Source organism: Camelina sativa, chromosome 10, assembly GCF_000633955.1.
Source record: "Camelina sativa cultivar DH55 chromosome 10, Cs, whole genome shotgun sequence".
NCBI classification, from domain to species: Eukaryota; Viridiplantae; Streptophyta; class Magnoliopsida; order Brassicales; family Brassicaceae; genus Camelina; species Camelina sativa.
The window spans coordinates 17,391,907-17,463,995 of record NC_025694.1 but is presented as its reverse complement, the minus strand read 5'-3'; the positions used below and the strand labels follow the sequence as shown (position 1 = coordinate 17,463,995).

The window sequence follows — 72,089 nt, the reverse complement described above, 5'->3', positions numbered from 1 at the left end:
GATTGATAGATTTCCTTCTAGATTGGTGCTCTTAATGCTGTCAACAGACCGAAAGGTTGAGATTAGATCTAGGGCGTTTACAAATGCTACAGGCCGAAAGGAGTAGATAAAATGCTTGATTTAGCCAATGCTAGAGGTTTACTTAACTCTGAGTAACAAAATTAGATGAGTTTAAGTCTACTGACAATAATGAATCGTTCGTAATGCCTGTNATGTACCCGAAGGAGCCATCGAGCTGCAAGAACAAGTCCGAACCCCAACGCGATCGAGGAGGATCCAATAGCATGAAGAGCAACCCTNTAATGAATCGTTCGTAATGCCTGTTTGTTCATATTGCTAGTGCGACAGTGTGGTAATGTGTTCAAGGTTGATTGTTGCTAGTGCGAAAGTGTGGTGACTAGATCGNAGATCATCGGGCAGGTCTGGGAAGCTAGGTCAAATGGGTTTCCATATAAACCCCCTCTTCCCCTAGATTGCAAAGGAGCACGCCGCAGACCCTCAAACCAGAGAGAGAGAGCTTCTGTGAGAGGACTGAGCGACTCAATATTTTTCTTCTTGTTTTGCATTTTTATTTTGTAGTTTTCTTAGATTTCTATCCTTTACTTTCTCTACTCTACTCTATCTTTTAATACAATGTCATTTTCATTCATTTTGATTGCTTTGTTATTCGCTTCTATGTCCGAGTAGTGTAGTAAAGTTTCTAGGGATGGGATAGATGATTTTGTGTTCTTGATCGGTTAGGATGCTTTAGTTGATTGTAAATGATTGATAGATTTCCTTCTAGATTGGTGCTCTTAATGCTGTCAACAGACCGAAAGGTTGAGATTAGATCTAGGGCGTTTACAAATGCTACAGGCCGAAAGGAGTAGATAAAATGCTTGATTTAGCCAATGCTAGAGGTTTACTTAACTCTGAGTAACAAAATTAGATGAGTTTAAGTCTACTGACAATAATGAATCGTTCTTAATGCCTGCTTGTTCATATTGCTAGTGCGACAGTGTGGTAATGTGTTCAAGGTTGATTGTTGCTAGTGCGAAAGTGTGGTGACAAGGTCTTAGAGGTTCATTGTCTAGGAAATAATTGCTTGAGGCATGTAAGGCATCCGTACTGGTCTAGAACACTTAGGATTTGATTACCCCTATCCTTACAAACTTTCGTATTTTAATTATTTGCATTTCTTTCACTTACTTGACTACTTACCCAATCAGGTACACGATAAACTATATCGAGTAATACCTCGAGCTGTTCATAACTCACTTGCATACTCGATCACCCCACTCAATCTTGTATTCGATTGCTTGCATCAAGTGCTTAGGTCGTGTGGTTTACATGCTTAGGAATCGTTAGAACCAAAACCCTAATTGTTTGGCTGGACTTGCATTGTTCTGATCATATCCTTCCTGCTAGCAATACACAACCATTTGGATTGATAACCCTTTGTACTACAACTGCATAGGGGATTGATACCCTGGGTGAAAACCTGTCTATCACAAACGGACCGTCAGAAATGGATGGGCTCACGGGCCTAGTGAGAGGATGTGAGGCCCATTAAGGAAAGTGGGCCCATGGACTGAGATTGGACATGAGACCCACTGAAAGGTGGCGGTCGGGGCGTTACACCGAGAGACCTTAAATTTTAGGAAGACCATTCCTAGCTACTGTTGGAGCAATCATACACCACAAATCAAAGAGGACAATGTTTGCTAATATCAACAAGAAGAAGTCGTATCCAATTATCTCTAAGCCAAAGCTATGGTCAACTAGCTTATTAAATGAAGAACAGATGGATCCTAAAATCGACAAGCTGAAGCAAATCAACCAAGGAGTCTTTACAAGTACCAACAACCTGCCACCTAAGCCACCTAAACTGCCTAAATCACCCCAAATTTCCAAGATCAAGATCATAGTTCCTCCTGAGCTAAGTAGCGAAAGCAAGAAACAGATCCAAGAGATGATAAGGCATACTAAATAAGTTCTTCTTCATGCAAAGGTTTTTGAAACTTCCGCAAAAGGACAACTTGATATTCAAGCTGGAGCAGACTATCAAGATATCAAAGGAGCCGAAGGAGCAATGATTTCTGAAGCTGACTCTTCTCAACCCTAACTTGGCCGAAAAACATCGAGTCAACGATGTTAAACAAGCACGCTTCTTGGGAGGCAACCCATGTCTAGTAAGTTTCTTTATCTTTGGGATTTAATTTCTTTTATTTTTTAATATTTTTACATTTTAATTTCAGGGTCATAATAAAAAACACAAAAAAAAATAGAAAATAAAAAAGTCAAAAAAAAGAAAGAAGTAGAAGGTCTAAGGATTGGCAACACACTGTGACTATTGGCAAGCACCACCCTGAAACGAAGAATGTGACCGAAGAATGTCGAAGGCGACGAATCATCAACATCCTTGATTGACTGATGCCGAAAGTCCCCACCAGCCATTTCAATCGTAGCCACTGTCATGTCCTATGTACCGCGTACCATAAACGTACCAGCTTCTAATGTCTGTGACCATTCATCCGTGTACCGCGAGACAACTCCAAACCACCACCATACTCACCACCAACCATAACCGTTCTATAATTTAGGTATGGTTTTGTTATTTTTCTTTTATCATTATTACTGATGGTTTTAGGTTTTTGTTTCAAAACGATGCATTTAGAGATATATCAAACACAATTTGAATGAACATAGCCTAGTTCATATTTGATGTTAAGCAACCAAAGGAAGTATAAACGGTTAGTCACCACATCTTCATTTCCAAAGCCGAACTCTAGACAATTTTTGGGCAACATGAAAATGTTTAGAGTCGACAAACATCATTCCATCAAGGTGACATTGTTCTTAAACCCTACACTTTTCCTTATGATTTTTAATCCTCAACTCTTTCTTTTTTCCCACCGAGGACAGTGTGATTTAAGTCTAGGGGAAGGATGTTCCATCCTATACTAATGCTACTTTCTTTTTTATTGACTTGAAACCTTTTTCCACTTTTTACATCAATAATTTTGACATTTTGTTTGAGTCAAAGCTAGTAGGGGATTAGGATCTTATTCTAACGGCTTATTTGATTGGATTAACACTCTTATGACTCTTGATTATGCTTGACAACGGAACCAAAGTTTGGAAAGACTGTGAGCCGACTCAACAATCTCCAAAGTCTCTATTCGATGGATCTTCGGATGATCTAACGTTATCTCTAAAATTTATAGGACCTAGTCCGGACTTAATTATCAAGCTCTGGGAATTGGTATACATTGCACTTTTTCAAAAAGTATGTTCTCCTCTCTCTTCCCTTTGAAAATCTAAAAAGAAAAGAGAAAAAAGAATAGAAAAGAAAAAGAAAAAAGGGGAGAAAAAAAGAAAAAGGATATAGGTAGCAAAGAAGTGAGCCAAGGGATGTTGCGTAAACTTGTGCATACTTTGGATTTCATTGAAGCCTGTCCAGTATATAAAAAAAAAAGAGCAAGGGATCTATATAAAAAAAAATGATACCCTAGAAAATTAGAGAGAAATAGATTCCTTGGAAGAGAGAAAAGGGAAAGGAAAAGAATCATAGAAAGTCTTGGCTTGAAGAGAGTCAACAAGCCTTTTATCAATTTTCCCTTGGTAAGATTTCACTTTTTATTATTGCTTTAATTTATGTAAAGAGATGACAATGGCGATTCCGGAAACTCCGAAGAATTGTGGGATCAAGGAGAAATGATGATTCTCATGGGCGAAGAAGAGTGCAGGTACGATATCCCCAAAGATAAGTGAATTCCCCTGATTTTCAAAACCTCTTTTCCATGAATTACTTTGATTGTTTGCTTCAGGAAAAACAAAGTCTAAGTCTGGGGGAGTTGATAACATCATTATTTTACCCATATTAGCTATATTTTTCATATGTATTTGAGAAGAGTTTGATGAAATTTCAGGTATAAAAGATCTATTATTAAGTATTTCAGGTTTCAAGAAGGTTTTATAGTAAATTGGACCAAAATACAAGGAAAACATGTTTCAGGACAGATTCAGAGCTTTACAGTACAAGACACTTTTGAAGAAATTCCATTCTTGGTGTCTATGGAAAGCTGACAGAGTCATCTTTCTCCTCGAAGTAGAGTGAAGTCAATCCATTCAGTCACCCGCAAGATATGCCTAATTTACCGAGACGTGTTATAAACAACTTAAAGAGAACCATCCAGCCGATGGGCTTATATTGAAAGCCTGACCACCGACCATCACGACAGCCCAGTCCAAGACTCCACCATGGTTCAGAAGCCTATCTCGCCGCCCCTTGTACAGCACTCAAGAAGAAAAGACGTTTCTACCTTTACAAAACCCTAATCCTAGACAAAACCCTATAAATACTCTTCAAGACCTAGGATTTCAAGTGGTTCTCTTCATTGCCTCCAAAACCGCTCCTGCCATGCAGCCCTAGCCACGGCCAGAGAAGCTCTCTTGCTCGCCGAATTCTTTGGAGATTGAAGATCCACCATCTCTCTTTCTACTCTTTCTTGTTCTTTCATACTTTCATTGCTTTTGGGATCAAGTTACTTTTGTGACAATTAGAGAAGTTTTCTTTGAACCACTTTTTGTTTATTGATTCGTTTTTGATGCTATACTTTATAATATCAATGTTTTTTCTTTGCATCATGAGCGAGTGTTTACTTTGATTGGTTTTATGGGGTGATTCAAAGGGAGTTCATGGTTTGCTTCAATTAGGTTGTTAAATCTTATTTTCGGTTTTATATTAGAGTGCTTTTGGCACATCTTTATCTTAATGCATGTGCTTGGATTGATCAACAAGTGCTGATCTAAAGAACGGGAGCGTTAACTACGTTATCCTACTTCTCTGAACTAGTGTTATACCGAAACCTCGAGTCGTAACCTGTGTTAAGTTGAGTTACGGAGTTTGGTGAATGTATCAAACTTGTTTTACTAGTTGGTCGACATGCGTGAGTTGAGTAATGGAGTATGACTTTAGACTTTCATTCTTTGAAAATAGCTTGTTATTTCATTATAGTTTCGTAGTTGATAACCTAGACGGAAATTAGTATTTACTTGTTAGATCTTGACACTTAATATTGCGTAGAACCATGAAAACCCTGAGATGACTCCCAAACTCATTTGTCTTAAAGTTTTAAACCGTTTTTATTTACGCTTTCTTTATTTGCAAAAGATATTAGGAAAACCAAACCCCCAATCTCTTATTTAGTCTTAGCCATATTTATTTCTCTTTCAATTGAATTAGTGTTAGCTATTACTCTCTGTGGGATCGATCCTAAAATACTACACTGATTTATTGTGCACTTTCAGCTGTCCTGTGGTCTTTTCAGGTAAAAGATTTGGAGTGAAAAATCACACACATCAATCTCCCCCACGAAATCAACCCAAGTCATCTCCCTCTGCCACTCTCCTGACAGCCACTGACCTTCACCACAAGTGAGCATCATCTGCCAGATAATGGACTCCTATGTCTAACTAGTCCTTATGATAAAACCTGAGACTGAAAGTTGCATTCCAGCCTCATTTTTCATGTATCCATCACAATAGGATCGGTACCTCCCTAAAACCGCTCGATACTGATCCTACTGAAAATGTGCTCCATCACCCGCAGTCATTGACTACTGCATTTATACCGCCACTAACTGCACCACCGGAATCTGTGCCAGCACATTTTCCAGCAACTGCTCCAATAGCTGCATCAACAAACCTGTTAGATCAACATTTCTACTAGAGGTTCTATCTATTAGAACTTCCGCACCCAGAATATTCTTTATATTTCACGTTATTTTTTTTTGTGTGGAGATTTGGAATACTTAATTTGTTCCACTTGTGTTAGACTGGATCGGATTTGTTTTATTTTGTAAAAAATGTGATGATTCTTCAAATGAGTGACTGATACGTTGGAATCACGTGTAGCTTTGGCGATAGTGTCGGTGGGACTCGTTATAGTATCCCAATTTTTTTATTTTGTTATCTTTATGTTATATAATAAAGTAGAATTATTTTCTAAAACTATTTTTCTGAGCCTGACACATAGCACATTTAAACATTGTTATCTTTTTTTTACTGAATTTATTATATCATTATATTTAAGATAATAAATATGAAATTGCATAATAGTTAAAAAAAAATTAAGATACAAATTTTTTGGTTATTTTTCACTATTTAATTTTTATAATAAATACCAAATTAGACATAATTTAAATATATAAAAATATTAAAAAAATTGCCTTACATACACATTTTCTTATATATTCTTTATTTATTTTTCATCATTTAAATTTAAAGTTAAAAAGATCAAACAATATGATAGATATTAAACAAACAATTAGAATTTTTTTTTAGTTTGATTGGCTTATTTTGTTTTTAATTTGGAGTTATATAACATCAATCATTTGGAATATCATTTAAAAACAAATATCTTTTTTTTAAGTTTAATTGGCTTATTTTATTTAATTTGGAGTTATAAAAAAACAACAATCTTTTTTTCATTTTTAAAATAAAAAATAATAATAAACTTATGTAAAACGTTTAATAAAGCAAATAATGATGTTTCTCTGAATTTTTTATGTAATTCCTAATTATTGAAATAAGAAATACTGATTATTAACAATAGTCTTAAATGTATGAAAGAAATTAATAACCATAATGAATACGTTTAATCCTAGGAATTAAAAATCATGTAGTAAACGTCATGTATATACAACTCAACTCAACTTTTGATTAAGCAACTAGATTTTAACCCGCGGTACACTGCGTGATTATTTTTTTATAAAATCATTAAATTTCAAATTGTAATTGTTAGTTAATTTTTTACGTTTTATTTTAAGTTTAAGATTAGAAAATTGTATTTTGATTGTTAATTCTACGATTTAATCTGCGGTTTATATACAACACAATAATTTATTTTTGTTATAAACTAATTTCACCAATCCAAGATAAAAATATTCGGAGGATGAGTCAGAATTCATTACAAAACTTATTAATATTCGTTTATATTATTAAGTTGTACCAGTTTTTTATAATAATCATGTATATAGAGGTGTCAAACAAGTCGGTCCACATTTTTTTTTCTTGGACCGCAGCAGGTCAACCCGTTAAGACCGCGATCGTTAAAGTTATGCCCAAGCATGTCCTCAACCTAAATTTTATATTAATTATTCTTAAAAAATTTAGTGGCAAAGAAAAAAAATTTTTAAATAACTTATAATATTGATATTTTGTAAATATCTTAATTGGTATAAATTAAATTTCCTCGCATTATCACATATTTCACGTATTATATATACATAACTATGAAAAAATATTATTTATATATAATATATTTATTTTAATCTTATATTTGTAGTTTTCGGGACAACCCGTCAACTGCAGACATACCTTGCTAAAATCCGTAATCCCAATAGACTTAATTGTAAGGATCATCTTTCAGCGGTACACCACAGGCCTATACTTTTTAGTATAAAATACTGATGGTCGTAGCGATGGATTATTGAAGTTTATTAAAGTTTATTAAATAATATAATTAAAAAATTTATAAAAATCAATTGCTATACAGAAATCTGACTGTTTAGGAATTTAAGATTTTTTTGTTTTATGTATTTTTTAGGGATTTTATTTGGTAATGTTACTTTTCCAAAAATTTTGTTATAGATTAAATATTTTATACTTAGAAGAGGAACTCTTTAGATTTTCTATATATGAAAGACAGAAAATCTGGAGGAATTTTTTAAAAAATTAAAAAATTTGAAGTAATTGAAGCTAATTGATTGAAATTAATATAGAGTTTCCTATATTAGAAAAACAAAAATTTTGTTTAGTTTTGCAGAAAATTTGGTTCAGAGGTGGAGATAATTTAGGAAAATTATACTGGATTGATAGGAGAATATTTAATTAACATATCTTTTTTGCATATTTCGATTTTTTGTTTTATTTTTTTAAAAAATATTTTAATGATAATAGCATTGGTTGTAAATATATTTGAACTCCAAGCCTTTTTCTGAAAAATGATGTGAAATAATAATATAGATTAAGGAGTGAGCAATTACTACTCTAAAGTATGAAGTTTTTTTTTNTTTTTTTTTTTTTTTTTTTGGTCAACAAAGAAAAATCAGCTCAACCGGATTAGCTCTAACGTATGAAGTTTTTTTTAAACTACTAATACTCCACATACTATATTTGCTATAAATAAAAATAGTTTTCCTGTTTCCCAACTCACAAATTTATACTATTTTTTCTGTAATAGAGTAATTTTTCTTTTTAGTTGGGAAAGATATGTTTTTTTTTTGTATTAGAATTCAGAAGTAAAGTTCTATGTTGGTTATGAGGTTTGATTACTAGCCAAGTCTTTTAAATATATAGCTAAATGACATATTGTTGTACGTAGAACGGATTGTGGGATTGACGTTAGGGGGTTGGGGTATCTATATTTCTGGGAGCGAACTTCATGCGAATATGAAGTGCATAGATACAAGTTATGACTTGGAATGAAATACAATTCTTTCTCGATGAAGTCGGTTGATTACGATAAAATTTTATTTCTTAGGGGTCTTTTTGATAAGAAATTTATCGATAATATTTTTTCAAAGAAAACATTATTTGATTATAATTATTGAAGATTTCATGATAGTATTAGATTTTCTTATTATTGTTTATTTACATATTTTAAAGAAGATATGTGATTTAGATGTCCTGAGAGAATCATTGTATTCAAAAACATTATTTCAATATGTTGTGCATTGTGAATATAATTTTTAGAACTTTCACACTACTTAAAAAATAACAATTTATCATGTTATCCGAAACTATGGATTGGTTACTAAGTTTTTTCACATTTAATTTCTCTTACGAATTTTTGTATCTCCATTAATATAAATTTTTGGTGATCTTTCAAAATATCTGGATTATTTTGTGAAACCAGTATATATGTTTTCTCATAATATTTTAATGACTAAATGCAGAAAACAAAATGAATCACAATTCAATGCATATCACTAATTAGAAGAGTTAGAGATGCATTAATAATGCTTAAACATGTATAGAAGGAAGTATTACCATTTTGTCTTAAAACTTACTATAAACCAATAAAACATTTCTTAGATTATTAATTTTTTTTTTAAACCCTCAATCATAGAAGGAAGTCTAATTAATTGTAGCGTATTTGAAGAAACTATTTTGTGATGAGAGTGTTTATTTGTTTACATAAAGGTGAGTGTTCACTTTCTTTTTGTAACATCCGCGAACCGGAATAGTGCATCGACCGATGCAAGGTTGGTTCTCGTGGACAAGTTTAAGTTAAACGTTGCATTTGGGGTTACGAAAACCCTGGAATTGCTTATAAATCAGAACTCGAGGGTTTGGCCGTTTCTAGATAAAAAGAAAGAGAGAAAGAGTTTTGTGAGTGTTTTTGAGAGTTCTTGGCGTTTGGGGCTGCTCATGTAGATATATGTAACTGGGATCGTTGTAGGAGGTTCCTAGGAGTGTAGATCTTCTTGTTTAAGGTATAAAATCTTCTTGGCAAAGGTGAGTGCATGAGCATGGTTTATCTAAGCTTGAAATTTTCTATGATCTGCTTTTATATGTTTATTTGGCTTGTTAGTACGATGTTGAGTCGGAAGAGGCTTCGGGAAGCTTTTTGTGGATTTTGTTTGTGTGTTTTGGTTGTTTAGGAACAGAGATCCGGCGAGAAGCTCTAAGGAAAAACGATGCTCAGCATGTGCATAGGTTGGTGCACTTTGTGTGTCAGTCGATGGAATGCGAGGACGGCACGATTTGACCTAGGAGCATTGGAATTAGGGATTTTGTGCAATGTCGAGCATGCGTCGGTCGATGCATGGTGATTTTCGGTTGATGTGTACCCAGTTGGTGTCAGTCGATGCATGGGTTGGTGTTGGTCGATGCGGTTGTTTGGTTTGTTGTTTGGTTATATATTGTTGTTTGATGATTAGAGTAATCTCAATTTGCTTGTGTGTATAGCCCAGTAGATGGGAGGATTGCCTCACTGAGTGTTTATAAAATACTCATGCATCTCATATGTGTTGTGGTGCATGTAAAGTCAAAGTGTGATCGTAGAATCAAGGCGATGAAGAGGAGGTTGTTCTAGTGTCTCGTTGATTGTGATCTAACTTTTGTTAGGGTGTTAGAGACGAGTTATTAGAGCATTGTTAGGTTGTTGGTTTCATGTTTTTATGACTCTGTCAGATTTAATTCTTGGTTATTGGTTCAATGGTATTATGTTGGTTATGTTCCGCTGTTGGTTGTTTGTGGTTAAGTGACTAGTGGGTATGAGACCACTAGTTTAATTTATTATTATTATTATTATTTTATTTATTTAAAAAAAACGGGTCAAGTCGTTTCACTTTTTTTGTTCGGAATTAATAATTGACAATATAACTTCTTTAATTGTGGTATTAATTTAATTAATTTTTTAACTTAATCCTTTTTTCAGAATAAAAACTTAAAATTAGAATTATTTTTATCTTCTTATATAAGTTTTAAAGTTATCTTTTTAAATTTCTTTAGTTTTGCTTAGAATTATCTTTCTAATTTAAAATTGTTAATATAAAACTTTAATACAACATATGGCAAAAATTGTAATTCAAACAAATGACATTTGTCACAGTTTTATGAGTTATTAATTTTGAAAATCAAACTTTATATAACAAAATAAAATATGAGAATTTGTTATAAATATCCTTTTTGAGATACCCTTTTTCAAAAATGCCTTTTTGATCATTTTCATTTTTACCCTCTTTTACACAATTACAATATGTTAAATTAATTCTTATAATTTTTTTTTTTTGGTTTGGGTTTACAATTTTTAAGAGTTAGGGTTTAGTATTTAGGGTTTAGGGTTTAGAATTAAATCATTTTATATATTTAAAAGGGGTATTTTTGAAAATAGACACCATAAAAGAGTATTTTTGAAAAATGGCGTAGAAAAAGGGGTATTTTTGAGAGAAATTTGTTTGAAATTTTACTGTGCATCATAAAATTGGCTAGCAAATATTGAGTAAATAAGTTTTTTTATATAAAATCTCACATGGTAAATAAGTGTCGGTAATAGTTTTGATGCACAGTAAAATCTCAAACAAATCTCTTTCTGGGTTTGATTGGTAATGTAGCCAAAACTGTACAGAAAATATGTAAGCTGAAACTTTTTATGGAATACTGCAAAACTGTAAAAATGAATTATACATAAAAACTGTGAAAAAGTTGAAAGTAAGAGTAAAGCTTTTAATAAAGTTTTTAGTTAAAATTCAAAGCTATACAATCGTAAATCTCTCTATATTTTATTTTGTTATATAAAAGTTTTTGACTTTTAAGATGGGTAAATAAGGGAAAAAGCGACTTTTACATACCCCCACAATGGCACTATGTTGAAATCATACATTTGACTATTGATTGTGCTTAAGCATACATTAAGTTTTAAATTTTTGAATTTCGTACCCTAACTTCGAAATCAATACTCCAAGTTTATATGTTGTGCCATAACATACAAAAACGTGTTTATAGACTAACTCTGTTAAGCTTCCGTTTAATAACTCTGACGTGGATTCCACGTGTGCGCAGTGCTTCAGACGACATCATTTTGGGAAAACTGAGAAACCAAATTTTTGGCCAAAAACGACGTCGTTTTTCATTTCTCAGTCAAATCTCTCTTCCTCTCCCCCCGATACTCTCTCTCTCGCGGCGGAGGAATCCCAAATTTTCCCAAAACGACGTCGTCTGAAGCACTACGCATACATGGAATCCACGTCAGAGTGATTAAACAGAAGATTAACAGAGTTAGTCGATATACACGTTTTTGTATGTTATGGCACAACATTTAAACTTGCGGTATTGATTTCGAAGTTGGAGTACGAAATTGAAAATTTTAAAAACTTAATGTATGCTTAAGCACACTCAATAGTCAAATGTATGATTTCAACATAGTATCGTTGTGGGGGTATGAAAAATCTGTTTTTCCGGTAAATAAGTGTCGGTCGAACCATGAGAAAAGTGGAGGGAAGCTTGAACATGTTCTTTTCTATGGGTTTGAATACTTATGAATGTATGAATGATGCAATCAGACAACTGACACAAGCTAAGACCCTAAGATGTATGATTAGGTGGAATGCAAGAGGTTTCAATTACTATTATGCAGTTGCGGTATAAGAGATGTCAATCCATAATGAGTATGATGCAAGCAGTCTAGATGTAAACACTTCTTTAAGTTAAGCCAAATATGAAATGGTTTTGATGTAACATTTGTTGACAGAAATGTAAATGCAGAACATAAATTACTAAGATAACAGACTAAATGCAAGATAATAACTGAAACTAAGATATGCAATGAAACAAGAGTGAAACTAAAAAAATGCAAAACATAAAGTAAGAACTTGGAAATGGACTCGAGCAAGAACTCGATCGTATGCTCGATTGAGTACAGGCTCGAGTGGAAAGTTACGAAGAACAGAGATCGAACTTAACAATCGAAAAGAGCAAAAGTAAGGTAGATCAAACGAAAAGCGGATAACTGTAATCAAATAAAAGAAATCAATAACACAGAAGGTCCTAGTGATGGATTCATGGGCTGGACTTGAGCTATACTAATCTAAACTGATCAACAAACCTCAATCAACAGTGAGTTATCTCTAGAAAATGATCCTCTAATACTTGTTAATCCATTCTCATGACAATAACAATCAAGATTAGATACTCCTAGATCTAGTTCTCACTAGTTCTTCATGATAATCTCCAGCATTAGTATTATCCAGAAGCTTAAACATTGGTATGATGCTAAGCAACCTAGGATATAATCTTACCCTCTCAGATATAAGAACAACATAGAGATGCCTAATCTGGAAGAGATATTTAAACAATCAATTTTGATCAGTCTAAACTACCATAACTCTCATCCAGCCTAATCCATCCCTAAGATCCTAACACACTACTAAGATGAACAACAAATGATGAACAAAATCATAAACCCATAAATCAATGAAACTTGCATGATTAGAAAGATAAGATGGAGATCTACAACTTTGTTCAAAGAAATTAACTTAGATTCTCAATACCCAAAAAGTTACATAAGCAACAAAGTATGAAAATCTAGAGAAAAAGCTTAAAAGTGGCTGATGATGTAAACTTAAAAGCTAAAATCCCAAAAAGGGTAAATACTAGGTTTTCTATTATTTTCTCTCTGTAAAGTGGCTTGTCAGCGGCCATAGAGTACAAGAGGTATATATAGAAAAGTAGGAAAGCCCTAAAATGGCTACAGGACAAAATAGAGAGGCGGCTCGGTTGACTCGACCATGTGCTCGGTCGAGTGCATGGTCGATTCAGGTCTTCTTATGCTCCTTTCAGTCGGTCGAGTCCCTCTCAGCACACGGTCGAGTGTCTAGTCGAGTGTGGTGGTCGAGTGGACTTCCGGACCTTAATTCTCCTCTGCTCTAGCTCCTTTGTATGCTTCAATTGATGGCTTCATCCTCCCTCATCACTTATCCATGCTCCATTGGGTCCTAAATCACCTGTTTATGCAAGAAACAATGCAATGCAATGCAAATCTACTCTAATGCATAAACAACCCTAAAAATACTCAATGATGACCTAACAAGCTAGTGAATCATGCAAAATGTGTAAAAATACCCTATGTCAGCATACCAGTGATGGCTTTAAAGGAAGAGGTTGTCATAGCATTCAAGGAAGAAGAGAGAGGACCTACTTTGGAACAGTATACCCGATATCCTCTCTACCAAGGCATGCTACTTGAGATATCAAGGAAGAGAGCTCAAAAGCAGGATGAAAAGGATCTTGAAGAGATTGAGGGAGTTATTATCCCAACTAAACTTGAAGATGCTGGTTCATTCAATCTGATTTGCTCCTTTAGCTATCTACACTTCAACAAGTGCTTGTGTGACTTGGGAGCATCTATCAGTGTGATGCCTTACTCAATAGCACATAAGCTTGGGCATACTGAACTCAAGTCTAGCAACCTCTACTTAAGTCTAGCTGATGGATCCAATAGAGATGTGGTTGGAAAATTGGAAAATTTTCCAGTCAAGTTGGACAAGGCTAGGATTCCTACAGATTTTGTGATAATAGATATGGATAAGGAGATGGAAGACCCTATTATCCTAGGAAGACCATTCCTAGCTACTGATGGAGCTGTAATTGATGTTAAGGAGGGATTGGTAACCTTGAACATAGCTGAATGTTTGATCATGAAATTTGATATCAACAACCCAACCAACTTGCCCTCTAGATATCAGACTTTTGTTCTTAATGACAAGAGAGATCATGAGATCCCAAGTGAAGTAGAAACTTCAAAGGCTAAGCTCTTTTCTCATGAGGAATCAGTTGAGAAGCTCAAGGGTTTAGTTCAGGAATTAACTGATCTAGTGAAGGATCTCCAAGTGCAACTCAACAAGAGGTCTTTCAAGAAAGCAAGACCAAGGCTCAAGATTAAGAAACAAGGTTCAAGTTTTAAGGAAGTAGTGATCAAGGAAAAACACCACAATGATCAAGAGGTACAAGGGAGGATTCCATCACCTCCTTGGTATCCAAACCAAGCCTGAAAAGGCATCAAAAGTCAATCTTAGAGACTATAAACAAGCTCACTAGGGAGGAAGTCCCTAAGGTATCATTGTGAATATGTTTAATTTTCCTTGTAGATTGGATTTCTTTTCTTTTATGTTTGTGTTGGGCAGGCCATGTAGATGGTTTTGGAATGAATTGGACTTGTGCAAGTAGACTCGCAAGCCCACTCGACCAGTCCACAAGAGATACTCGATCAAGTGGTATGCAAGCCCAAGCCCACTCGATTCTCACTTCTCTTGCACGATCGAGTGGAGGGAGAAAGCAGTTCAAAATTCAAATTCTGGTCAAGTACTCGACCCACGTGGTCGAGTGGTGGGGTCGAGTTTCAGAAAAAGAGAGTCAGAGATTCCCAATTCAAATTTGAATGCCAAAAAAGCTTCACCCTTGTCTCTTTGTCCCCTTAGCCTCTTTATATAAAGGTAGACTCGATTCTATGCTCCTCACACTCTCTCATTTGCTTAAAACAATCATAATATTGCTTAGAATCTCTCTCAAGTTCATCTTCTTGCTCAAGCTTAGTTCTTTCGGTTTTGGGGTTACTAACCTATTAAATTTAAGCTTTGAGTCTATCTCTTTCAGTTCTTTCTTTCAAAATGTCTTCAAGGTCTACAAGGTCATCTCAACAAGCTGCTGATCGCTCCTTGGAACGAAGAGATGCATAGCTTGCATCAAGAAAACAAGCTGGTGCAAGTACTCGACCACCTACTCGAGCAGCCAAACGATCGAGTGCCAGTTCGAGTAGGCGGTCGAGTGGAGTTGCGAACAAGAAACATCAGCCAGCTGAAGAGGACCCTGAGCAAACTGAAACTGAAGAGGAGATAGAGTTCACTCTTCATGAACACATGAGGAATAAAACAAGAGGGAAGAGGCCAGCAGTAGAACAACAAGAAGAGGTTGAAAGTGAAGAAGAAGAGGAGGAAGAAAAAGGGGAAGAAGAAGAAGAATCTTGTGGGTTGACTCCAAAACAGCTCTATGAAGCTTTCATGAGGTATCAACATAAGGAGACTATGGAGAAGCTGGGCATTGATGAAGATGTGGAGTTTCTCTTTGAGAAGTGCAATTTAAGCAAGTTCATGGGCTTGTGCATGGAAGGGTATAGAGAAGAGAGCTGTGAGTTCTTAGCCACCATCAAGATGCATTTCTATCCAAGGATGGATAAAGATTTGGGAGCTGGTTGTTGTGACTTCACCAAGAGAATAACTCTTTGCTGTTTGGGAAACCTCTACTCATCCTCCAAGTCCAAGAGCTCAAAGATAAGGAGTCCAGTCTTTGCTAGAAAGGAAACTGGAAATGTGAATGAGAGAGAGCTTAAGATGATTGATATAGCACTCAATGGCATCATCCTTCAAGCAAGAGATGGAACCATTGTCCTTGGGAGTAGTGTGGAGACTGATCTTGCCATGGTCCTCATTGACCAATTGATCTACTATAGAAGCTAGGTGAGCAAGCTATACAAGAGAGGCTCAGTTGGAGTTCTAACCATTGGAGGCATTATCATTCCAATGTTATTAGCTGCCAAGGTACCACTTAAGGGAGAGCAAGCCAAACCAAGATGGGTAGACACAAGCTACCTCACCTCCACTCTCATTCTAGCCAAGGAGATGCACTATGGAAAGCACCTCTTCAACTTTGACCATCCAACATTAGGGAAGACTCAGCTTGTTCTACCAAACAAGGCACTCATCACCATAAGTGAAGAGTTAAACATTGATATTTGGCCAGATGCTGAGTTTTTGTTTGATGGGACAGTCCAAAAAAGAGAAGATCAAGATGGAGATGTAGAGATGGCTGATGGGAAAGAGCAATTTTATTTTGAAGATTATGAGCCAAGTCCAAGAGATAGAAGAGGAGAGAGGGAGACTAGCAAGATGTTGACACTTCTACAAAAGTGGAACAAGTGGCATGGGAAGAACTTTGACAAGCTGAAGAAGAAGGTGGGAAAGATGACTAATTCCATCAAGGGTTTAAAGAAGGAGATTGCTGAATTGAAGAGTGGAAATTTTTCACCAGCACCATCTAGCCTTTTGAGGAGGAGTAGCTCAATTAGAGCAATATCTAGAGCTGAAAACCCGGTGGAGCCAGCTAGAGCTTCAATGCATGAGCAAATTCAGAGGAGGAGAGGTTCAAGTCGCCCAGAACAACAGTTTCTGAGGCACTCGACCGGTTTACTCGATCACCCACTCGGCCGAGCACCTCCAATGCACTCGACCGAGTACATGCCTAGACCTCCTTATGGTTTCCCAGCTCCAGCAGGTTATCCAAGCTATCCCTATGGCCAAGCTTACCCTCCCATCCCTCACCAATACTTCATGGATCCAGCCCTCTTGCGGCAATTTTACCAGCAACAAGGAAACCAATATATCCCACAACCAACAACTCGCAGGCCAACTTGACCACCCCACTCGACCGAGTACCAGTCGATGGCTATAGTCGAGTTGCCTCCTTCTCCACCTACAAATCCAAATCCAACATCTACTACACTTTTGACAGCATGAATGAGGATGTAGACAACTTCTTCCACAACCAATAAGGTACCAACATCACCATTTCATTATAAATACCATTTCATCTCTTGTTTAGTTTTATTTTTAATTACTCTTGAATCCTCTTACAAATTTTTCTTACACAAAGGACTGTGTAATTTAAGTTTGGGGGAGGGTTTGAGATAGCATTTGACATTGTTTTCTATTTTCTTATTTCAAATTTTTAGCACAATCATGTTAGTACTTGCATTTCATCTAAGGCATAGAAAAGACCAAAAAAAATTTGAAAATTTTTGAAATTTTTTCACAAAAATCTTTGAAAAAACAGAGTGTTCATGTAGTTTGTATTGTATATTAGGATCTTGTTAGGACTGTTTCAAATTGCATTAGGGATCAATGATAAGTTTAGCCTTGTTAACTTGCTTGAATTCACTAAACTAAGATCAATACTCAAGTTAATAGTACTTTGATGCTAGTTGAGTAGCTAGAAACATAAGATTGAACCAAGTCTAGAATTCCTATATTGCATTCTGTCTAAACTAAAGCATGTTGTGATATGAAACCATTTGCTATTTATAAGAACTTAATATTGACTTTTAAATATCAGTTTGTGCATTGCTTTAAACTCATGGATACTTTAGACATATTTGGATCATCTTTCCCATTTTTTACCACTCTTGTTGATCCAAGCAGCTGAATTCATTATTGAATCAGTTTCCCCTACCCTTAACCAACCCTTCTTTCAAGCCATGTTATACCTTGTGTGTGTGAGGCCTATTTTAGGATTGAGCTTGGTAGAAAGTGTTAGGTTTGAACTGACAAGAATAAAACCTTGTGTAGTTCTAGTTTGCATTTTTCAAACTAGATAGGACTAGGAGGTTTAAATTCTGGGTTGGGACTTGATATATTTAAAAACAGAAAAGAAAAGAGGGAAAAGATAAAGAAAAGGGTAAAGTCTTTAGGAGAGAAGTGTTTTATAGCAATTTTAAACTCTAAGTGAAAGAATGGGGTGCATTAAAAAGTTTTAAGTGAGGTTCTAGTCAAAGAAAAGAAAGAAAGAAATGAAGAGTCTAGTAAAAAGCTTTATGACTTGGGAAACAAGTAAGAGAAAGAGCCTTAGCATTTAAGAAAGAAACCCCCATTCCACTAGACAAATTAGCAAGAAACCTCTCCTAAGACTCAAAAACAAAAGAGAAAAAGAAAAAGGCAAAAGAGAAGAGATGAAGTTAAAGGGTAGAACTAGGACATTATGGGATTAGAATGATAGGAACAAACACCTTCGGTACCTTTGGGTAGACAAGGTTCTGTTCTTGTATGTGTCTAAGTGATCTTACCTTTAGCGTTCTTCTAAAGCTCAATCCACTTTTTGTGTGAGAAACCTTGTATTTGATAAGCCCCACTCAAAAGAGAGATCATTTTTGTCTCTAAACCCTTATTACCAAGCCAAATGAGTTTAAGCATTGCATAAGTTGATTCATGTTCTTGTTTAATGAATGTTAAAGGAAATGGTTGACTTGAATGCATGTGGAAGTATAAGGTTTGAATCAGTTAAGGTTGTGAAAGGCTTGTCTAAAATTTATAAGTACAGCTCATTCAACTTGCATCCTAGTACTAGTAACTTGGACATTGATTCAACTTGCATCCTAGTACTAGTACCTTAAGCTTTTTTTTTTAAAGGTGTTTTATCAAGAAACTGAAATGTTTATGCAAATGAGAGATTGTGTGGTGCTTATGCTCGAATTCATGCTCTTTTAAAGGAGTGGAGGGGACAAGGGAACAAGGTGGAGCGTTTTTACCATTTGAATTTAAAATTGGAATCTTTGACTCATCTTGGCACATGCTCGACCCCACCACTCGACCCCACTTGGTCGAGTGCCTTGCCAAAATTTGAATTTTGAAATTGGCTCTCCGTCCAGTCGATCGAGCTTAAATTGAGTGGGCTTGGGCTTGTAGTCACTCGATCGAGTACCTCCCGTAGGCTGGTCGAGTGGCCTCAAAAGTTCATTTTATTAAGTCCAATCATTCTCATACCTATCTATACTTCCCTAAACAAGGCATGCTCAACACAAACATGAAAGAAAATATCAAAACTACAAGGAACATAAAACTTATGTACAATGATACCTTAGGGACTTCCTCCCTAGTGAGCTTGTTTAAAGTCACTAAGCTTGACTTTTGATGCCTTTTCAAGCTTGAGGAGCATCTTGGAGAAACATTGTTGACTTGTCTTGTTTCTCCATTTCTCCCCAGTACTTCTTAACTCTTTGACCATTAACTGTGAACTCACTACCGTCCTTGTTAAGAAGTGTTACAGCTCCAAATGGTAAGACTTCTTTTACTTCAAAAGGCCCTCCCCATCTGCTCTTCAACTTTCCTGGGAACAGCTTTAGCCTTGAGTTGAGGATTAGAGCTTGATCCCCAGCCTTGAAATCCTTAATCAAAATCTTTTTGTCATGAAGGCTTTTGTTCTCTCCTTGTAGATTCTGGAGCTTTCATAAGCTTATATCCTTATCTCTTCAAGTTCATGAAAATCAAGACTCCTCTTGGCTTGGGCTGTCTCTAAGTCCATATTCAACAGTTTGATTGCCCATAGAGCCTTATATTCAACTTCAACAGGAAGATGGCAAGATTTTCCATAAACAAGCTGAAATGGGGTCCTTCCTATTAGAGTCTTGAAAGCTGTCCTATAGGCCCAAAGTGTTTCATCAATATTGCTAGACCAACCTTTTCTTGTTTCTCCCACTATTCTTGATAGTATTGCCTTGATTTGCTTGTTTGAGACCTCTACTTGCCCACTTGTTTGAGGATGATAAGCTGTGGTTACCTTGTGTTTAACTCCATATTTCTTCAACATTCCTTCAAACCTTGTTTATGAAATGTTTACATCCATCACTGATCACAGCTCTTGGAATCCCATATCTTGGAAAGATTATTGTTTTGAAAAGTTTAATAACAACCTTGTGATCATTGGTGGGGCTTGCAATAGTTTCTACCCATTTGGAGACATAGTCCACAGCTACCAATATATAGACATTGCCATTTGATGGTGGGTTGAAAGGACCCATGAAGTCAACTTCCAGAATTGGGTTTTGGGGCATCTCATTCCTTCTTGTAATATTCCCCATCCTTTGGCAAGCATCACAACTTATAATAAACTTGTGAGTGTCTTTGAACAGAGTTGGCCACCATCATCCTACGAGTATAAAGGTGGCAAATAAGTGCCCGCCAATTACACATCTGTTGTTTGCAGATGACAGCCTTTTTCTGTAAGGTTTATAGAGATTAATGTGGGGTTGTGTTGGATATTTTAAAGCAGAATGAGGCAGCCTCGGGACAACAAATAAATTTTGAGAAATCTTTAATTCAGTTTTGTCATAAGGTCGACGAGTCGGCTAAGGCGTAGATGTAGGGGGTACTAGGGATAACTAACCTAGGTGGTATGGGGTCGTATTTATGTCTCCCAGAGAGTTTGGGGGGTCCAAAACGCAGATTTTCTCTTTTATTAGGGATCGGTTGCAGAATCGGACAACTGGCTGGTCAGCGAAACTGCTGTCAAAAGGGGGGAAGGAGGTGATGATTAAGTCGGTTGTGACTGCAGTACCGATCTTTGTGATGACCTGTTTTCGGTTATCAAAAACAATAACATCCAAACTTACGAGTGTTGTGGCAAACTTTTGGTGGAGTTCTTATGGTCATTCGGGAGGTATGCACTGGATAGTTTGGGAGAAACTTTGTTGTAGCAACAAGTTGGGTGGCTTGGGTTTTAGGAGTGTTGATGATTTTAACACGGCTTTGTTGGCTAAACAGTTATGGCGGTTGATGGAATATCCGGGTAGGTCTTACCAAAATTCAAATCTTATGGAACCATTACGGTCATATTCTCCTTCTTATGGGTGGAGAAGCATTATCTCAGCTAGATATATGGTAAACAAAGGGATTATTAAAAGGGTCGGCTCTGGGGACTCCATTTCTATATGGCATGATCCCTGGATTCCAGCTCAATTTCCGAGACCAGCTTTAAGCAAAGGTCCTTTTAAGGACCCAGATCTTCGATTGACTCATTTGATCAATCGACAAACGAATACTTGGCGCCGGGATATGCTCCTTGAGCATTTTGATCCCGTGGACGCAGCTCTGATAGAGACTCTGCCTTTAAGTAGTTGCTCGAAGGCAGATTACTTAGGTTGGCATTTTAATAAATATGGAAAATATACGGTTAAATCAGGGTATGAGGTGGAGCAGTTAGAGATCCCGAAAACCTTTCAGGCTTATGGGGCTAGTCCAGAGATTACTCCTCTTCTTGCTAAGGTTTGGCAGGTTCCCTGTCCACCTAAATTACAGCACTTCATGTGGCAAATTTTGACGGGCTGTATTTTGGTATCGTTTAATTTGCGACGAGGAGGGGTGGATTGTGCTGTAAACTGTGTACGGTGTGGGGCAGCTGTGGAGACTATTAATCATGCTATTTTCATGTGCCCGTTGGCTCGCCAGGTTTGGGATTTAGCACATGTTCCGGTGGGGCCACAACTTTTCCCTACGGAGTCTGTTTATACTAATGTGGATCATTTTTGGGTTCTACAAATCCGGGTTCACATGTTGCAGCTTTCCCGTGGATAAAGTGGTATATCTAGAAAGCACGAAATGCTCGAGTTTTTGAGAATCAGGTCGAAAGACCAGATGAGGTTGTCCGAGTGGCGGTAGGTGAAGCGCAGACTTGGCAGCAGGCACATGGGGAGGCAGAGTCAGACGAGATTCCCTCCTCCCCTAGGGCTCTGCCTCCTCGGATTTGGGGATGTCTTGCTCCCCTTCCTTTGGTTGTTTCAGGACATCGATGTTTTGTAGATGGTTCCTGGAAAGCAACTGATGTTGTTGCAGGTACAGGATGGTTTTGCACTTCTTCACATGGGTCATCACCGATTTACGACGCAACCAATTACCAGTGTGGTCTATCTCCGTTACATGCAGAAGTTGAAGCTTTCATTTGGGCAATGCGATGTATGATTGGACATGATTTCCGGGATGTGGTATTCTTAACAGACTGCTGAGATTTGGTGAAGATGGTGTCTTCACCTCAAGATTGGCCAGCTTTCGCAACATACCTAAAAGATATCAAGATTGACAGGGAGGAGTTTTCTTCTTTTTCTTTGGTTCAGGTTTCTAGAAATACTAATGTAAAAAAAGATTCTGTAGCACGCCAAGCGTGCTCTCTTCCGCATCCTATGTTGTTTGTAAACAATTTATTCCCAAATTGGCTCATTTGAACTGATTTCCTTTTGTTAAAAAAAAAAAGAAAAAAAAAAAGTGTCCGTCGAACTATATAACTCGGGAACCCATGTTACTTTCAAATGTGACCCAGACTCAAACTCTGTAGAGCCCACTTATCTGCTGCTACGCTGGAAATATGCGAGACAATTTGTTCTTATTATTATTTTTGTATATCTCTTTTCCTTCTATTATTAATTTAGAATATATTTGATAAATTATTATTGTTTTTGTAAAATTACATAATTCTTTTTTTACAGATCAAATATTTATATTTAAAAATGTTTACAAGATATATTAACATTTCAAAATAACCATTTACGCAAATATTGAAAATTATTACAATTCGATGAAAGAATTGAGAATAACCATATTATCTTTAAACTTACACACTAACGGAGACAACTCATTATTTTTCTCTTTCAAACACTTTTTATTAGTTAATAGCTGAAACTCCAAAATATTCTTGGCATCACTTTAGTTAAAAGAAAAAGCTAAATTATTGCTTAAAATGATTATAAAATTTGTCGTCGATAGAACATCTCATATTTGCCATTGCAATGTTAATGAATATTAAAACTTGAAGTTCTTTTTTGTATATCCAAATTTAATTTTTTTAGATACTGTTAACATGATTAAAATTAAATATTTTAGATATTTTAATTTTCATAATTTAATTATTTTAGATATTTTTAATATGTTCAAAAAATTTTCAAAAATTTTTGCGAATCATGTTGTAGAACAGAGTAGAATTTTATTTGTTGATCTACTAAAATATACAAAATATTTGAATCTGATGTGAAATAAATTAAAGAAAGGTTTTACAGTATCAAACACAAAAAATATATATATATATATATTATGGCAGATTAAAATCTAATATTTTACTTGAGAAGTTCTCAAAAATAGCATCAAAATAAGTTTTTTTTCAAACTTAGCACAACATCTATAAAATTCCAAAAATAACACCAATTTATATTTCAAAATTAAATCCTAAATTCAAAATATTAAATCATACTTCTCAAAACTATACCCTAAATGTGAAGTTGAAAACTCTAACCTAAAAAAAAATCTAAAAATTAATTTCAAATATTTTAAAATATTAAATAGTACTATTTTTAGAAATTTATGAAATATGTGAACTTGTTTTACTACTATTTTAGGGTATTTGTCTATTTATAAGACCAGTCTCCAAAATGGTACCGCACACAAGTCTTCCTTCCTTCTATCACAGCCGCCTAATCCTCATCCCCAAAATGACTTCGTTCTGGGGAGTAGCCACCATACTGGTTCTCATTTTCCAGCTCCATCTCTTCTTCTCCCTCTCAAGTGCACATAACATAACCCGAATCTTGGCCAAAGACCCTGATTTTTCCACTTTCAACCACTACCTTTCAGCGACTCATCTCGCCGATGAGATCAACCGCCGGCAAACGATCACCGTTTTGGCCGTTGATAACTCAGCAATGTCCTCAATCCTCTCAAAAGGCTACTCTCTCTACACAATCCGCAACATTCTCTCTCTCCATGTCTTGGTCGATTACTATGGCGCCAAGAAACTACACCAGATCACCGACGGCTCCACCTCCACTGCCTCCATGTTTCAATCTACTGGATCCGCAACGGGAACTTCTGGATATGTCAACATCACGGATACAAAAGGCGGTAAAGTCGCTTTTGGTGTCCAAGACGACGATAGCAAGCTCACAGCTCACTACGTCAAATCCATCTTTGAAAAGGCTTATAACATCTCTGTTCTTCACATCAGCCAAGTCTTAACCTCGCCGGAAGCAGAAGCTCCCACCGCGAGTCCCAGCGACCTTATCCTCACTACAATCCTCGAGAAACAAGGATGCAAAGCTTTCTCCGACGTTTTGAAATCAACCGGCGCCGACAAAACGTTCCAAGACACCGTAGACGGAGGGCTAACAGTTTTTTGCCCGTCCGACAGTGCGGTCAGTAAGTTCATGCCGAAATTCAAAACCCTTTCTCCGGCGAACAAGACGGTGTTAGTGTTGTACCACGGCATGCCGGTTTACCAGTCGTTACAGATGCTTAGATCAGGTAACGGCGCCGTTAACACGTTAGCCACAGAAGGTAACAACAAGTTTGATTTCACCGTTCAGAATGACGGCGAGGATGTGACGCTCGAGACGGATGTTGTGACGGCTAAGGTAATGGGGACGTTAAAGGATCAAGAGCCATTAATAATTTACAAGATTGATAAAGTGTTGTTGCCTAGAGAGATCTATAAAGCCGTTAAGACGGCGGCTCCAGCTCCTAAGTCCAGTAAGAAAAAGCCTAAGAACTCGGAGGCCGACGCCGACGGACCTAACGCTGATGCTCCGTCAGATGATGACAGTGAGGTGGCTGATGATAAAAATGGCGCTAGAACTACTCGAATGAGTATTGTCGTAACGGGAATTGTCGGGCTCTGTTTTGGAGTTTGGCTCATGTGATGTACACACAGTATTTTACCTCGGTTGGGAATTTCATTTTTTATTTTCTTTTTTTGTTGTTTTTTATTTGTCGGTTTAATTATTTTAAATATATTCTTTTTATTTTCACGTTAATCTTTTGTGTAGAGATTTGGAATACTTAATTTGTTCCACTTGTGCTTCACTGGATCGGATTTGTTTTGTTTTGTAAAACAGTGATGATTCTTCAAATGAGTGATTTATACGTTGGAATCACGTGTAGCGTTGGCGATAGTGTCGGTGGGAATCGTTATAGTGTGAGCTGTATGGGACATGTTACATCCTTTCTGGTGCCGTGAATCCCAAGATGATGCTCAATTATTACCACACTAGCTTGAAATATCTATTTTAACATTTTTTAAGTACAAATTTGTGCCATCATTTCTTAACTATCGGGTCAGTTTTAAATTAAAAATTACAACCCGATTTTACTAATCGAATTTTCATAAATTATAAATAAAAAATATTCCTAAAATATTTTCGATTCATTGCTACTTTCCTTAATAAATTTCGGAAATCATTTATACAACAATAGAATTTTTAGGAATATATTTAACACAGTATTCCATAAATAGCGCATATTAATCTTCCCAAATTTTCGTTCCACATATTTTTGGAAACTTATTAATATACGTACTGTATTCATTATATATAAAAATTGAAATATAAAGATTTACTAATTGAATTTAATACTGCAGAACTTGCGTTAAGATTATTAGTTCATATATATATATATATATTAGGAACTAATTCCATATCAACAAAGCTTTAAAAGCCAATTACAATCCAACCAAATATATTTTGCTTGCTCACAAATTTTTTATTAAATATATATCACAAGTTCACAACTAAACCTAATCGCTTTCATCTTTTATATATATATATATATATATATATACGTATCTACTTCATTTCAAGGTAACTCATCATTTCCACGACATCGTGTGAATCGGTGATATATATCACTCTATTTCACTCACAATGCTTTAGTTTTTTTTTGTATTTTTGTTATGAAAGTGGACTTTGCAAAACCAAACGACTCTGAAAGTGGATTTTGCAAAACCAAACGACTCTTACGTTTCAAGGTTTCTGTGAATTTTTTTTGTATCACTTGATTTTGTTTAATTGGTTTTCTTTTCCGTGTTTGTTTTTTAGTGGTTTGTTGTTGTTCGTTTTTTTATTTCTTCCTTGGTTTAGTTTTCTTTAGAACCCAAAATAGATCACAATGCAAAAACTCAAACTGATAGTGTTCCCTCAGATTCTCTTTTGGAGATATTGTGTAGTCTGAGTTTATTAGACCAAAAACTAAAAAAACCAATCATTTGTCCACGGTTTAATATAATTATCTCAACAGACAATTATACTTGAGGTTGGTTTCAGTTTGCCGGTCTAAGATCAAGTTACCAACAACAAGGTTGTTGTTTGTCTTCTTTTACCTTTTTTTTTTTTTTTTAACCTGTGAAAAGAAACATTGTTGGACTGATTTTGGGCTTTAATAAAACATGAAATCAAAACCAATTCCACAAGAAAGGTCTTCGATTGAGTTTAGTTCTTTCATAATCAATCTTAAAATACTGTAAAAATCTAACATTATTATTAACAAAACTTCAAAGAACAAATATATATATATATATGTATACATAACACTAATACATTTATATTCAAACTCAAAAAAACTAGAACTACCTATAATACAATCTTATCTAAATTCTAGTATTATTTATTATCTAATCGTTTATATGTTAAAAAGGAGCTATTGGTGTTTGTTAAACACACAATAATTCACAAAAGTTTCATTTATTTATTTATGTTAACCCAACGCTGTTAATCATGTATGAAACGTCATGTATATGCAACTCGACTCAACTTTTGATAAAGCAACTAGATTTTAACCGCTGGAATATAATTTCTATTATAATATATATTTTATGTTGTATCTATTTGTTAAATATTAAATTTTTTATAAATAAATGAATAATTAAATTTTCTATTTATTATGCGGCTAAATATTTATATTATTTTTTTACCTGTAATACACTTTATGGCCATTTGTTTGGTTTATTAAGTATTTGAGATTCTATTTTGATTTTTAATTATTATAACAAAAAATAAGAGATCTAAATACATATTCAGTAATTATAAGTCGTGATTAAGTCACATTTTTCCTAATGATTTAATTATTTTATACAATCTTAGTTAAATCAACTTGATTTTATGTCAAATATTCTAATATTAGTAGTGTTGATAAATAATTAAATGAGGGTGTAACCCTTGTTAACACAAATTTAATAATATTTTATTAATTTCAACATGTTCTCTTTATAACTCATCTACTATATAACCACATTATATAGTATTTTAGAATTTTTTAATTTTACATATTCATAATAATTAAAATTTGTATTAAGTTTATATATGTTAACTATAATATTAAAATAATTATCAATCGAAGTTTTTCTAACGTTAAGAATCAAAGCTCACAGATGTTGGAAAACAAAATGAGAATCAAATTGTTTTTTTCTTTGTTAACGAAGGATTCAGATATAGAATATGTTTACAAATTGTTAAATATATGATAGTTTCTATTTCCATATTGATTGTTGTTATTTTTTTTTGACGAACAATTGTTGTTATTTTTTTAATTGAAATAAAATGTAAAATATTTAGGAAACAAAATCTGGAGTAATGTTAGTTTTGGAAATTTTTAGTGGTTAATGTTGTAAATAACTTTTTAAATAAACAAAACTAAAAGGGCATAACACAAAATGTACTTCAAAAGTGTTAATATATATTAAGGAGTGAGCAATTATTACTGAAACATAGAAAAATTTTTAAAAACTCTAATACTCCACATAATATTTTGCTATAAGTAATAGTTTTCCTGTTCTCGAACTCACAAATTTATACTCTTTTTTAGGACTAAAAAATAATATTTTTTATTTTATTTTGCAAAGATGATATTTTTGGATAATTTACTCAAATTCAGATGTAAAGTTCTATGTTGGTTATGAAGTTTGGTTACTAGCCAAGTCTTTTAAATATATAGCTAAATGAGAAAATGTTATTTGATTTTAATTATTGAAGAGTCCATTATAGTATTAGATTTCTCACTACTGTTTATTTACATATTTTAAAGAAGATATGTGATTTAGATGTGTAACGCCTAGACCGCCACCTCTCAGTGGGCTCCATATGCAATCTCAGTCTTTGGGCTCACTTTCTTTAATGGGCCTCGCGTCCTCTCACTATGCCCGTGAGTCCATCAATATCCGACGGCCGGTTTGCTTCGTCCGTGAGGCTTTAAAGACTTGTTACCATCCCTACAAATCACCACATGATATTTCCTTGTGTTTTGTCCTCACTCGCATAGTTCCACCAGTCACTTCCCGGAAGGTCACACGTCCTGAGCCTACTCCAGCTCAAGCACGCTTAACTGTGGAGTTCTCTCAGGTCCCTTGACCGCAAAGATAAGTGCACTTTGGTGACATAAGTGGTCAAATCAATTCTTTTAAACCTCACTGCATGTCCCTGAAACCAAGGTGTCACAATTCACTCCCACTAACAGATCGTAGTGTCCTCGTTGCGCCCCAAGATCGTCATCCCCCGACGGTGTGAGCCCACTCAACTCCACACTCGTCTAGGTTCGGCTCTGATACCACTTGTAACGCCCCAACCGCCACCACTAAGTAGGCCTCATGTTCAATCCCAGTCCATGGCCCCACTTTCCTTAATGGGCCTCATGTCCTCTCACTAGGCCCGTGAGTCCATCAATTTCTGACGGCCGGTTCGCTACGTCCGGGAGGCTTTAAAGACTTGTTACTGTCCCTATAAATCACCACGTGATCTTTTCCTATATTTGTCCTCACTCGCATAGTTCCAGCAATCACTTCCTGGAAGGTCACCCATCCTGAGACTACTCCAGCTCAAGCACGCTTAACTGTGGAGTTCTCTCAGGAACCTTGACCGAAAAGATAAATGCACTTAGGTGACATACGCGGCCAAATCAATTCTTTTAAACCTCTCCGCAAGTTTCTGAAACCGGAGTGTCACAATTCAGCCTCACTAACAGATCGCAACGTCCTCGTTGCGCACCAAGACCGACACCCCTGATGGTGTGAGCCTACTCAACTCTACACTCATCTGGGTTCGGCTCTGATACCACTTGTAAAGCTTCAACTGCCACCTCTTAGTGGGCCCAATGTCCAATCCCAGTCCATGGGCCCACCTTCTTAAATGTGCCTCAGGTCCTCTCAATAGGCCCGTGAGCCCATCCATATCCGATGCCTGGTTTGCTACGTTCGGGAGGCTTTAAAGACTTGTTACCGTCCCTACAAATTACCACATGATCTTTCCATGTGTTTTGACCTCACTCGCACAGTTCCAACAGTCACTTCCCGAAAGGTCACCCATCATGATACTACTCCAGCTCCATCACACGTAACTGTGGAGTTCTCTCGAGACCCTTGACCAAAAAGATAAGTGCACTTTGCTTACATAGATGGGAAATCAATTCTTTTAAACCTATGACACCCCGGTTTCACAGACTTGCAAAGAGGTTTAAAGAATTGATTAGGCTACTATGTCACCAAAGTGCACATATCTTTTCGGTCAAGGGTTGTGATAAAACTTCAGAGTTATATGTGCTTAAGCTGGAGTAGTCTCAGGATGGGTGACCTTCCGAAAGTGACTGTCGAAACTGTGCGAGTGAGGACAAAACACAGGAAAATGCCATGTGGTGATTTGATACGCCCAAAATTCGAGGATTACTCAGCCGGAATAGAAATGATAGAAACTCGCGAAGGTGCAAGGTGCAACAAGGAAGATTTGATGGATTGCGGGGTCGCACAACAGTTGCGGAAGGCTGCTGATATTCCCAACTCCAATCTCTGTTAGATATGACACACTAGTCCAGCAGGAGGAGGTTGTTGCTTGGATATTACATACGAAGAAACAAATAAATGTTCTAGACAAAGAACAAAGAGATAGACTCTTAAAATGAAAAAGGAAAATTGATTGATGATTTCTCAAATGAGATTACATGTGTTTATAAAGATATAGAAAACTTGATCACAAAGCCAAGTATTATTCTTGAAACTAAAACAAAATAAAGATAGATAGTTGAATGAAGATTCAACTCTTGAAGTTTGTCTTCCCAAGTTGTCTTTCCCAAGGTGAGTTGAACTCCATTTTCGTCACTCCTCTTTGACCACAAAACAAAGTGATTATTTAGGGCTTTCTTGAACTTGAATTAGGCTCAAAGTGGGCTGGACTTGATAGGTATCATCCCCAATAGTTTTTCTCATGCTCTCTTTGGCCATAAGCTCTTGTATAAGCTCATTTAGTGCATTTTTTAGCTTCTTAGCTTTTGCTATAGTCATTGGTCCTTCAGGTACAAGCAATGGTTCCTCCGCTACAAGCTCCTCGGGTTCAAGCTGAGCTACAAGTTACTCAGGTTCAAGCTCATACTCCTTAGCTCCATCCATGATCACATCATCCCCTCCTCTTGAAAAGGATTTGACCTCAAATCTGGATCATCTGCCACAAATGGAGCCAATCAACAACATTAAAAATCGAACTCACTTTGTACTTACCTTGCAAGTCGAGTTTGTAAGCATTGTCATTGATTTTTGTCAAGACTTTGAACGGACCATCAACATGTGGCATTAACGTAGATTCTCTTTCAGCTGGGAAACGTTCCTTTATCAATTGTATCCACACTAGGTCTCCTACTTTAAACACCAGCCGACGTCTTCCTTTGTTTGCTTGCTTCTCATATTGCTTTGTCTTTGCTTCATTATTGAGTCGGGCTTTCTCATGAATCTACTTAATAAGTTCAGCTTTCTTTTTCCCATCCATACTAACTCTTTCACTCAAAGGCAAAGGGATTAGATCCAAAGGCGTTAGAGGATTGAAACCATAGACAATTTGGAAAAGAGAATACTTAGTAGCAGAATGAACTAAGTGATTATATGCAAACTCAACATGAAGCAAACATTCTTCCGAAGATTTGATGTTCTTTTTAAGGATAGCACGCAAAAGAGTAGACAAAATTCTATTCACTACCTCGGTTTGTCCGTCAGTTTGAGGATGACAAGTAGTTGAAAACAACAGCTTAGTTCCTAACTTAGACCACAAAATTTTCCAGAAATAGCTTAAGAACTTAGTATCTCTATCAGAAACAATAGTTCTAGGCATGCCATGCAATCAAACAATTTCTCTAAAGAACAATTCAGCAACGTTTGTAGCATCATCAGTTTTGTGATATGGGATGAAGTGTGCCATCTTAGAAAATCTATCAAGAACCACAAAGACATAATCTCTACCTTTTTTTGTTCTAGGTAATCCTAACACAAAATCCATTGACAGATCATTCCAAGGTTCAGTAGNTCCATTGACAGATCAGTCCAAGGTTCAGTAGGAATGGGTAAAGGAGTATACAAACCGTGGGGTTGAAGTTTAGACTTAGCTTGCTTACAAGTGACACACCTCCCACATATTCTTTCCACATCCCTCATTAAGTTCGGCCAGTGGAAATGCTCATGAACCACTTTGTGGGTCTTCTTTACTCCAAAATGTCCCATCAATCCACTTCAATGTGCTTTCCTGACAAATAACTCCATCAAATAACATTGGGACACACAAAGACGGTTATCAAAGAATAGGAAACCAGACATTTGATAATATTTCCCATAAGCGACTTTAGAGCATTTTCTATAAATCTCTTTAAATTCCTGGTCAGTTGTATACAATTGCTTCATGAAGTCAAAACCAAGAAACTTAGTCTCAAGAGCTGAAAGAAGAACATACCTTCTAGACAAGGCATCAGCCACCACATTTTCCTTACCTTTTTTGTATTTTATGACGTAGAGAAAGGTCTCAATGAATTCAACCCAACGAGCGTGCCTTTTGTTCAACTTTTGCTGGCCTCTTAGGTGCTTCAAGGATTGGTGATTTGTGTGAATTACAAACTCATTTGGCCAAAGATAATGTTGCCATGTTTGGAGTGCCCTAACCAAAGCGTATAGCTCTTGGACATAAGTGGGGTAATTGAGTGTATTTCCTCCTAATTTCTCACTGAAGTAGGCAATGGGTTTCTTTTCCTGCATCAACACAGCACCAATACCCACTCCTGAGGTATCACATTCTATCTCAAAGGTTTTGGAGAAATCCGGAAGTGTAAGTAAAGGAGCTTAAGTTAACTTCCCTTTAAGTATCTGAAACACCTCCTCTTGAGCTTGTTCCCACATGAAACCAACATTCTTCTTGATTACCTCTGTGAGTGGAGCTGCTATTTTGCTGAAGTTCTGAACAAACCTCCGGTAGAACCTAGCTAGCCCATGAAAGCTCCTTACCTCTCCAACGGTTTTGGGGCTAGGCCAATCACGGATCGCCTTGATCTTTTCTTCATCCACCCTGATTCCATCAGCATCTACAATAAAACCTAAGAAAACCACGTGATCTGTTCCAAAAGAGCACTTCTTAAGATTTGCAAATAACCTTTCTTTCCTAAGGACAGATTTCAAATGCAACTTATGTTCCTCACGGTTCTTGCTATAGATAAGAATGTCATCAAAGTAGACAACAACAAAATGACCAATAAAAGATTGCAAGATATGATTCATCAAACGCATGAATGTACTAGGTGCATTAGTAAGGCCAAAAGGCATGACAAGCCACTCATACAATCCTAGCTTAGTTTTGAATGCGGTCTTCCATTCATCACTTTCTATCATGTGAATTTGGTGATAACCACTTTTTAAATCTATTTTAGAGAAAACAGAAGAACCATGCAATTCATCTAGCATGTCATCAAGCGTAGGATCAGATGCCTATACTTTACCGTAATGTTGTTGATGGCATGGCAGTCTACACACATGCGCCAAGAGCCATCCTTCTTAGGCACAAAAAGAACTAGTACAGCACATGGGCTTAGGCTCTCCCTGATGTAACCTTTTTCAAGAAGTTCTCCTATCTGCTTTTGAAGTTCCTTTGTTTCCAACGGATTGGTTCGATAAGCCGGCCGGTTTGGAAGTGACGCACCTGGGACAAAATCAATTTGGTGTTATGTGCCTCTTATTGTTGGCAAACCGTTAGGGTTCTCTTCTGGAAAGATATTTGAGAATTCCTGCAAAACATCTATCAAATCACTCGGGAGCTTCGGTGCAAGGTCAGAAAATGCTACTAGTGTTTCTTTATACACAAGTAAAAGCAATGGTTGTTGGGAGTACAAAGATTTCCTTACTTGACTCTCTTTGACAAAGAAGTTGAAGTTCTTAGGAGATACCTTAGGTTTTGCTGGTTTAATTTCTTTGTCTCGGCTTTTCTTCAATTGGACATGGTCTTGATGGACCTCCAACGGAGTTAAAGGAACAAGAGTGATCTTCTTTCCTTTATGTTCAAAGGAATGCCGGTTGGTGTAGCTATCATGTATCGCCCTTTTGTCAAATTGCCTAGGTCGTCCTAGAAGAATATGGCTTGCGTCCATTGGAAGGACATTGCACATGATCTCGTCTTCATATCGGCCGATGGTAAGAGGAACTGTGACTTGCTCTCTGACGTACTGTTCGCCCATTTCATTCAACCATTCCAGTTTAGAAGGTCGCGGATGAGGTCTTGTCTCAAGTCCAAGCTTCCTAACAAGAGTATCACTAGCAACATTAGTACAACTTCCACTGTCAATGATCAAAGAACAAACTTTATCTTTAACTAAACATCTAGAGTGAAAGAGATTCTCCCTTTGTTCTCGGTCATTGGACTTAGGCTGAAAGCTCAATGATCTCCTAGTGACCAGAAGTGTCCCTGGAGTTGGATATTCAAACTGCTCTTCCTCTTCATCAAAGATTGGACCAAGATCTTCCTCTTTTTCTTTATCATCCTTAGACTTCACTTCACTGTTGTCTAGGAGGATCATTACCTTTTGATTCGGACATTTGTTGGCATAATGTCCCAAGTCCTTGACATTTGAAACACTGAATATCCCTTGCCTGATTGTTGGTCTCGACTGCCTTTCCTTTATCAAGACGAGTAGGAGCATTAGTCTTAAAAACTGAATTTGATGGGGTTTGAGACTTAACTTTATCTTGATAAATTGGTTTTGAAGTAAAGGATGGTTTAGAGAAACCCTTCCTCTTGGTTTGTTATTCGATTAGAATCGCCTTGTGCAACATTCCCTCTAAGCTTTCATATTCTTGAAGTTCCATTCTGTCTTGAATGTCCCGATTGAGGCCTACAAGGAATTTGGCCATGGTAGCTTCTAAGGTTTCATCTACGTCTGCCTTGATCATTAAGCTTTACAGATTTGGTTCCTTGAAGCAAACGTCTGAGTTTTTGGTGGATATCTCTGTGGTAATGAGCCGGCACAAACAGTTTCCTCATCAAGGTAGTGAGCTCATCCCATGAAGTTATTGGTCTTCCACCTGTTCTTCTCCTGTGGGTCATAACTTGATCATACCAGTTAATAGCATAGCCTACAAACTCAGTTGTTGCTAACCTAACTCCATTTTCCTTTCTAATTCTAGGTAAACATACGGATCGTTTTTACCTTTAAAGGTTGGAATTTTAAGTTTTAAACCACCTAAATTGTCATTTCTTGTACCAAAAGGATTAACATCACCATGATCAAGGTTTCTATGACTTCGTCTAGGTCGGTGATGGATCGATCATCTTCTTCATGAAAGTCTTCTTCTTCAATTTCCTCCTCGGGCCAGTAAGTCCTCCTTGAACGTTCTCTCCTGGCTGCGGGTCTAGAACGAGTTTGTTGGTTATTCTGAATCTCGTCGAGCCTTTGGTGTAGTTCTTCTAGACCTGTATTCATAAGGTTAGTAATAGTGTCATTTAATGCCCGGCGACAGAATTCCCTGGTCGATCGCGTTCTCCATCACTTTCCATGGTTTCCTGAAAACTTAACACCAAAAGTTAGCAGATAAAAAATCCTCACACGCAAAAGTGTTTCTCTCTATTTTTTTGGTAGGTCACTCAAGAGCTTTCTCTCTAAGTTCTAAGAGAACAAATCCAAGCAACCCAATGGAATTCCCAAGCAACAAGCGAAGAAGGAAGATAGAAAGACAAGAGGATTTTGTGAAATCTGTTTTAACCACTCCAAGGCTGGATTTCTCCTCAGACATCAGGATTTCTCTTCCACCACCTAACCAAATGCAAATCCGTTTTTTTATATCTATATTAGGATTTTTTTTTTTTTCTTTTTTTTGTTTTTCTTGAAAATAGAGATGGCCTAGGTAAGGATATGACCCAGATTTAAGATAGAAATAAGAAGAAGTATTTAGAAATGGAAGATGAGAAGATGAACAGACAAATACCGGTTGAGTGGCTTTGATACCACTTGATACACCCAAAATTCGAGGATCACTCAGCTGGATTAAAAATGATAGAAACTCGCCAAGGTGCAAGATGCAACAAGGGAGATTTGATGGATTGAGGGGTTGCACAGCAGTTGCGAAAGACTGCTGATTTTCCCAACTCCAATCGCTTCTAGATATGACACATTAGTCCAGCAAGAGAAGGCTGTTGCTTGGATATTACACACCAAGAAACAAAGAAATGTTCTAGACAAAGAACAAAGAGATAAACTCTTAAAATGAAAAAGGAAAATTGATTGATGATTTCTCAAATGAGCTTACATGTGTTTATAAAGAGATAGAATACTTGATCACAAAGCCAAGTATTATTCTTGAAACTAAAACACAATAAAGATAGATAGTTGAATGAAGATTCAACTCTTGAAGTTTGTCTTCCCAAGGTGTCCTTCCCAAGGTGAGTTGAACTCCATTTTCGTCACTCCTCTTTGACCACAAAACAAAGTGATTATTTTGGGTTTTCTTGAACTTGAATTAGGCTCAAAGTGGGCTGGACTTGATAGGTATCATCCCCAATAGTTTTTCTCATTCTCTCTAAGGCCATAAGCTCTTGAATAAGCCCATTTAGTGCATTTCTTAGCTTCTTAGTTTTTGCTCTAGTCATTGGTCCTTCAGGTACAAGCAATGGTTCCTCCACTATAAGCTCCTCAAGTTCAAGCTCAGCTACAAGTTCCTCAGGTTCAAGCTTAGCTACAAGCTCCTCCTCCTTAGCTCAATCCATGATCACATCATGATATGTAGGGATGGTAACAATTTTTTAAAGCCTCCCGGACGTAGCACACTAACTGTCGGATAAGGATGGGCTCACGGGCTAGTGAGAGGACGTGAGGCCCATTAATGAATGTGTGCCCATGGACTGGGATTGGACATGGCTCACTAAGAGGTGGTGGTTGAGGCATTACAAGTGGAATCAGAGTCGAACCCAGATGAGTGTGAAGTCGAGTAGGCTCACACCATGAGGGGTAACGATCTTGGTGCGCAACGAGAACGTTGCGATATGTTAGTAGGGGTGAATTCTGACACCCCAATTTCAGAGACTTGCGGAGAGGTTTAAAATAATTGATTTGACCACCTATGTCACCAAAGTGCACTTATCTTTTCGGTCAAGGGTCCCGAGAGAACTCCAGAGTTAAGCGTGCTTGAGCTGGAGTAGTCTTAAGATGGGTGACCTTCCGTGAAGTGACTGTCAGAACAGTGCGAGTGAAGACAAAACACAGGAAAAGATCATGTGGTGATTTGTAGGGACGGTAACAAGTCTTTAAAGCCTCCCGGACGTAGCAAACTGACCGTTGGATAAGGATGGGCTCACAGGCCTAGTGAGAGGATGTGAGGCCCATTAAAGAAAGTGGGCCCACATACTGGGATTGGACATGGGATCCACTGAGAGGTGGCGGTTGGGGCGTTACAAAACCTCTCCGCAAGTCTCTGAAACTGGAGTGTCACAAAATGTCTTGAGAGAATCATTGTATTCAAGAATCATTATTTCGATATGTTGCGCATTGTGAATACAAGTTTGAAAACTTTCACCGTAAAAAACACCACTACTTAAAAAATAGAGATTATTAGCATTTTAGTACATTTTCTAAACATAATTATAAATGTAGTACATATACTATTCATAATTGGAGAATTAGTCAGGGTCCCACTTGTGAGATAGAATATTTGTGAGATAAAATTGTAAGAGAGAAGAGAAATGAGATGGTGTGTGTGGGTGAGAGAGAGAAATAGGGAAAAAGATTTTTTTTTTTTTTTTTTGCTAGCACATCCTATCATTTCTATCTTTATTTATTTTTTATAGTTTGATATTTGTTTTGTTTGTTGATTTTATTTTGATAATGTTAAATATTTTTTACAAATTTTGTTTCCGTACACATTAATAAGTGTACGGATGTTTGTACATCTTATTAAGTGTACATATATATGCACACTTTATTAAATATACAGATGTCTCTGCATTATAGTAAGTATATACATTACATCTATATACTTAATAATGTGTAGAGACTTTTGTACACTTAATAAGGTGTGCAGATATATGTACATTTAATAAGGCGTACGGACATCCGTACACTTAATAATGTATACAGACACTTAATAATGTGTACAGACATCCGTAAACTTAATAAAGTGTACGGATACAAAAGATGTATATAATATATTTAAAATTTATTAAACAAAATGCATATCAAATTATAAAGAAAAAATATAGATATTTTTGTATTTGAAATTTTTTCTAAATAAAGATTATATTAACAACTATTTAAATAATTATCACAATTTTTCAATCTCACAAATGGGTCCTACATAGCTCTCCTATCTCACACACACTCACACACAAACATTCTCTTACCTATTTTGCCAATTATAAATAGTGTTTGTACTAAAACACTAATTAAGTTCCAAAATATACTATAATGCCAAGATAACCTAAAAAATAATACCTTATTATGTTACCCTAACCATGGACAAGTTACTAAGTTTTGTTACATTTAATTTAGCTTAACAATTTTTGTAACTCCATTAATTAAAATTTGGTGATCTTTCACAATTTCTGGATTTTTTTTTGTCAAACCATTATGTATGTTTTCTCATAATATTTTAATAACTAATTGCAGGAAACAAAGACCAAGAATTCTATGTCGCAATTATAAAAGTCTTTAAATAGTAAGTGTCTAGCAAAGCATTAGAAAATAATTAAATAGTTTTTTTTTGTTAAAATGTTTATGCACTATTTAAAATAATTTATAAGAATTTTTTGAAAATGAAAAATGTGGTTGCATCATTCTATGCAATTAACTTCTCACCATTTGATTAGATATTTTTTTGATTAAATAAATTTTCATTAGATAGAAAATTATGTTTTATTATAATGATTACAAATTAAGGAAAACAATATATATATATATATATATGCGAATATTTTTAAAGCATCACTTAATTGTTATAACAGAAGGAGTAATTAAGTTTACATGTTTCAATATTAAAAATGTAAACACTAGGTAGTAACGGAACAAAACATTTTAATATAAATTTTAAATTCGTAAAATGATTAAGAATTATATTAACCCGGGTGTTATAGCACATGTGTGCTATTTTCATATAAATTAATAAAATTTAAACTTAGACGTAATTAGTTTGGAACAGGAAACATATCCCATCCCAAACCATCCCCTGGTGTCCCGTTTTATCTCGTTTCATCTTGTCTCGTTTCATCACGTCTCTCGTCTCATCCTGTATCCATCATAATTTTTTTGTCTTATGTTTTTTTCTCTTTTAAATAATTACTCGTTAGATAATATTCATTAAAAGAGATTGGTAAGAAATTTAGACGGCATACCAGAGTTCTTTTTAGTTAGTTGAAATTATCCAAAAAAAATATTTCCAAAAACTATATAATTGTTTTCGAAAATACCAAAATTTTCTAAGTTCTCGTTCCAAAGTGGTTAATTACATGTTGCATAGTCAATCTTTATCTAAATTAGTGAAAGCTTGATACTTGAATTTATCTACCTATATTTTTGTATTTCGTACTTTTATCTAAAATTTATGTCCCTTTAAAAAAATATTCAATATATTGTTTTTCATTATTCCACTTACCCGTTTCAGTTTATATATGTTATTTATTGTCTTACTACCATAAATAGACTGGATTTTTTCTCAAAATTTAATTATTATTTGTTAAAGTATATGTACTTAACTAGTAAATTAAATTACTAAAAAAACTGTGGTAAACCATATATTAAGTTAAATAATAAACCCTTTTAGATCCTAAATTTTTAATTGTATAATATTAGTATTTTCCATAAAAATTAGTTGGCCATTCTTTTACGGTGTTGTCAATATTTTAGTATATATGTAGAATACCACAAACAATACCAAAAATAAACATTATCATCATTTTCATTAGCTGAAAAATATACAATTTTTTTACAATCCATTCATACTAATCAAGCACAACTCATGTTTGTTGAAAATGTTGAAGTAATCTTGTTACGGGGTGTTAAATCTTGTCCAGTCCCATCCCATCCCATCTCGATCCATCCCGTTAGAAATTTTATGTCTCGTAACCCATAACCATTCTCTTTTTAAATAATTATCCATAAAATAATGTTATTATTGAGTTTTAGCTAAGAAATTTAGACATAATACATGTATTTTCATTTGAATGTTTAATTTATATAGTTAGTAGAAATTCTAATTCTCAAAAGATCTCAAAATATTTTCAAAATACCAGTCTCAAAGTAGTTCTTTAAATGTCATACACTCAACTTTTTTTTTAAATCGTTTAAGTACAATGTTTTCTATTATATGAATTACCCATTTCAGACATTTTTCCACTATTTCTCATAGCAATTACATAAATAGACTGGAATAATAATCATAATTTATTTACATGTTATGATATGAAATTATGTGTGTAAACATTAATATTTTTCTGATTATATTAAGAGTATATTTATACGAAAAAATTAATCTTATGATTAAAGATTTTCAATCCGTCTTTTGATTCGATTTAAATTGGAATTATTTAGTGTTTTTGGATCTTTTTATTCAATTTTGGTTGAAATTATTTAGTGTTTTTATGATATCCATAAAAACCAAACACACCCCGTGTTTGTTAAAAATGTTAAGTGATTTACTTATATATTTTCAAACTAATCAAAATATTTTTCTTAGTTTGCTTGGAGCTATTAAACCAGAATATCATATTTCACTTTGATTTTAGTTAGATTTTGGAACAGGAAACACGTCTTCTCCCATCTCTTCATGTCTCATCCTGTCCTTTTCCATCGCGTTTCGTATCCGCTAATATACTTACATAGGCTGAAATTTTGTCGTTTTTATGCAAATTAAACGATTTAAACATTTAATAGATTGACATGTGGGATAAGATTTTTACATACATTCTAATTTTCCCCATAATGTACATTTTAAAGTAGCTTAAGGTAAAACTGTTAGACATGTCAAATATGTCATGCGTTTTCGTGAGTAAATAGTATGTCTGCTTCATACCATTTACGCTTACATATGAATAAATCACTCTTTCTAATTTACAAAATATATTTAGAGCTAGAAAATAATACATAATTTTAAACATTACATAATACATAATAATACACATATTCTTTGAAAATAATTTAATTTTATAAGTACTGATATATACTACAAATGATTTAAATATTTTAAGACTTTATATTAGATAAATATATCTAATTATATTTTTGTGTTTTATTTTTTAAAACTCACATTCACGTACAACCTACAATTGAATACTATTTTTAATTAAAAAATTCGACATTGCATTAATTAAGAATGTAATACGTGCTAATTGTTCTTTTTAGTTTTCTATTTTTTTTTTAATATATTAACTAATTATAATATACTTGTTTTGTTAGTTTGTAATGAATTTATGTAACGAAAACTCTTGGTTTTCAAGTTAAAATGTTTATCATTTTTCTCAAAAATGTTAAAATTATTATTTTGGAGTTCTAATAATTGATTAAAAGAAAATCTTAAACGGTTTTACTACATTTCTTTGTTAAGTTATATCAAGTTCAACTGAATTAGATAAAATCCAAAACTAAATATTTTGAAATGAAAATTGGCCATGTTTATTAACCAATCTTGAATAGTATATGAGAGATTTTCGAATACCAACAAAGAGTTTACCTAACTTTGAAGTTAAGAAAAAAAAAACCGATTATCTTTTACACCATTCAATATCCGATTTATCAATGTTGTGAAACAGATATATAATTTAGATTTGAAGAAATATACAAACAAACAAAAATATACGATTTAAAAAGAGTTACTAAGTAAACAATAATGAAGTACAAAAATATTCTCCACTTAAGTCATCCGCCGTCTCCATTAGAAAAGCAACGGGTTGGTTCCTTTGTGATACCAGTTGAGAATAGTGTCTTCACATTAAGTACAAAGACCTCACTACCTCACGGAACACTTTCCATCAGCTTTGCATCCTCATAGCAGAGACCGTATATGTACTTTGTACCTCAGTTCCATCTCTATATGACCCTACTACACAACGCATTCAGAAGCACAATATAGCTACTATCTAAGGTTAACTTTAAGACCAAACAACCTATTATTGCTTCAAACTTACAATAACTTTTAAAACAACCAAAAATAAACTCACTTGGCGTAGTGCATCATTTCAACTTTGCTGCTGGTTTTCCAAGACCATTGAAAAGATTTTTCTCCATTAACAACACAAACACCGCAAGTTCCGGTTGATGACGACTCATCTTCATGATGGTGAACCTGACAAAAAACCACATGTCATATTTACTGTTATTACGAAATTTTACTATAGCCAATAACTTTATACTATCCTCATAGAGAAACCAACCACCTGCTGTACATGGACACAAATAATATAAAAAACACCTGAGAATCAACTTACATTGACACCAGCTGTTGTACATCCTTCTTCATTGCCTCTTTGTATTTATCATTTCCAATGGATCCCATATAACTGGCTGTCCCAGTAATTTGAAGCATCCACTACAGCCACCAGCAAGTAAAAAGAGAACCTCGACTTAGCATATATAAGACGTTCAGTGGAGAAATGATATATCAACCAAAATTTAAAAAATTTAAATTACAATTTTTATTTTTGCTTAAGAAGAGAGAGAGAGAAACGTACCTTCATACCACCAAGGATTCTAACAACAATGTCAACACCTCTCTTTTATTGTATTCTTGACCTGTTGTATAGCTATCACCTCCAAATCAACATATCCAAAACTGAGTTCTTAAAACGCATGCTTTTCCTATTCAAACGAATAGAGCATCAAATATAGTGAGAATGTGGGGAAATATCTTAAGTGATTATGATGATAACTATTGATTCGATTAATCTTTTCAAGACTAAAGAACTTAAAGAAATTCACATCCCTAACTGAATTTCATCATCAACAGATCCAAAACTCACAATTGATTCCAAACTTGATCAAAACCATTAGTAGAAGACCCGCTTTTCATGTGGGATAAAGTTTTTGACCTACCTCTTCCGGTTCCTAAACATCATAAATAAAACTTTCATATCTATAAGCTATCTTTTAAGTTAAACAAATGAATTTTACGAACAAAATTTTTACAAACACTAAGGCAATAAGATTACACTTACCACAGTATGAGGATCAGATCCATAAGCTATCTTTAAGTTCAGCCAAGCCAAAAGATAGATTCGTTTGGCTATCTGCAAAGCTTTTACCCAATAATCCAAATACAACTAATAACTGTTGTTGGTTGATGCTGCTTGGTCCGAATCCTTTTTTCATCTCTGCAGCTTCGTCGGCAAAAGAAAAAGAACTTTTTGCAAAAGGACTTGGAGACGGCGACAAAGAGCATAGAGAGAGAAACAATTTTTTCTAGGTCTTTTAAATGGATGGACACGATCAAATGAATCAATGGTCAGGATTAAATAAAAGGATCCAAAATAATATAAGTGGGTCAAAAAGGGATGCGCGTGTTTATCCGTTTAAAGATGGGAAAATTTCGGTTTTATCCTTTTTTAAATTGATTAAATTGTTCATACCTCCAACAGCATTACTTTACAAATAATAGTAGGATATGATAATTCATTAGTACATATTGAAGTATGAATAAGTCGTAATGAATGCATGACAACATTCTTTCTAATTTTTGTTTTGAGAAAGACAAGCCAAGTACACGTAGCTTCTAATAATCCAATTTATGGGCTGGAATTGATGATCTTTAAAAAAACATTTACCAATTAATGAATTCAAAGCAGCATTAGACACAACAGAACATACGAATTTACCAATTAATGAATTCAAAGCAGCATTAGACACAATAAAACATATGAACATCAATTTTTTTATCGCATTGATTGAGATGAAAACATATATATATATATACTATTAAACCAGGAGTACTCATGGACCATTTTTTTGATTATAACTTTGTTTTGATAGTTTTTAAATAAAATGGTTAGTAATCAATAATAATTAATGCATTAGTATATCATGAAATAAAAATTCTCTAACCATTCAAATTATGTCGGATCTCACGCGGGTCATTTAATACCCGATTAGTTGACACATTTAATTCTTCAAATATATTTCTTATCTATTAATCAACCTTAATCTTGCATAAATCTTAATCGGTTAGAATAATTAATTAAGGAAAACATCTACATCACAATTAAATAAGGAAAACATTTAAATACATAATAAATCAAATCTAAGTTTCTGATTTTTTAAAAATATTTTAGGAAAAAATGAAAAAAACAAGAAAAGGAAATTACAGTTAATATTTGTGCATATTTTTGTCACAGTTTTAGAAACAAATAAATAAATCTAGTTTCATACTGAAAAACAATTTAAAATAAAAATTAAATGAATTAAACAGGTATTTTAAAATAGTAAAGCATTCATTATAGCCTTACTATAAAGTTAATTAATATATACGATATGTGAAATTAAATAAAAATCAATTTAAATTTATTTTAATGGATATATAAAATATATTTAAAATCAAATTATTTGTAAGTACTCTCTAAAACACAAGATATGTAAGAAATATCATTAAAAAATCTTATGTAAGTAATATATTTTGTAATCATAAAAATTATATATATTTATGAAAATAAACTATTTCATGGATTACATTTGTTGCTTAAGAAAAATTATATATAAAAAAAAAAAAAGCAAAGAAATTTCAATACAGGACAGGATGGGATGATATGTATTTGCTATTCTAAAATATTTACGTGTAGGTTATATACGTGCAATAGTCTAAACTAAAACTAAATTAAAATATGTTATTTGGGTTTAACACTTTTAAGCATACCGCTACCGCTTAACACAAATTCCAAAATGATTATTGTATATTTGTTACTATACAAAAGATTAACGATGTCTAAACAACATACTTATCTAAATATGTTTTAATATTTACCATGTAAGTAAAGTAAATATACTACTCAACACTATTTAAAAGTTCGAAATTATAAAAAACACATAAACCAAAACATTTTATGCATTCGAAATATAAATAAATTAATTACAACATGTGTGATCCTGTACTGTAGCATGAGTATCATCTAATATATATATATATATATATATATGTGAAAATAAGATACAATTAATGAATTGATAGACTAAACAATGTGAGAATAATATCATAGCTTCCTACTAAAAATTGGTGATCGTCACAGTGACTTATTCGTTTTCACGAGTTATTGGAGAAACAACTTGAACCAACCTTCAAAACAAAATTTGCTACTCTTTCCAACTTGCATTTGCATAATGAATAACAACATTTCCAGTATTTCCACACATCCTAATGAGTCACTACAACCAAATTGATACAAATATAATGAAAATAATCGGAATCCATTGCCATGGGCTGATGTGATCAAGGATATAGCTAATGAAGAGCACCTTATAGCTGAGCTAGAACCCAATAAACTTGTACCTGAGCTTGAATTCTAGGAGTTTGTTGAGCTAGAACCTGAGATCTTTCCCTACGTCATAAAATACAAACAAGGTAAGGAAAATGTGGTGGTCGATGCCTTGTCTAGAAGGTATGTTTTTCTTTCATCTCTTGAGACTAAGTTGCTTGGTTTTGAGTTCATGAAGCAATTGTATACAACTAACCAGGATTTTAAAGAGATTTATAGAAAATGCTCTAAAGTCGCTTACGGGAAATATTATCAAATGTCTGGTTTCCTATTCTTTGATAACCGTATTTGTGTGCCCCAATGTTCTTTGAGGGAGTTATTTGTCAGGGAAGCACATGGAGGTGGACTGATGGGACGTTTTGGAGTAAAGACGACCCACAAAGTTGTTCATGAGCATTTCCACTGGCCGAGCTTAATGAGAGATTTGGAAAGAATATGTGGGAGTTGTGTCACTTGTAAGCAAGCTAAGTCTAAACTTCAACCCCACCATTTGTATACTCCTTTANCATTCCTACTGAACCTTGGACTGACCTGTCAATGGATTTTGTGTTAGGATTACGTAGAACCAAGAAAAGTAGAGATTCTGTCTTTGTGGTTGTTGATATATTTTCTAAGATGGCACACTTCATCCCATTTCACAAAACTGATGATGCTACAAACATTGCTGAACTATTCTTTAGAGAATTTGTACGATTGCATGGCATGCCTAGAACGATTGTTTCTGATAGAGATACTAAGTTCTTAAGCTAATTCTGGAAAACTTTGTGGTCTAAGTTAGGAACTAAGCTATTGTTTTCATCTACTTGTCATCCTCAAACTGACAGACAAACGGAGGTAGTGAATAGAACTTTGTCTACTCTTAAGCGTGCTATCATTAAAAAGAATATCAAATCTTGGGAAGAATGTTTGCCTCATGTTGAGTTTGCATATAATCTTTCAATTCATTATGCTACTAAGTATTCTCCTTTCCAAATTGTTTATGGTTTCCTAAAGCCTTTGGATCTAATCCCTTTTCCTTTGAGTGAAAAAGTTTGTATGGATGGGAAAAAAAAGCTAAACTTGTTAAGCAGATTCATGAGAAAACCCGACACAATATTAAAGCAAAGACAAAGCAATATGCGAAGCAAGCAAACGAAGGAAGACATCAGTTGGTGTTTAAAGTGGGAGATCTAGTGTGGATACACTTGAGAAAGGAATGTTTCCCAGCTGAAAGAGAGTCTAAGTTAATGCCACGGGTCGATGGTCCATTCAAAGTCTTGACAAAAATTAGTGACAATGCTTACAAACTCGACTTGCAAGGTAAGTACAAAGTGAGTTCGATTTTTAATGTTGCTGATTTGGCTCCATTTGTGGCAGATGATCCAAATTTGAAGTCAAATCCTTTTCAAGAGGAGGGGGATGATGTGATCATGGATGGAGTTAAGGAGGAGGAGCTTGCACCTAAGGAACTAGTAGATGTGCTTGACCCTTAGGAGCTTCTAGCAGAGGAACCATTGCTTGTACCTGAAGGACCAATGACTAGAGCAAAGGCTAAAAATCTAAGAAATGCACTAAATGAGCTTATTCAAGAGCTTATGGCCCAAGAGAGGATGAAAAAAACTATTGGGGATGATATCTATCAAGTCCAGCCCAGTTTGAGCCTAATTCAAGTCCAAGAAAGCCCAAAATAATCATTTTATTTTGTGGTCAAAGAGGAGTGATGAAAATGGAGTTCAACTCACCTTGGGAACCACACCTTGGGAAGGCAAACTTCAAGACTTGGGTCTTCATTCAACTATCTATCTTTATTGTGTTTTAGTTTCAAAAATAATACTTGGCTTTGTGATCAAGTTTTCTATCTCTTTATAAACACATGTAATCAATCTCATTTGAGAAATCATCAATCAATTTTCCTTTTCATTTTAAGAGTCTATCTCTTTTTTATTTGTCTAGAACATTTCTTTGTTTATTGGTGTGTAATATCCAAGCAACAACCTCCTTTTGCTGGATTAGTGTGTCATATCTAGCAGCGATTAAAGTTGGGAATATCAGCAGCCTTACGCAATTGTTGTGCAACCCCTCAATCCATCAAATCTCCCTTGTTGCATCTTGCACCTTGGCGAGTTTCTATCATTTCTAATCCGACTGAGTGATCCTCAAATTTTGGGTGTATCATCATCTTCCAGGTAAGAGACCCTTATGTCCACCTGATACTCCTCGGGACATCTGGGAGACTGGAAGTTGTGTTCTAGCTTCGACCTCAATACATTTGCCATAGTAGGGTCGGTACCACCTGAGAACTGCCCCGTACCGATCCTACCCACCTTCCCAGCATAATGACGTACTAATAATAAGCTCCAACACCCGCAGCCAAAGGCGGCACAACCAGAGCCTCCACTCAAAACCGCTCCAACAACTAAGCAAACATGCTCTCAAGCTCAACATCTCTATCAGAGGATCCACCAGCTGTGACCTATGCACCTGGAAGGCAAGCACCACTCGCTACTCTAGCACCGACACTGCCTACACCGGCTCCAACGATGTTCACGGCCCCATCGGTGCCCACAGCCACATTGGTACCACTACCTACTACACTCACTGACCCCTCCTAAAATGCATGCAACTTGGACGCCCTCAACCGTCACACTCTAGTCCACGATGTCACTAGCAACTGGTCCTCTACCCTTACCATGACCACATACCTTTCCACGACCATCAACAGGACCACATCTATCCATCTTCACTACCATGAACAGAAGGCTAAGCAAGCAATTCAAACCTCACACAAAAACACAACTTACCGTGAAATCTCATTAAAGGCTCAAAGAGGATGATACTAGGACTCCCTACTCATTCAAATTGACTAACTACTCATAATAAATTTAAACACCCTACCACGAATCAAGATCATGCATCAAACAACATGGAGATTAATTCAACCAATCAAATCCCCTAAATTGTTTAACCGGACCATTAATCCACCGTAGAACCATAAGGGCTCTGATACCAAACTGAAACAACCCGATCCTTTTTTTAATAATATATAACTAAGCATGCACAGCGGAATACATATGGCATAACCATCTCAAATAAATAATCAACAAAGATCATCCCTAACCATTTTATCATCATCTAGCATACTTCTATACAAGATTCAAACCTAATAAATATAACCAAGACCAACAACACATAATACCTACACCGCAAACAACAATTAATATGAGTAAGTATTATCACAAATACTTAGTGATACAATCCTCCCATCTACTAGGAATTAATGCCATACACAAGACAACTACATAAAAACAGCCAAGAAAAAACAATTGGAACCAAAATTGCATCCATAGACACCTAGTGTTAGTCGACACCACCACCAAACTAAACAACTTTTGCAACGCGATATTTTTCTGCTATGTCAGATGGTGTCGATCAACACCCACTTGGTGTTGGTCAACACAACAACTCTGCAACTCCTTCGTTGGCGAACTCCACCATCAATCAACCCTAAAACTCGACCACATCATCTCCCACGCCGACACAACCCATAACAGCCACACATTGCCACACAAACACCACAAAGTAAACAAAACATAGAGGAATCAAGCATATAAACATCAAATCAATCACACAAACCCTAATTGCTTAGATAAGTCATGGTCATGCACTCACCTTGATTTAGAAAGAGATTTAGGACAAACAAGACAAGGAACAACGCCACAACAACCTACCTGACACCAATAACCACAAATTTTCCTTCTCTTCTCTTTGACAACACCCAAAACAGATCCTTCTGCTTCTCTTAACCCTTCTCAAGGCTCCCTTTACTCTCAGGATCTAACTTAAAATCTCTCTCTCTCTCTCTCTCTCTCTCTCTCTCTCTCTCTCTCTCTCTCTCTCTTTCTCTTTCTCTCCTAGAAGCAACATACACAACTAGGGACAGGAAAAAAGGCTGTTCGTGCCTATAAAATTGAAACTTAGTGTTTCCAAACCCAAACCAAGCTAAACCAAACGATTTCAAAATGAACCAAACACCAACCAATTTAGTGGTGTCGACTGAAACCCTCCTTGGTATCGATCGACACCCACCCTATATTTGGGTTCGGGATGTTACATTAATAAACTTTAAATCGTAGTATATTTTCTATATTATTAAACCCACACAACGCGTGGGACTCATCCTAGTTCTTAATATCTAAAAGTTAACAACACAACTGTGACATATGCCCTTTATATTGGAATATTTACTCAGGGAAGACGAGACTCTGAAAGAAACAGGGAGTTTCCTAAGTATGTCTTCGACCTCGTGAGATTGCAACACATGGAGCAATCGAGACCATGCGCATCTAACCAAAGATTTCGAGTTATTTACTACTTCCTTTTGTATATTATTTTCTTCATTGATTTGTTTTCTCAGTTCATTCAAGTTTTTTAGAATCAAGAGAGAGAAAAAAGAGTCAAACAGTTGTAGCATTAGAAAGATCGAGTTGAGCTAAGTATTTTAGTGGATTCTCGAGATTACTCCGGGGAGACGTAGGATCCTATCTTGGGATATGAACTCGTAAAATTGCTAAGTAGTTTTGGTTTCTTACAAGCAATACAAATAACTGAGTGTGAGAGAGAGTGTGCGATCATCGTAGATCTAGGAATCTTGAAGGATCGAGAAGCCACAAGTTGTAACAGATCCAGATTCTTGGTGTTTGTTCTAGATCGGGTAAGAGAATGATGAATATGAAGCTCAAGGTCTTGGTGTTCGACAAACATGGTGACTTCTCTCTTTTGAACACACGGATGTCTATGTGACACTATGATTTCAGAGACTTTCACAGAGGTTTAAAATAATCGATTTGTCCACCTATGTCACCAAAGTGCACATATATTTTCGATCAAGGGTCCTGAGAGAAATCTTGAGTTAAGTGTACGACTAAGAGAGTTGACGATCGTGGCGTTATAAGTGGTATAAGAGCCGAACCCAGAAGAATGTGAAGTCGAGTGGGCTCACACCGTCGGGGCTGATGGTCTTGGTGCGCAATGAGGACGTTGTGATCTGTTAGTGGGGGTGAATTGTGACATCCTGGTTTCAGAGACTTGCGGAGAGGTTTCAAAGAATTGATTTGGCCATCTATGTCACCAAAGTGCAATTATATTTTCGGTCAAGGGTTTAGAGAGAACTCCATGGTTTGTGTACAAGGGTAAAACGAAAATGTTGAGAATATTTGATAACAAGACTATTTGCTAGATTATTTAAAAACTATATCTCACTTTCATCTCAAACAAACAAACTGTAAAATTCTTAGTTCTGGAAAAGTGATATTTTAACATGTTTTTCTACATGCTGGCGATGCAATTTGAGGTTGGAGATTCATACATTTTCTACAGAGAAGATAGCAACATGCATGTGGTAAGTTTATACTCTGCTTACTTTTGACATCTACCCAATATGTATTTTTCTACGATTTTTTTTGCTTTTGCTTACTTGCTTTTTAACAGTTTGAAATAAAAATATTCTTTATTATTTCATGGCATATAATATAAAAAGACTATTGACTCATATATTTACTTACAGTTTCTTTCCTACCTTGGCAGGATTCCAACATAAATAAAATGCCTCCTTAGTGAATTGTATGCATACATTGGACCAGAATTATTGTAAACACAATGAAGGGGGCCCTCTCCGGTCGCAAGCGAGGGGTCCTGTGAAACCAAGAGGCATATTTGAAAAAGAAAATAGGTTTTGCTGCTTGAATTCAAGAGAGAAAGGAAGAGTGCGTGTCGCTCCCACGAGGACAATCAAAACATTTTTTCAAATCTTTTCATGATTTTTATGGTTACATTATTAAATTTTTCTTTGCAAATCCTTGCAAATTCACATCCACATTTTCCTTCAAAATTTTTGATTAGAATTTGCTTATGACATTTTATTTAGTTTCTGTAAAAATCTAATCAAAGTTTTGTACGAGTTTACTTACATATACATGACGATAAATTTGACTTTATATGGAAACATAAAGCAACTAAAATTTATAATGTGGGTCCCTAGTTAAAACCAATGCCTTATTTTGGCTTATTTTGCTACACACTAAACACAATCTTGTACAAGCAATTGAGGAATGAGTTTCAATTCCAAAATTGGGTTTTAGAAAAAAACAAGGTATGGGCTTTAATCTCCCAACATATCTATAAATCATTTTAAATTGTTTAAAAACCTTGAACGCTTCTTGTTCTTGGATTCAGACTATGCAGTGCACTAAACACAAAATACCGGTTAAGAGAAAATAATTTTAAAGAATAAATCAAGCTGTAGTATGATAATACTTTTATTTATATATAAAAAAGCCTTGGAGAATCAAACCAGTCAAAAGAAAATATATTAGAATTCAAATACATAACGCAATGAAGTAGAATCGGAATAGTATATAACAAAGTTTCCTGTATTGCACACACTGGACACATTTATGTCCACAGGGTTGCTCAAGGGGTGACTCTCATTATAAATAATAATAAATATGAGGAAAAGTAGGAAAGAGAAAGAGAAAGTTACTTAGTTAAGCAATTTAAGAAACGTTGCTCTTTGAGTTCCCGATCATCTATTGGTTCATTTATTAAAAAATAATAAAAAGAAATCATTTAATTAAAATCTATTTTTTATCTGCTTTTTGAGAATCGTTTGGGCGTGACTACGGTGGAATTGATAGACGCCGAGTTCCAACATTATAGGATGAAAAAAAAAAATCAACGAGAAGCGGAGGGTTGGTAACGCATTGCATTAAGGCGATTGGCATGATCAGTATTGCAGTAGATAAAACTCTCCTTACCAGATGATGTGGTAGTTGGCAAAATGGAGAATCCCGAGTATTCTTCCTCACACTTCTTTTGGCAGATGTTAGCCATGAACTTGAACATCTCGTTCTTCTTGTTCCACTGTTGGTCTACATACTCTTGGATCGACATCCACTGTAATACGATATACCAGTTCAGGTGAAATTGGAAATTAGGTGACAGTTACTTTAACATTTTCTTGGGTAATCAACACTGAAAGTTAGAAAGGTTTTACCTTAGCTTCCAAGATCTCAGATTTTTGTTCAGTAATATCGTAGGAGCGCGGACTTAAAACACACAGAAAAAACATATCCGTTTTCTTTTTCAAGATTGCTTTATGGCTTTGCCTACGGGTAAAAGGTAAATCAATCATGAATCTATACGGACGGTAAGCCTGACCAAATGTTTCCAAAGCAATGAAAATAATTTACCTGAAAGCCAATACTTCGACAAAATCTGCAACAATCTGAAGTGAAAAGCCAATAAAAGAACACAGAGATAGATGAGAATGTCAAGTAAAAGATCCTTCTAATTGAAATGCTTTATATCTGAAAGCCAGAGACTTACACCAGTTTCTTCTGCCACTTCCCTAGCTACTCCAGTCCAAATATCCTCACCCTATGGAATTTAAATGTTTTAGTTAGAAGCAGAAAAATAAACAATCAGAACTACATTTCCACCTATTCTCTTAGTAGTCCAAACTTGATGTCATCAATAATCTTTCCAGGCACCAATGTTTGACATTACATCATTGTCTTACCACAAAACGAATACCAGGCTGACTAGCTAAGTTGTGAAAAGAATGTTCATGTCATAAGAGCTTATCTTAGTTAATGTAAACACTATATGTAAAAATTGCTTTCTTATCAAACTCAGCGACTACTCTCAACTAAATGCCCTACCTAGCCTTAGAAAATACTATACCCTAACCAACATGTTGACACCCTTTATCAGTCAAACCTTCATTAACAGTTCAATTGTTTTAATTCGCAAGGCAAATAGAGTATGGGATGCTAGGAGCTTAGTTCACCAAGATTGAGAGAAACTAGTTTTTAGGAATAACTTTTTATGTCATTCACCAGGATTGTTAATATTTAGTGGGACAATCAAGATAAAAAAAAAAAAAAAAAAATAATCACCTCATTGATAACTCCGGTAGGCAGCTTCCACACATTTTTATCTTTGAAAAACCCACTTCTTTCCTGGACAACGAGGACCTGTTCATCAAAGTGGTTCATCTCAATTTAGTAAAAGTGAAGTTTCAATAAACAAACACAATTGAAAAAACGAAGATATACAGTATTATTATTAGCAGCGAATACCTCTCTAGTATTTTTGTTGATAACCAAAGCACCAGCACCTACAACATGAGAAGCATTGGCTGGGATCGTATCAGGGGTGTTAGAGATCCAAGATACAAGCATCAAGTACTCAGGCTCAGCATGATGATATCTAAATCCTTCCTGAAGAATCACCATACACAACAGATTTAACCTCATCAATATAACAATCTTTACTAAAGTCAAACCCAACTAATAATAATAATATTCCAATCAACAGATAAACAACTTACACTAACTGCAGCCTCCACAAGATTAGCCAATCCAAGAGGCAAGTTTATCCAAATTCCCTTCTTCCCCTGCAAAAATCATAAACTCTTCACTAAGTCGTTCTTTAAACAAAGATAATTTGAGCTCATATCTCAAAAGCATTTCATTTCATCAACACAATCATTCCAAAAGAGAACCCTAGAGAAGAAACATTACAAAACTTGAGAATCTGAGATATATTTGTATATACCTCATCTCTCCAAAGCGAAAGCGAAGCCCTAAGACTTTCAGTAAAAACCTCAGGATCCATAGGTTCCACCATGGTTACAGTAACACCATCGTAATTGTCAGTCTCACCTTTAAGTAAAGGGATCTGCTGAGATCTATTAGCCATCACAATCTCTCTTCTCTTCTGATACAAAGACAGCTACTAACCGAGAGAGAGAAAAAAAAAAAAAAAAAAAACCGTATCTGAAAATTTTGGATTCAAGATTCCAGAAAACCCAAAAAGTGCAATATTCAATACATGTGTGTACCTTGGAGAGAATTGAATTGAAGTGATGATTCTTTGTAAGAGTCGATCTCAAGACGACATTTTATATACACGGAGATGACAGGACCTGCGAACAACAATTTCGTGGAACATCTCGGCCATATGAGCATTCTTTAATCATATATATATATATATATATATAAAGTGAAAAAGCTGATATTTTGTTAATAGGGAACGACGACTGTTTTGCTGCTTTGGGTTTATTTGACTTATCTCATCGTCCTCTGGACTCTGGAGGGAGTGGAAACCTCGTCGAACTAACTACTACTTGGAAATTTTCAGAAGAAACATCAGTCTTTTAAAATTGGAAGTTATAACTACCGATGTAATTTACTAATTTCTGATGTGTTTTTAAAATATACTAGAGGTAAAATATCCACGCAACCCGGTGAGATATTTTTTTTATTTAAATTTAAATAAATATTATTTATAACATAAGATTATTATTTATGTTTTTACTGTATATTTAATTTTTTTATAGATACTACACTATATAAAATTTGACATTTTGTGTAAAATAGAAATCTTACGTTATTTAATTATGGATTGTAAAAAGTTTCACAAATCTTCTATTATTAAACTAATGATTTAAAGATGTACCTCAAAATCTCATGGTTTTAAACTTTTAGATGAGATTTGAAAGAATTTTACAACAAATCATATTAATTTCCCTAAAATCAACAAAAAATCATATAAAAAGTTTAATACAACTCCTAAGAGTCTAAACAATTTAGTAGGAAAATATTACATATACTATGACCCAGACTCCCGTGACGTCGCGAGAGAGATATTTCAAAAAAAATATTCAAATTAAAAATTGAGAATTATATTTTATATATTTATTTGAAAGTAAAAGAATAGTTGAAGAGTATGTACTACTAATAGAATAATTTAAAAAGGTGAAAACAAAAAGTAGGGTTAAAACAACATAAATATTAAACATAAAGTTTTAGCAATAATAAAAAAGTGTTAGTAAAATACAACCATCAAAAACATCATATAGTTAAAATTATGTATGTTGATAAATATATTAGAGAGTAAAGAATGACGTTAAAAATTGAATTTTAAATTATTTCGATTCATCTTATTATGAAAAACTTTGTGTTAAATAGAATTTTAGAAAATTTTCAAAATGAAAAAATATAATTTTTAAAAAAGAATTATACCTTTAAATTGAAAATAGAGTTTGAAATTTTCACAAAATAAGAACAAATATATAGTCTTTAAAAATATTTTTCAGAAAAATCATATATTTAGATTTTGTGAATATTTGAATAGACACAACTGTTTGTAACAGACACAACTTTATATTCAACAAACACACATTTCTCAAAAGACGCAACTTTAGAAGTTTCTGTCAAAAAAATAAATTAATAAAATATTTTATGAAAAGGGATAACAAAAAGATGCAATTACTATTCACATTTATTCATATTGCTATTATTATATAGTAATATGTACTTAATTTTAGATTAAAAATATTACGAAAAAGTGATCTTAAATGAGAACATCTAACAAATAGTTGTAATGATTAAATGTAAATTTCTAATAAATTAATTATAAATATAAAATATATTTAATCTTTAGTGAAAATGTATCAAGTAAAATTATAGTAAAAATACAAAATCTCTAAAAATTAAATAAATAAAAAATATGAAAAATGCATATTTAACGTAGAGTTAAGATTAATGGACGCAATTCTAAATTTTATACTTAAAATTGCATTAAATTTCGATGTTGCTATAATTATTTTCTAAAATCTTTTGTTAGATTATAGAATAATATTGGATACTAATATATATTAATATTCAAATTATTTTCATTCAACATAAAACAGAAAATATGTTTTAACAAACAATGATTTATTAGTTATTGAAGAAGAGACAAACATATAGAGAGTTCAGAAGACATATATATATATATATATATATATATATATAATACTGAATAGACACAACTATTAAAACAAAAATAATGATGAAAAAATATGAATAAAATATGGTGAAAAGACACAACACTACAATGAAGAGACACAACTGTAAAAATTATTCTAAAAAAAGTATTGTAATTTTTTAAGGAAAAAACACAACAAAAAGTCACCGTTGTTGGCATTTATTCAGATTATTATTATTATATAGATTTATGTTTGTATGTATGTATACTTTTCTCGTTGTTACAATATCTATTCCTTATTCCTTATGTATGTACAAAGATTATAGCTTTTACATAAGTCATACATTCTGTTCGATTAAAATACATTTATATCAAGTTTGCAAATGTCATGTTTATATCATAGTTCATCTATCTACAAACTCCAAAACTAAAATTCTTTAATTTGAGGTTGGCTAAAAATAAAATAAAATAAAACATTCTTTAGTCATATTGTAAGGTGAGTTTTATCAATGGATAAATGAGGAACATTGGAAAAAAAATGAGTAACATAGAAAAAAGATGAGTAACATAGAATTCATCAAAAACACAGTTCGTAAAATTGATTATTTCTCTCATAAATAAGAAACATAAAGCTTAAGTTTAAACATCATGGCTCTCAATTTATAAAACGAATTAATAAGAAAAGATGAGCCCAATTAGGACAAGGACTGTGATGTGATAAGAGCCCCACGTTCCTAACTACCTAGACCACCTCCCTCGAGGTTTCTGTTGGTACTGAAATCGGTCAACCGATGTCAAGAGCAGGAAGGCAGTTAGGTGCAATAAGGCCCAAGACCCACTTAGGGAAAGCAGTCCAGAAAAAGATGGCCGAACTAATTGTTTGAAATGAGATGATCTCGGAGCTCGCCAAAGATTCTAATCAAAGGGTATAACACATGGGATCGAGGTCAACCAGTAACTAGTGAGAATTGCGGAGTTAATGGAGTAATACTCACACCACACTTAGAGCATCTATAATGGTAAATATGTTAGCAAATATGTAACCAATATTTGAACTATAAAAAGTACAAATTCATCTGTTAAAAACTTTTGTAAGACTTAGTAAAATTTCATAATTTATCATTCCAATGGTAAATATCTAACCAAGTTTCTAAGCCAATTTTTTTAAAAAAATCAGTAAACTTGTTTTACAAGCAACAATCAAACAAACCAAAACCATTTTCCATTTAACTCTCGAACATTCTCTCATTGCACAACAATCACAAACCAAAACCAATTTCAATAATTTAAACCATTGTATAATTCAAAACATTGGCACAAAGATTCAGATCATATCAAGCTATTTGCAGAGGAAACCTGTAAAACAGAAGAAAAAGAAAAAAAAAGAGAGGCAAATCGTAAAAGGAAGAGCTTACAATGTTGCCATTCCTTTTCGCTTCTGTCATCTTCTCGTCCCACTTCTCGATTCTACTTACGGGATAGACCTTCCCTTTTATAAAGTCGGACCCTTTTTGGCTCTAAGCTTGAGTTTGTTCCTGCTACTGCAACAGCATATACATGACCACACCTGTTTAAGAACATGAGAGTTTCGATCACCAGTTTTCATCTGAAACTGCACAAGGCTTATCAACATTAAACGGTTTTTCATATAAATGTACTAATTGGTTTTGACATGATCTCCTTGAAACTCGTCAATTTATGGGGGTAAAGGTCTTACCTTTCTACAACAATGACAACATATTCATTCAAGAAACTGAAACTGAAGCAAACATAGAAAATTAAACCGATTACATTTATCACACAAATAGGTTTGATGTCAAATCAGTCTTAGTCTAAGTAGTTGCAACTGGACAAAGTGTTATGATAATGACTTACCTTACTGTTGTCTCTATCACATCCATTTGAAGATTTACTTTGCTCTTCATCTATGGATGCGCAAAGAAGACAAACTCTTCATCCGTTATAAATACCAATCTGATCCACAGATTGAAAACATAGTGATAAAACAATGGGACAACGTTCTTCTTTGGCTTCCAAAACAGAGAAATTGAAATCACATCTCTCTCAATACACAATTCAAACAACCCAAAATCCAATCAATTTCATTATCTTAGATTCCTGATTACTTAGGAGGAATTACAAAAGAAGTGTGAAGAATGAAGAATCAAAAAACATACCGCGGTTTCGCTTTCGGATTCCATCGTCACTTCCTTGCTTCGACCAAAGATCATTACCAAACTCGATTGCAGATGATCATGACCCAGCTCTTCACCCAGCTCCTTGGATATGGTTTCTTCTTGATTCTCCTTTCAAATCACATGATCGATCTTTATTCTTTGTTTGTGTCTATCAGTCGAATATAACGAGAGAGAAGGAAGAGGAAAAAATAATTAACGCGCAAGAAAAAAAATTCCTTCTTTCACTTATTCCAATCACACACAGACATGTGTGCTAACATATTCATTCCAAAAAATCTTAGCTAAGATATATTTCTTAGCTTAATTGATACATATTTACCTTAACATACTTGCTAACAAACACAGTTGGAGATGGTCTTAATCCTGAAAATCTAATATAATGTAGCAAAAAATAAAGACATTGTAGAGGGGGATAGAAAAAAACGAGTGAGTAAATAATTAATAATATAAAAAAGCTTTTCAGGTTGAGAAAGTTTATATATTCATTTTGGAGCTTGTCACGGTCAATAGCGCCTCCTCTCATTGTCCTCAAGTTCATTGGGTAGTGTGGATCATGACAAGGACAATTTGGGGAAACGCTATTCCATAACTCTCGAAATTCCGACCGTTTCATCCAATTGCTTTATCCCATCTTTCGTCATGACCAGAGATCTCCAAGGGCATGTTAGTTAGGAATATATCCACAAACTTTTGCAGCATCTGTGAGGAAAGTTGGACAATCAGCATGTGGCTAGTATCGCTCTTGCTAATATATTCCCAACACGGTAACCGAGTTATCTGTCGCCCACAATGCGTATGTAGATCGGGTAGATGTCCTTTTGTCATGACAACTCACTCTAAAGTGTGCGTCAGATTTTGGTGGGTACGTTCCACTATTTACTCCACAGCAAGTACCTCTTCAAACAACATGAAATTTGACGGGGTTGCTAGTGGGCGAGGTTGAAACCTTACTTCCTAATCCCCAATCAAATATTGTTTTGCCAGTCGGCGAGAATTCCGCTCCAATGAGGGCAGACAAAGCTGCTCTCTCTACCATGGCTATCCAACTCCAGACCCAGTAGGTGACAACACTTTCCTGGATAGTGTAGCTCTTAGGGTGCCTTCTAGTGTCGAGATCCACCTTATGCAAAGCGAGATCCGGGCTATGATATGCTTTCGAAGGTACATAGCGCAACCACTTCGGCGCCAGATTTTTTTCAGGTGATCGAGGAGTTAAAGCATACCCCTTTCTCTGCTCGGATAGATAGTTTTTGAATAAAATATGTGCGGAATATCAAGTTGACGGGCTATGAAGGTAAGGGAGACCCGAAGGCACACTTTTAAACATTCTTGCTCACGACGAGTAGGGTTGACCTAGAGTCCCACGAGGAGGACGCTGGGTACTACAAGTTGTTTGCTGATACCCTTTCAGGGCCAACTTTTTTGTGGTTTGCTTCATTGACAGATGATTATATTGCCAATTTTACTGAACTGTTCACTTTTTCGTTAACCAGTATTCGAGTCTCATTAAAGCGGTCATCACGGACGCACAACTATGGAACCTAAAGCAGTCACCAGGAGAATCACTTCGCTCCTACATCACAAAGTTCAAGGAAATTATATTCTCGATCGCGAGTCTAACATATTGCAGCGCCCTATTTGCATTAAAAATGGACTATGCCACGAGTCTCACTTCCGTGAGGAAATAACAGTAAATTGGTTTGCTACCATCCAAGATATGCTCCACTGCGCCTCCAATTGGATAATGGCAAAAGAGAAAGGTCTGGCCTTTCCAAGAATTTCAAGACTACTTCGAAGCCACACTTCGAGGTGGCTCCCAAAAAATCACCTTCCATAAGGCCTAAGTCCGGATCCGGAGCATTCGTAGTAGAACAAAAGCAACCAAAGATTTCTCCAAAAAACTCCCCGTCTAAACCTCCTTTCTCACCTCGGGGAAAGAATGGAGCTTTTCTGAATAATAAATGGGTTTGGGATGACAACGCCTATTGCAAAGTCCATAAATAAAGAAAATGGGCATTCGACCCGAGGTTACAAGAAGTTGATGCATCTTCTACCCAAAAAATTTACATCGAATAGGATGTCGGACATGTCCATCGATGAGCTCAACCAAGGACAGACCCCAGTGCGATTTGTTCCCGAAGGCGAAGAGGACACTCTGCCCCAAAAAGGCGAAACGTTTCACTGGACTAGGTGGACCTAAGAAAAGGATAGACGTCATCATGGGGGGGTCGCATTTGTTCTAGCCTAAAAGAAAAACAATCTCTAACGAAGCACTCCCCGATATCAACTTCTCTCAGCGAGAAACGGAGAACTTTGATGTTCTGCATGATGACGCACTGGTCATCTTGCTGGACGTAGCACCCCACGAGGTGTGTCATATCCTCATTGATATAGGCAGTTCGGTGGATTTAATTATCTTGGAAACTCTCTCTAGGATGGGCATGGGAAAATAACACATTATAGGCCCTCCTTTGCCTCTGGTATAGTTTACTAGCAAAACATCAATGTCTTTAGAGAATTTTACTTTGCCAGTATAAACACAAGGAGTGGCCAAGGTGGTGGATTTCACGGTCTTTGACCGACCTGTGGTGTATAACACAATAATGGGAACTCCCATGTTATAGCAGTTGAAGACAGTCCCATCTACATACTACCAATGCATAAAATTCGCAACCCCAGAGGGAGTCCTCGAGATCTTGAGAAGTCAAAGAGTTGCTCGAAGTTGTTAATAGGCCGATCATAAGTTACGATCCAATAACAATGACAAATCAAGGTCGCAAGAATCCGGTCTGCAAGCAACTTGGAGGCAACCTCACCGAGGCTATAGTTATGTATTATAAGTACCTAGACGAAGAAATCAAGATTGGAGCAGGTCTGGGGAAAGAGTTTTGATCTGAACTTCTTTCTTTTCTATAGGAGAATGTCACTACTTTCGCGTGGTCATTTAATGAGATTGGCAAGAATCAGCCTTGATATCATCTCACACGAGTTCAACGTTGACCCAACCTTTAGGTCGGTGAAGCAGAAAAGAAGGAAGTGCGGCTCTGATCAGGAGGACATGGCTAACAAGGAAGTAGATCGATTAATTAAAGCGCGCCAGATTCACGACGTCAAATATCCGGAGTGGTCGGCCAACACGGTGGTCGTCAAAAAGAAGAATGGGAAGTTGCGATTTTGCGTCAAATTTATTGATATAAATAAAGTATTCCCAAAGGATAGCTTCCCATTACCACATATGAATCGACTAGTGGAGTCTACTTTGGATCACGAACTCTTGATATTCATGGATGCTTTCTCATATTATAATCAGATTTTAATGAATCCGGGTAATCAGGAGAAGGCGGCGTTTATCACAAGTCGTGGGACGTATTGCTACAAGGTTATGTCGTTTGGTCTGAAGAATGTCGGAGCCACATACCAATGCTTGGTTAACAAGATGTTTAAAAAGTTGCTCGTAAAAACCATGGAAGTCTATATAGATGATATGCTTGTAAAATCTATAGAATCTAGTCCGCACATTGCAGACTTGAAGGAATGATTCGACATTCTCAATCAGCTTGGGATGTGAATCCAACCAAATGCACATTTACGGTGCAGTCCGGGGCATTCCTGGGTACATCTTCTCCAAGCGCGAGATCAAAGCTAACCCGAGGCAAATCAACACTTTCTTATTTATGTCTTCTCCCACTACATCGACGAAAGTGCAGTGCCTTAACAGGCAAATCAACGGATGAGTGATTAGCTTTTCACCAACTTCTGAAGAGGGCGGGAAAGCACTTCGCCTAGGAGGAGAAGTGCGAAGAGGTGTTTGGTTTGTTGAAGGCTTACCTCTCAGAACCGCCAGTTTTAGGTAAGCCAAAAATTCGGGGCCTTTGTTCGTGAAGAGAGGGAGGGAGCAAGTGCCCATCCTATAAATTAGTAAATCCTTCACAGGGGCAGAATCCAGGTATTCGATGATGGAGAACCTCACACTTTCGGTTATCACCTCTGTCAGAAAACTATGACCTTAATTTTAGTCCCATTCAATTATCATTCTCACAAGACAGCTACTTCCCATAATTTTTCATAGCTCGAGCTAATCAGGGAGATTGACGAAATGGTATGTTGAGTTAAGAGAGTATGATATTGAGTTCCAAACTCTTACTTTTGCAAAGGCTCAAGTCTTCGCTGATTTCCTTATCAAATTGCCGCTTACAAACTTGGTGGCCAATGAACTAGAAACCCCTTGGACTCTCCATGTTGACGTAGCTTCCTCCAAGCTTGGATCCGGTGTAGGATTCTGGCTCCGGTCCTTTATAGGCGAGATAATCGAGCAATCGTTTTGTCTTGAGGTTGATGCTTCAAACAAAACAGTGAAATATGAATCATTATTGGCTTGGCTCTTACTAGCTGTTAGAATAGGACCAGCAACTCCACACTTTCTGCAATTTGCAGTTAGTTGCTAATTAACTTCAGAGGAGTATGAAACCAAGGATGGACGTATGAAGGATTACCTAGTGACAACTTGAGAGTTAACAGCCAAGTTTGAGGTCATCGAACTCTCAAAAATCCCCGCGCGGCAAAAATTCAGCTACGGATGTGTTGGCTTCATTGCCATCCAGTTCAGATCTCACTATAACACACGTAATCTCAGAGAGAAAACGTCTTAACTCAAGCTATAAAGAAACAGCAGTAGGCCCAGGAGTTTACTCACAGATGCTTATCCACGGTGATATTGGAGCCTGTTTTGGAAGCTCCAGAAGTCACAGAGCCCCCAGCTGGGACTACGGGTCCTGATCTAGCATGCTCTCTGGTGCCAGAACCTTCATCCAACAACCTTAGAGGGTCCACCAAACTTGGCTTCAGTCTCCTAGGGACGTCATCCCCAGTACCAAGTGTCATGCCCACTGACACTGGGGAGCAGATGACTGGTGCCACCCTATTCGGGCCTACTTGGAGAAAAGCAAGATTCCAGTAGATAAGTGGCAAGCAACAAAACTCAAAGCTGTTAGTGCGCGCTACTACGTGCATGACGGGATGCTCCTTCATCGTAGCATTGTTGTTCTGTACCTAACTTGTGTAGTTTCGAAGAACCTGCAACTTTAGTGCAAACCATTCATAATGGCCCAAATGGGAATCATTCCGAGGGACGCACACTGGCGTTCAAAGTTAAGAGGAAGGGGTGTTTTTGGCCTACCATGGTTGGTTACTGCAAGGAATATTCACGAACTTGTGAGAAGTGTTAGAAACATGCTCCATCAATTAACCAACCAACGGAGTTGTTGTCCTTGGTTTAGCACCCTTATCCCTTCATGAGATGGTCGTGGATTTTATTAGTTCTCACCGATTTTTTCTCTAAGTCGATGGAAATTGCTGCCTATGTCACTATAACTCATGCACAAGTAAAGCAGTTTGTATGGAAGGATATAATATGTTGACATGGTGTACCTTACAAACTTTTTACTAATGAGGGTTCGCAGTTAATCTCTCGGCAGTTCAAAATTATTTATACGGAGTCAAAAATACGACCAAACAGACTTGGCCCATTCGAAACTCACTCGAAATCACAGTTGGATCGACCTGAGAAACACCACTATGTTGCAGGCCCTGTAAGGTTCTCTCTGATCCAGCCCAATAAAATTTAAGGTATTGGGCCTACAAATCGCATAGTGTTGGGCCCAGCTCTTGAACCCATTGAATTCCTAGAAACATCAAGTTCAGTAAGAGGAAGAACAAACAGATCGAGCACGAAGGAAGTGGCTCCCAATTCCATCGCGACATTCTGGTACACACCCTTGCATCGGAGGTGGTGGTCGTCGGCGACCTTGACGTTAAATGGGCTCGTCGAAGAGGACTTCAAATTGAGTTTGCTCGCTGCTCGCGCATTGATAAAATTATGTTTGGAACCGCTGTCGATGAAACCACCATTTGTTTTTAGTTGATTTTTGCTTGAACCTGCATTGTCTTCAATGAATTCCACCCCGTCAGAGCTTGAAGGGTAGACCTGATCTTAAGGACTGGCAACATTGGGGTATTAGTAGGAGGAATTTAGGTTGGGTTTATACTGGTTGTAGCCCATATTGTATCATCCTTGATTGTCGATATAGTTGACATGCTCAATCTGAACAGTCATCCCATCTTGTTGCTGAAACTGTTATTCTTCATAGACGAAGTTGATGTTGTGTTGTTGGCTGAGGAGTATCTTATCCAGCTTGTCGTTAAGGGGTTTCATATCCCGTTTGTACTTATCCTCATTATCGCCTGACGATCTGATCGTCTTATTATAATCCTCATTGTAGTGACCATGAGAATGAACCAAATTCTCAACAAGCGCCCAACCTTCATCAACATCCTTGTTGAGAAAGTTGATATTGCTAGCTGTGTCCAACAGCATTATGATCTTTGGGACGACGCCTCTGTAGAGAGTGCTGAGTAAGGACGCATTGTTGAATCCATGATGCGGGCTCCGACTGACATATCCCTCAAAACGTTTCCAGGCTTCGCTGAATGTTTCATTATTCTTCTAAACAAAGCTGGAGATGTCGTTCCTCAGCCTTGCAGTTCTGTAGTTAGAGAAGAATTTGGCTAGGAAGGCTTTTTTACAGTCCTCACATGTGGTGATAGAATCCTTAGGCAAGAATTTTTCACATAGGTGTGCCTTATCACAAAGAGAGAATGAAATTAATCGCAACTTAAAGCCATCTTCACATACTCCATTGATTTTTGTGAGGCTGCAGAGCCTATAAAACTCATCTAGATGATCCAATGGGTCCTCCATTGGTAATCTATGAAATTTATTGCTCTAGATCATCTGGATGAGACTACTCTTAATCTTAAAATTGTTGTTCTGAACAGCGGAAGGCACAATGCCATGCCTCTGAGTGTGAGTAGATGGAGCATCTCCAGCTCCAATGTTGATCTTCTCTTAAGGGACAGCTAGACCATTTTGCTGATTTATTTCCATCTTTTCTGGTGGCTCAACTGGCTGTTGAACTTGTTGTTGTCTCAGTAACCTGTTGGAGATTATGGTTGCCTTTTGAATGTGTTTGCTTGCACGAGTGAGTATTTTGAGCAGGTATTCGATGGTCAACTCGATCCAGGTGATCACGTGACTGATCAGGTGGTGCCTGATGCAAAACAAACTAGCAGAAGAAGCAAAAAAGGCAGTATTTTGTAGTAAAAAGAAAAAAAATTGATCTAGCAAGTTTTGAAATCCTAAACATAGCAAAATAAAATAACCAAATGGCAATGGTGCCAACTTGATAGTAGGTTTTTTACACCAGGGTATCAATTCCCTATGAATTTATAGTACAAAAGTGTTATCAATCCAAACCGTTGTTATAGTAGAAGATATGATGCAATCAAAGCAATGCAAGTCAAACCAAGCAATGACGGGGGTATTATCTAACAACCTAAAATAAACATAAATAAAAAGAATTAAATAAAGAACTAAACGACCATGGTACACAGTGCAAGCAATCATGTATCAGAGCAGGGGATCAGGTAACAAGAAAATTAGAACAAGTCAAGAACAACTCGAGGTTCCACAATGCTGGTGATCGAGTACTAGGATGGGTTGGTAGTGGAGTTAATATTAAAACTATAAACAATAAAAATACGAAAGGTCCTAAGGATGGGGTAATCTGTTCATAAGTATTCCTAATCAACCTATAATGTTTTATAAACCTCAAGCAAGCTATTCTCTAGAAAATTAATTTCTAATCCTAGCTAATCCACTCTCTTGGTAGAAACAATCAACCCTAATCACTCCCTTACCCAACTCTCATTGGAGTAATATGACTAGACATGCATTAAAATCTAATTCTTTATTGTCAATAAACTCCTTACACATCTAATATCTTAGGGTAAGTGAATAAATCTCTGGCATTAGTTGATTCAGGCATTTCATCGAACACCTCTCGGTGCATAAATGCCTAAAATCTAATCCCAACCTCTTGGTTCGAAATTAGCATTAAGATCACTAATCTAGAAGGGAAATTTCATATAAACAATCAATCTAAAACATCCTAATTGATTAAGAACACTTACTAACCTATCCAATCCCTAGAAACTTTGGTTCACTACTCAGATCTCATTGCAATCGACATAAGCAGAGAAACGAACAAGAATTTCATAATAAAAATATTGAAAAACGAAAGCAAATGATGTATTAAAAAGAAGTAGAATGTAATACAGAATATAAGTAAAAGAATTGTAAAGTAGAAAAATAAGAAATCATAACAAAACTTGTAAGAATGTAAAATCGGCTTTCAATCTCTCGGTGGCTCTCGCTCTCTATGTCGGGGTTGTGGCTGTTAAAATAAGAAGAGGTTCATAAATGGAAACCACTTGAACTAGCCGCAAAAGCTGTCATCCAAAGCATGTACCCAAAGCTAGGGTCGAGCACCTCTTCGGGTTAGGGTTTGGGTGGTTCTTCTTGTGCTTATCTCCACTGGTTTGGGTTAAGGCTTCATATAGTTCTTATGCACGATCAGACCTTTGGGTTATTGATAACTCTCTAATTTACATGTTTCAGACACCCATTTTTGTCCATATTTTGCATTATATACCCTAACCTTAGCATTTTTAGGTCATTTACTGTAGGAATTTGAATTTAGGCTATTTAGGGTGCTGCATTGTTGCATTTGTGCAGTTTGAATGAAAACAGGTGCTTAAGAGCCTAAAATGGGGGAAAACAAGGTCAAACCCGAGCTTGTACCCGAAGGAGCAATTGTGCAAGAAGAGCAGTCCGAACCTCAACCAGATCAAAAAGGATCTAGGAGCAGGAAGACCAATCCAAGCACATACCCGAGGAGCTACTCGACTTGAACCTCGTGCACCACATCGAGCAAACCCTCGGGCAGGACTGAGTGGCTAGGGTAAAAGGGTTTCCATATATAAACCTCCTCTTCTTCCTCTCACCCTAGCGCGCCGCAGACACTCACAACAGAGAGCGAGAGCTTCTGAAAGAGATCTTGAGCGACTCAAACATTTTTTCTACTTTGTTTGGATTTGTTTTTATTTCTTTTTGCATTTTTGATTCTTTACTCTTCTACTTTTACTCTATTTTCAATACAATGCAATTTTTGTTTATCTGTGTTTTTGCGTTTCTTTCCATGAGATCTGAGTAGTGAAATAAAGTTTATGGGGATGGGATAGGCAAATAGGTATTCTTGATCGATTAGGATGTTGTAGCTTGAATGTTTATTGTATATAATTTTCCTTCTAGATTGATGTTCTTAATGCTATTTTCAGACCGAGAGGTTGAGACTAGATCTAGGGTGTTTTGCCATCAAGAGATGTTGTTGAAATGCTTGAATCAATCAATGCTAGAGATTTACTCACTTAGCCTAAGTGATTAGATGTGTAAGGAGTTTATTGACAATAATGAATCGGTTTCTCCAACGAGAGTTGGGTAAGGGAGTGACCAAGGTTGATTGTTTCTATCACGAAAGTGTTTAGCAAGATTTAAGAGATTCACTGTCTAGGTTGATTGTTTCTATAAACTAAATGATGATTTATTTTTATTTAATTGTATTAAGTTGATTTGTTGTTTCCCTAAATATCTCACAATATAAAAGCTAATCAAATAAGTTTACATATATATACAATTTCGTATTTAATCTATTGATTATTTTGGAAGCAACAAAATCACAATTGATAAGTATTAAATATTTCTCATTATTATTAATATTTGTAATAATTATAGGGATTAAGTATGGTAGTAGTTAATATTTGATATTACTGAAGCCATTAAATACTATGATACCAGTTTTCTTATTTATAGGGATTATACCTCTGTTTGGTTGTGTGTTTAACAATTCTTGAATCAAATAATATACAGGATCCGAAAATTATTAATCTGGAGAACAAACAGATCCGCAAAATTTTTTTCTTCTATTTTTGGGTCAGACAGGATCCGCGTCCCGACCCGGTTAGTTTTAAGTGATTAACCCAAGGGTATAATGGTCATTTAGATAAATCAAAACTATAGGTTAATTTAATTAAATTAAGTGATTTTGTAATCATTTTTAATGAAAAACCTACCAAAACAAAGTCATGGTTCAATTTGAATCTAGTGATTACTTCAATTTTAATAGAATAATTTTCATTCTCTTTTATTTTTTACATAAATATTATCTCAAAAGATATAAATACCTTTGCACCACTCATTAGTGTAAAAATAGTTACCTAATATTGTGTAAAATGTCCTGATTGGAATTGTGATTTGTCAAACTAACTAACCTCGAGAAATATTGGCTCTTTCAACTAATACCATAATTTTCAGCATAATTAATTATTAATTTGATGATTAGAGTAGATAAGTCGTTTCGTCTTTGACTAAGAGAAATCCAAACTTGGGGGCACACACAAGAGAAGAGAGAGAGAGAGAGATAATGGTGGTGGAAGAGAACCAGAATCAGATGATGGATTCCATCGCCGGCGAATCAGCGATGACGGCAACTGTCTTAGTAGACGAAGCAGAGGAGGAAACAACCACCACCAACACATGTAAAAACACAAAGGAATCACTGATTCTACATCTCTCCAAGAAGCTTCTCCACAGAGATCTCGATTTCCGAATTGAAGCCGCTAGGGAAATCCGGAAGATGCTTAGAAAGTCTCCGGTTAAGTCTTCGGCTAGGTCAAAGCTTGCCGACGCCGGAGTTATCCCGCCGCTTGTTCCCATGCTCATCTCCTCCAACATTGATGCTCGCCACGCTTCTCTCCTCGCTCTCCTTAACCTTGCCGTTAGAAATGAACGGTAATCTCTCTAGTAGTATATAATTTTAATGCTCAATCTGAGGCCTTATTAAGATGGTTGTTTTTGCTTTAGAAAACTTCACCAATCTCTGCTTAGAGCTTGGTTTTAGGATTTGTAGCTTCTGAATGAGTCTAAGGCAACTTATTAGTTACCAACTACTGCAGGCTGGAGCTATGGTTTTTCTTGTGAGCAGNAAAAACACCAAGGAATCACTGATTCTACATCTCTCCAAGAAGCTTCTCCACAGAGATCTCGATTTCCGAATTGAAGCCGCTAGGGAAATCCGGAAGATGCTTAGAAAGTCTCCGGTTAAGTCTTCGGCTAGGTCAAAGCTTGCCGACGCCGGAGTTATCCCGCCGCTTGTTCCCATGCTCATCTCCTCCAACATTGATGCTCGCCACGCTTCTCTCCTCGCTCTCCTTAACCTTGCCGTTAGAAATGAACGGTAATCTCTCTAGTAGTATATAATTTTAATGCTCAATCTGAGGCCTCCTTATTAAGTTGTTGGTTTTTACTTTAGAAAACTTCACCAATCTCTTCTTAGAGAGAGCTTGCAGATTAGACTTTGGTTCTAGGGTTTGCAGTTTCTGAATGAGTCTAAGGCAACTTATTAGTTACCAACTACTGCAGCTATGGCTCATTGACTGATTTGAGTTAATCTAGTAAAGTTGTTGACAAAAAACAAAAACAAAAAGGGAATGCTCTGAGAGTATCTATACATACCTTTGTGACTTTAGATTTGTAGAAACCACAGCGATATTTGAGTTTAAGTCAGCACACATCCAAATTCTCACTTCAATACTGACTTTTCACATTTGGAAGTTGGAACTTATTGGCAATGGTAGTCCATTTCTGAATCGTGACAGATATCAGTGTGTAGTTGTGATGTGGTTAATCTTCTTATGTTCTGATCTTCTAAATCTATCTTTACCTGGAATTTTTCTGCTATTTAGATTTTACGATAGCAAATCGAGGATGTCATTTACCTACTTGACCCAGCAATTATTTTCTTCTGAACCACCCTTGTGTGGTTATGAAATTTACATTTTATGTTCTTATGGTGGTCGTTACGTAATTATGACTTATATTTGGTTGTGAATTCTAATCAGGAATAAGATTGAGATTGTGAAAGCCGGCGCTGTTCCTCCTCTCATACAGATATTGAAGCTCCACAATGCTAGTTTACGTGAATTAGCCACTGCAGCAATTCTAACACTGTCAGCTGCGCCAGCCAATCAGGCGACGATTATAACTTCTGGAGTTCCACCACTTCTGGTTCAGATTCTTAGCTCTGGAACTGTTCAGGGGAAAGTAGATGCAGTCACAGCCCTTCATAATCTATCAGCTTGCAAAGAGTACTCTGCTTCAATTCTAGATGCTAAAGCCGTGTCCCCGCTCATCCACCTCCTCAAAGAATGCAAAAAACATTCCAAGTTTGCTGAAAAAGCTACAGCCTTGGTTGAGATGATCCTTTCTAACTCTGAGGATGGGCGGAATGCCATCACCTGCTGTGAAGCTGGTATTCTGACTTTAGTAGAGACTGTAGAGGATGGTTCTCCACTCAGCATAGAACACGCGGTTGGAGCGTTGCTTTCTCTATGCCGCAGTGACCGAGATAAGTACCGAAAACTCATACTAAAAGAAGGTGCAATCCCAGGTCTCCTTAGTTCAACAGTCGAAGGAACATTGAAGTCCCGAGATAGAGCCAGAGTTCTCTTGGACCTGCTGAGAGAGACCCCTCGTGAGAAAGAAATGGCTCCATTAATACTAGAGAAAATTGTCTATGGCATTGCAGTACATGTTGATGGGGCAGAAAAAGCTGCTGAAACGGCTAAGAAACTGTTGCAGGACATGGTTCATAGAAGCATGGAGCTGAGCATAAAAAGCATCCAGCACAAGTCGCAGTCAGCAACTATTCCTGATATCTCGAATAGCTAACTATCATAGTGGTAATATTTATTGATATAAGCAAGAAGTTTGCATTAAGAGAAAGATTTGTAGGGTTTCGGGTTCTGATCTGGAAAAATTCAAGAATCAGAGCCGTGTTTAGGTCTAGTCTTACCTCTCCGGAGCTGGAAGAAAAACCATTTGGTAAGTTTTAGAGGCTGAATTTTTCTTTCCCTTTTGTATATACTCTTGGCCCTGGGTCATGTTTATATCAGAACCCTTCCTTCATCATGCGTTTACATCTTTTTCACATTGATTCGGTATTTCTTCGTATTATAAAGTTTGGTTTTCTTGGTCTTTATTTGCAAATCATATTAAAGGAAAATTAGTTACATACAAACGTATTACGGAATATTGGAACAAAAAAAAGTTTTTTCTTCTTATTTGTCCATTTCTTTACCTTCTCGAAATATTTATAATTATTAAAAGGGATTTTAGTAATAAAACCCCTCAACTAGATAAATCTTATATCTATATTAACATTTTTGAAACATTCCTCAATTTCAAATCTTTTAATGTTTATCACCCTTCTGTCTGGTTTCTACAGGGTCGTTAAAACTTAAAACTAAACAGAACATATTCCATAAATTAAAAAAAAACTAAAACTTGAAAGGGGTTTATTACTACAATTCCCAATTAAAAACTTATTATACCCTTCATTATTTGCAGTGCAAGCTGGACAACAAAGCAAAGATACCACCACGCTTATTGGACTATTAAAAGCGCAAAATACAAAATATTCAAAACAAATTTGGGTCATGGCGTATGGGCCTATATACAACTCCATCGGTTTTTATATCTATATTAACATTTTCCAACTACTCTTGAAATTTAACTTATTTAAAAACTTATTTACAAATTTATTTACAAAATTAATTTCTACATATTTGTACAAAAAAACAATAATTTAAATATAGAAAAACATAATCGATTACACTAATAGTATACCTAATTTATCTCTACGAATAACTAAAGAATAGAAAAAATTAATTAAGTTCCTAAGCTATCTCTCCCAATAACTAAAATATTCCTAAACTCAATTCTTCCTAAAATATCTTTAGGAAATCAGTTTATGTTTTTCTTTTTTAACTTAAAAGATTTAATGTTTTAATGAAAAAATAATAATAATTAAAATTGTAATAACTAAATATTTCTACAATATCTCTACAAAATCCTAAGATAAAGCAAATAGAAATTAACTAAAACACACATAACTATTTAATTAGATATTCTTTATGTAAATATTAAATATTTTAAATTCTTTCATGATAATCTTGTTGCTTGATCACCAATATTTACTCGATTTGATATCACATCTAACACTATAAATAACCAATGAACTTAAATCTACCAAATAACCTCATTCTGACTTTTTTATTAGTTTTTTTTTCAATTCATCTATGCTAGAAAATAATAGATTTCTTCACACTTTGCATCACTAATATATATTTCGTATTTTTTGTTTTTTACAGCTTAATTGTAATCATGGCAATAAGAGTGGGATCGGTGCATCAAAAGTTATGTGTTTTTTTTACCATGGTAAAATTGGGTTTTAGATCTAAACTTTATTAAAATTTTGCTAATCTCCACCTGTTTTTTAATTATGCTACAGATTTCTTAACCAGCTAAACCAAAAAAACTATCATATTAGTCATGAACATCATGGTGATAATAAAGTTTTGAGTACTTTTATTTCATGAACACCTTTATATATATATACTAGATTAGGACCCGCGGTACACCGCGGGACAAATTATTTATAACTAAAATATTTAAATTATAAGTTGTATTTATAAGT

The 72,089-nt window shown here is 35.6% G+C and overlaps 3 protein-coding genes and 1 long non-coding RNA gene across 10 annotated transcripts; 2 read left to right on the top strand and 2 right to left on the bottom strand.

The window, feature by feature from the left end:
• Positions 23,501 to 24,997, top strand: LOC104719205 (fasciclin-like arabinogalactan protein 2). Its single transcript, XM_010437069.2, has one exon. The coding sequence runs from the start codon at positions 23,504 to 23,506 to the stop codon at positions 24,764 to 24,766; it is 1,263 nt and encodes a 420-aa protein (XP_010435371.1). The 5' UTR covers positions 23,501 to 23,503; the 3' UTR covers positions 24,767 to 24,997.
• Positions 40,859 to 42,570, bottom strand: LOC104719203. Of its 3 annotated transcripts, none has more exons than XR_756553.2 (6): positions 42,308 to 42,569; positions 42,113 to 42,197; positions 41,825 to 41,951; positions 41,582 to 41,682; positions 41,315 to 41,439; positions 40,859 to 41,196 (listed from the first exon to the last, which is right to left on the bottom strand). It is a non-coding gene; the product is annotated as an uncharacterized LOC104719203 (long non-coding RNA). The 3 variants fall into 3 exon arrangements; XR_002033713.1 differs by having other exon boundaries at positions 40,859 to 41,193; XR_756552.2 differs by having other exon boundaries at positions 40,859 to 41,439; positions 42,308 to 42,570.
• On the bottom strand, positions 50,123 to 53,776 carry LOC104719202 (nudix hydrolase 7). Of its 4 annotated transcripts, none has more exons than XM_010437067.2 (10): positions 53,493 to 53,776; positions 53,207 to 53,383; positions 52,980 to 53,045; positions 52,729 to 52,869; positions 52,546 to 52,623; positions 51,974 to 52,024; positions 51,838 to 51,872; positions 51,642 to 51,753; positions 51,403 to 51,541; positions 50,123 to 50,281 (listed from the first exon to the last, which is right to left on the bottom strand). In XM_010437067.2, exons 2-10 carry the CDS (start codon positions 53,348 to 53,350, stop codon positions 50,232 to 50,234), a joined length of 816 nt encoding a protein of 271 aa, XP_010435369.1. In that variant the 5' UTR covers positions 53,351 to 53,383; positions 53,493 to 53,776; the 3' UTR covers positions 50,123 to 50,231. The 4 variants fall into 4 exon arrangements, with proteins under 4 accessions (XP_010435369.1, XP_010435370.1, XP_010435368.1 ...); XM_010437068.2 differs by lacking the exon at positions 50,123 to 50,281 and adding an exon at positions 50,628 to 51,264 and having other exon boundaries at positions 53,493 to 53,775; XM_010437066.2 differs by lacking the exon at positions 50,123 to 50,281 and having other exon boundaries at positions 50,628 to 51,541; positions 53,207 to 53,386.
• On the top strand, positions 67,921 to 70,519 carry LOC104719200 (U-box domain-containing protein 14-like). 2 transcript variants are annotated; one of them, XM_010437063.2, is made up of 3 exons: positions 67,921 to 68,148; positions 68,594 to 68,789; positions 69,454 to 70,519. In XM_010437063.2, the coding sequence occupies exons 1-3, from the start codon at positions 67,977 to 67,979 to the stop codon at positions 70,280 to 70,282; spliced, it is 1,197 nt and encodes a 398-aa protein (XP_010435365.1). In that variant the 5' UTR covers positions 67,921 to 67,976; the 3' UTR covers positions 70,283 to 70,519. The 2 variants fall into 2 exon arrangements, with proteins under 2 accessions (XP_010435365.1, XP_010435366.1); XM_010437064.2 differs by lacking the exon at positions 68,594 to 68,789 and having other exon boundaries at positions 67,977 to 68,344.

Coding starts and splice junctions, on each gene's coding strand:
- LOC104719205 (XM_010437069.2), top strand. CDS start 23,504: ATGGTACCGCACACAAGTCTTCCTTCCTTCTATCACAGCCGCCTAATC.
- LOC104719202 (XM_010437066.2), bottom strand. CDS start 53,350: ATGGCTAATAGATCTCAGCAGATCCCTTTACTTAAAGGTGAGACTGAC. Junction 53,046..53,206: donor TTTCGCTTTGGAGAGATGAG/GTATATACAAAT, acceptor TGATTTTTGCAG/GGGAAGAAGGGAATTTGGAT. Junction 52,025..52,545: donor CTACCGGAGTTATCAATGAG/GTGATTATTTTT, acceptor TAAATTCCATAG/GGTGAGGATATTTGGACTGG.
- LOC104719200 (XM_010437063.2), top strand. CDS start 67,977: ATGGTGGTGGAAGAGAACCAGAATCAGATGATGGATTCCATCGCCGGC. Junction 68,149..68,593: donor CAAGAAGCTTCTCCACAGAG/ATCTCGATTTCC, acceptor TTCTCCACAGAG/ATCTCGATTTCCGAATTGAA. Junction 68,790..69,453: donor CTTGCCGTTAGAAATGAACG/GTAATCTCTCTA, acceptor AATTCTAATCAG/GAATAAGATTGAGATTGTGA.